Source organism: Mauremys reevesii, linkage group 3, assembly GCF_016161935.1.
Source record: "Mauremys reevesii isolate NIE-2019 linkage group 3, ASM1616193v1, whole genome shotgun sequence".
Classification (NCBI taxonomy): domain Eukaryota; kingdom Metazoa; phylum Chordata; order Testudines; family Geoemydidae; genus Mauremys; species Mauremys reevesii.
Window position 1 is genome coordinate 39,640,508 of NC_052625.1, and position 71,176 is coordinate 39,711,683.

The following is a 71,176-nucleotide window of genomic DNA, read 5'->3' on the forward strand; positions in this document are numbered from 1 at the left end:
ATCTAACATAGTATTTTCTCATTTGGACCTTTTACTACTTACAAGAAAATTGTATGCAGATTTTGAAATTTTATTAGAGTCCATTATTTTTATATAATAGACTAATCATTAGAAGAGTGAGGGTTTTTGTTTTGTTTTTTTTTCGAAATAAAGATGAATGGGTATGGGTTTATTGTGTTAAAATTGACTTTAACTTTACTATTTTTTTTAATATTGTAGTGTATTTCCAGCATAATCTTAAACAGATCTCGAGCTAGAAACTTCTAGAAAATCATCATATTTTCATTCCCAATTTTAGATTATATATGCTTTAATATAATTTAAGATATAAACATTCAAATTGTTCTATTTTAATGTTGTAAAAGAGTATCAAAAATCAAATTAACAATTCAAGTGGCAATTGGCTTATAAATTATAACGTAAGTTTAACTATATTTACTGCATGTAGAAATAGCTCACTAAAGGGGAGAACTTACAATTTTTATTAAAGAAATTGCTGAGGACACAAATGGGGGGAGGAGGGAGAGCACGAGAGAGCAACGACAACCTATCTAACTACACACAGCATACAAACATAGGGTAATATAGATGAAAGAGAGCATCCACCAAAAATGATTGTCCATTTTGGAAATAATGTTGCTTCTTGACATATTTCAGTCTGAAATATAGGTGTGTGTGTCTATGCTATATACATGTTATATATATACACACATATATATTTATACTGATGTGTCTATGTAATATGTGTGTGTGTGTGTGTATTATATATATATGTAGTGTGTTTATATATGTGTGTGTATATAGATACACACACATATGGAATATAAATTCATATTACCTGAAAAATAGAATTTCCTGGATATTATATTAATTACAATTTTCTCCAGTTTGCATAAAGGTTTAACAGTTCCAGTAATAATAAACTACTATACTTTGAGTTAAAGGCCTTTTTTAAGTGCTGTTTCCATTTTTCTGTTTTGTCATCACATTGTCATAAAAAAGGCAGGCTGTAATTTTTAGAAACCTTTTCTAAATCTTTTGTTTTAGATATTACTTGCTTAATTTTCAGTTGAGCTTAAAGTTTGTAAGATTCCGTTTGTTCTATAATTGACCGCTCTTCTTGTGCAACAATTCATCCTTTGGGAAAATATATCAAATAACTCCTCTGTTTTGTTAAAAAAACCTACTGAATATATTACAGTCCAGGTGCATGTTAGTTTCTACTTATGCTATTCTTTTGGAGCTAAAATAATAGAACCATGAAACAGAACTTTTTCAAGTGCATGGTGATAATCACTGGAGTGCTATGTTGCTACGCTGAATATTTTTTTACCTGAAGTTTTACACAAAACTACCTTTTTCTTTTTAAGATGCAGCATGTCTTTTAATAATGCTCATGGATTATAAGAAGTATTTCTGCAAACCTGAAGTGTGTTTTCCTAGTTTACAGGTAAAGCTTTTTTGTAACAGAAAAATGAGTATGTGGTGAATATTAATAAGAAACCTGTGAGCTAAATTTCCCCTTGTCCTCTACAGTATGTCCTATAATTGTAATCTCTCTCAGCTGCGGATTCTGCCTCTTGTTCTCTGTGGATTAGTTATTTAGCTTGGGTATTAAATATATGAAAAAACCCTAATCTAAGAATCATTATATATGTTTTAATAAGAAAATTTAGTATTGACAAATAAAATATTAATATTCTAAAATATGCTCATCTCTCTTAATAGCATGATTAATGAATGTACTTGGAGTGGGAATAGTTGGGCAAATTCAGTACACTGTTTTCATATTATACATTCTCCTATCATGTGGGTAGTAAAATATTCCAAATTTTTCATGTTTTGAAATGTTCTCAGAAGGGATTAAGCCAAACTTTCTGGAAAGTAGCCTTCATTTGACAGAAAAGCTATTGCTAAGTGCCACTGGCCAAATTCCCCAACCTATCCCCTTGTAGAAGTAACACAGCCTCAAAATAGGGTTAAAAGGCCTTGGATGCTATGGTAGGCCCTGATCCTTCAAACACACACATCTTGATCTTTACTTGTGAGTAATTCCTTTGACGCCAATGAGATTACTCATGTGTATAATGTAGTCACGTGCATAAGTGGTGGCAGGGTAGAGGCCTTACTGACTGACCTGTAAGAAGATGTTGACCAACCATTAATCTAACTGTCACCTGCCTGAAACCTCTTGGCAGAACAGCCTATGGGCACATCCATGCCCCTGTCCATTTGAAGATGTAGCATTTTATGCTGTTAGACCTACCTGAGAATTTCAGAGAGCATGACTGAGATATCAAAAGTATGGCGTAACCTTTGGAGGAGTAACCATGTAGCATAATGGTGGCATTGGCCTCCTTTTGTGAGAGAGATGAATTGCTGAAAGGAAAAAGGCATGAATTTTTGTGGTACTTCCTTTGGAAATGATGGCTATTCCCAGAATCTGACCAAATGTATTTGTCTCTTTCTCATGTGAATTGTAGCATAGAAGTTCCTCAGGGTAGGTTCTGATCTACCCTGGCTTGAAGATCATTTTACATGTCCGTTTTGCCTACCCATTTTTAGATGTTGCCAATCCTACCCCTCTTCACTTGGAAACTGAGAGACAGGGACTGGGAACTGAGCCCAGTTCTCATACAAGGCAGCACAGAGCATTGTCTGTGCTATGTCCCCCAGGCCAGCCTCTAAGCTAGTTACTTCAAATTTGTTACGTCACTATAGCTTATCAGGCTCTTATTCCACAAGACATTAAAAAATGCTGAAGATGTTTGTGATTTAATTAACTTTAAGCACAGAGTTAATATCATCCCATTCTCTGAAGAGCCTTCACTCTTCTGATACATTCACATGCAATGTTTCTTCTGTATCTTTCCTTTTTAGGAAAGAGTAGAGTGTACATATTATGAATTATGATAAAAAGGGGATAGGGGCTGCTTACCTGAAGGAAGATATGAAGAAAGGGGTGAAGGATGAGACTTGGCAAGACTGTTTCTAGAGTAAGGGATAGCATATGAGAATGCTTAAAGCCAAGGGTGAGAAAAAGAGATGAAGGGAGCAGTAAAATGTCTGAGAAGAACATAGAGACAGAGAGGGAGCAGGAGGAAATGAGAGGAGAAAGGTAAATGGAGGCATGGATGTTGTATTGACTTGAAGGTGAGGATAATGAGTTTAAATGTCAAGTGGTAGGAGACAGAAAGCCAAGGGAGGGATTCAAAAACAGGGATTTGGTCAGAACAAGAAGAGAGAAAATCAACATAGGCACCAATTCAGCAGGGTATTCATACATGTGTATGATTTTAAGCATGTAAGTAGTTTCACTGAAATCATGAGACTTTTTATGTGTTTAGCAATGCATATGCACCGTGCTAAATTGGAGCTTTCCGCTGCAGCATTTTGGATAGATTAGTATAAGAAGAGGCATTGAAATCAGACAGAAGATACTGCAACAATCAACATGAGAGATGACAAGTACATGGAGAAGGAGTAGGGGACAGGATCAAGAGCAGTTAGGAGACTTGTTCATTTTACTCTGTGGGGGTTCACACAAATATTTTCTGTGGTTTCATTCCACACCCAAATCTCAAAGCAAACAGCACCAGTTCTCTCTAAAGTCTTATGTACACAGCAAGTTAATGCATGGCAAGCCAGGTGTGTGAATACATTGTATCAGCTTGCAGCACTGTAACTGGCTGTGTGGATCCTGCTACCATGCACTAAAAGTTCCAAGGTTTGCTGTGATATAATGATGTTTGAAACATCAATGCACACAACAGGTCTTTTAGTGCACAGTAGCATAGTCCATGTGACAGTTAATGTGTGGCAAGCTAGTGGACTGTAGATTCAAACCCTGGCTTGCTGAGCTCTAACTTGCCATGTAGACAAGCTCCTAGTTCGGTACTGAAGCACGGTGAAGTTGTGCTTATAACTCAACATCATAAACTGGCGGGGCTGGCCTTACCATGAGGCAAACTGAGGCGGCCGCCTCAGGTGCCAGACTGTGGTGGGGGCGCCACTAGGACTTAGAGTGTAGAAAACTGTGTCTGCTGGTGGTGCATATGTATTCTCTCTGCTCTAGATACACGGAGATGGTGAAGTGCTGCGCTGGAGGAAGGAGGGCACAAGAGACATAACAGGCAGGCAGGAGAAAAGGTGAGAGGGAATAACAGAAAGCAGCAGGACCTGAAGAGAGAGTGGAGGAGGAGCCTCTTATATACCTCTCTAGCACCCCCAGGAGCCTGGACTGATTAACACCATCTTCTCAGGGAGCTTCCTGTTTCCTGCTGCTTCCCTGAACCCACTTGAGGAGACCAGGCAGTCAGATGAAGTAGTAGGAGCCAATTAGGCACTTAAGATGCTGATATCTTCTCTCAGTCAGGCCCTGCTACCAGCCTGCTTATTTGTCCCCTTCAACTGAGTGTTGAGAGCCACTATAGCTGGCAAAGAACAGCAGTCATGAGTGAAAGAAGAAAACGCCCCTCTGGGCAGCATTCAGAAAAAGAAAGACAACAAAGGAAGCTTTTCTATCTAAGCAGGAAGGAGCTCTCCTGAGATACATAGACACAAATGTTGATGGTGAGACTTCCGGCCCCAGTGAGGATGTGAGTGGTGAGGAGATGCCTGATATTCCAGGTAATCAGAGTGCAGATGACCTAGCAGCTACTGCAGCATCCATATCTCCATCTTGAATGGATGTAACCATGCACATTCCTGAAGAAAAGTGTAGATCAGAGAAGAGTGTGGTGTAGGTGCAAGAAACAGCTGCTGCTGACTTTAGTTCCTTAAGTCTAGATGAACCAGGACTGTGGAACCACTTGAGCAGTAGCCGAGGGACTTCCTTCTACTGCATGGGCCACAGCAAGTGAAAAACTTCATGTTCCCCAAAGACAATGAAAATAGAAATTTCCATCCAACACATTACTAGTGTGAAATCCCTAATGGTGACAAAGTGGAGAGGCCATGGCTTATGTACTCAAAACCCCAGAAAGCTTCATACTGTTTTTGTTGCAAACTCTTCCAGTCTAATGTTCCAGCCAAATTGGTTTCTACAGGAACAAAGGACTGGAAAAATCTGTCTAGAAATCTGGCATGCCATGAGAAGGCAGCAAATCACCAGAGAGCATTCCATAGGTGGAAAGAGCTTGAGATGAGACTAAGGTTAAAGGCCACCATAGATGATCAGCATCAAGAGAAGATTGCATCAGAGTCTCTTTATCGGCAAAATGTTCTGAAAAGGCTCATTATCATTGTGAGAATGCTTGCTACCCAAAACCTAGCACTGTGTGGCACTTCAGATCAGCTATATGTGCAAAACAATGAGATCATGCAGTTACTGGCAACAAAAGTCAAACAGAAGATTGTGGCAGATCTGAAGTCAGCAAGATATTCCTCTGTTATTCTGGACTGCACACCTGACATCAGCCATACAGAACAAATAACGTTAATGGTGCGTTTTGTAACAACAATAGAACCTAGTGAAAATGTCCCTGCAATGGTGACTGTCAGAGAGCATTTTCCAGAATTTATTGACATTGATGATACTACAGGAGCTGGTATGACAAATGTGCTTCTTAAAAAGCTGAAAGATACGGGAATTGCGATAGCTGACATGAGAGGTCAGGGCTACGATAATGGTGCCAACATGAGAGGAAAGAACAAAGGAGTGCAGACTTTTTTTGTCCCATGCAATTCTCATTCATTGAACTTGGTGGTCAGTGATGCAGCATCAGCTTCTAGTGAGGCTGCTGAATTTTTTTAATGTAATTCAAAGCATCTATGTATTTTTCTCTGCATCAACTCATTGATAGCAAATTTTGAATTAACATCTGGGAACATCCTTTCTGACACTGAAACCACTGAGTGCCACACGATGGGAAAGTCGAGTGGAGGCGATAAAACCTATCGAACACCAAATTGGGAAGATAGATGATGCCATAGTTGCCATTATCGAGGATAATGCTATGACAGAAACTGTTCGTGGGAGAACAGTGGCAGAGGGACATGGAATCACCAGAAGCATACATAACTTCAGATTTCTGTATGGCTTAGTGTTGTGGCATGACATACTGTTTGAAATAAATGTTGTAAGCAAGAGACTTCGGGGTGTTGACCTTGATATATCTGGAGCAATGGAACAACTGGACAAAGCAAAGTCAAACCTACAGTCTTACCGGTCAGATGAGGGATTTCAAAATGTTCTGAAGAGTGCACAGAATTTGGCAGAGGAACTTCACACTGAAGCTATTTTCCCACCCATTCAAGAATACAAGAGTCACTGAAGAAGAAAACATTTTGATTATGAGGCACAGGATAATTCCATAAGAGACCCCAAACAACAATTCAAAGTTGAATTCTTTAACCAGATGCTAGATTGTGCAATACAGTCAGTTGAAGAATGTTTCATGTAGCTCAAGGAACACAGCAGTATATTTGGGATGTTGTATGATATTCCAAAACTCCTCACTATACCTGAAGAAGACCTACACCAGCAACGTAGGGTACTAGGGACAGTGTTGACACATGATGACATGTGCGATATTGATGCGTGTGATTTAGGTGATGAACTGAAAGCCCTTTCAAGATACATTTCAGCAGGATCAACTCCAAAGGCTGTTCTGGGGAATATATGTGCACAAATAAGTTGACCACCCTCTTTCCAAATGCTTTTGTTGCTCTGCACATACTTATAACATTTCCTGTAACAGTTGCCAGTGAAGAACGCAGCTTCTCCAAGCTGAAGTTAATAAAAACACATCTACGCTCCACAATGAAACAGGAGAGGCTGGTCGGCCTTTCAACCATCTAAATAGAGCATGAGCTGGCCCAGATTGTGGATCTTCAGGAAGCAGTTCAAATCTTTGCAGCCAAGAAGGCACGGAAAGCACCACTTCCATTATTCAAACAGATAAAAATGCCAGTGTTTACTATGCAGACAAGAAAAGTTACATTTGCTGTTCAGGAGTTTGAAAGTTAAGTGTTACTTAAAATTTTTGAACAAGGGATTTTAAGTTGTTAGTTCTCCTTTATTGAGGTAGGTAGCAGAGCAGTACCATGAGAGGAGTAGAACAGGAAGAAGGCAGAATTGAGACCTTTCAAAGTTTTGGCCCAAGCAAAGGGGTATGGGGGCATCATTTGAGCTCCCTGCCTCAGGTGCCAAAATGTTGTGGGCCGACCCTGTAAATTGGCCACGGTTTGCTTGAAAGATTCATAGAATCATAGACTTTAAGGTCAGAAGGGACCATTATGATCATCTAGTCTAACCTCCTGCACAATGCAGGCCACAGAATCTCACCCACCCACTCCTGTATCAAACCTGTGTCTGAGCCATTGAAGTCCTCAAATCATGGTTTAAAGACTTCAAGGTGCAGAGAATCCTCCAGCAAGTGACCCGTGCCCAAGGCTAAAAGGCAAAAAAACCCAGGGCCTCTGCCAATCTGCCCTGGAGGAAAATTCCTTCCCAAGCCCAAGTATGGCGATCAGCTAAACTCTGAGCATGTGGGCAAGACTCAACAACCAGACACCCAGGAAAGAATTCGCTGTAGTAACTCAGATCCCACCCCATCTGACATCCCATCACAAGCCATTGGGCGTATTTACCACTAGTAGTCAAAGACCAATTAATTGCCAAAATTGGGCTATCCCATTATGAGCAGTGTATATGCCACTTCTAGATAAAGCACGAGTGCTTAAGCTTTCTGAAATCAAGGACTCTGGGTGATATCCCAGCCACCTTAAAGTCAATGGCAAAATTCCTGTTAACTTCAGTATGGCTGAGATTTCACCCACCGAGTCTAGTTTTTGTTTAAGTCACAGACCCCTGTCAGATGTGCTGCAAAAGCCTTCACAGAACCATGCAGGTCCACAGATCATTTTGAGAACCTCTTATTGCTATTGTCATATCACAGAACTACAATGGGCTGTAATGAGAGAGATGTATTTCACATCTGTAAGATGAAATTAGGCAGTGCTGAGGTGAAAGTATCTGTGCAACCTTTCCCAGAGGTAAATACCGTTTTTTCCTTCCCTGCCCCTTCCTCTCAAACTCCAAGGGGACAGTGTTATATAGTAGTTAGAAATGGTCAAAAATTGAAATTTTTGCTTACTTATTTTACCAAAATGTCAACATTTTTCAAATAGTTCTAACAGTGGCAGTCAGCACACTGTCTACCCGAGTCCCATGTCTTCCTGCTCCCTAACTCTCACCAGGCCTGGGTTTCCTTTTCACAGGAATTGGTTTCCCAGCATGTCTTTCTGGGGCTGTCCCCTTAAAAACGGTACAGAAAAGGCGCTGCAGCCCTAAAGCCTCCATTTTGCAATTGGTAGCTGCTGGCTGTATTTCCCTTTCTTTCAGCTGGTAAGTCCTTTTCATGTTTCCCTCCTGTTTCCCTTTCTTGTAGCTGAGGAGAAATTTTCCATGGGAAAGAAAACAAGAGGAGGAAGAAAAGTTGTAATAAAAAACTTAAGAATTCTCTGCAGAACAGTGAGTGTCTCTTAGTCCATGTGGTTTGGAAAGAGTCATATTCAAAGGACTGGCTGTCAGTAAAGCTTTCCATACTCCAAAGGTGGTTGTTGCACTAGTGGTCAAACTAAAGGTCCATTTTCCAGGATCTTGGTATAGTAGAAGGTTACCACAGGCCAAAAGGCACCTGCAAATTCCAGAAATCCACCCTTTAGCCCCCCCTGAGGAACTGAACATGTGCTCTCAGTGCAATGCTGTAGCAAAAAGGACTAATGATATCTGGATGTGTATTGACAGGAGAATATCATGTTGAGTAGAGAAGTGATATTATCTCTATGTGAAGGAGTACTGGTGGCGCCTACTGGAATACCATATCCAGTTCTGTTGTCCATGCTTTGAAAAGTATGTTAAGAAACTGGGTATGGTTCAGAAAAGAGCTACAAAAATTACTCCAAGTAAGGAGAACATGCTTTACAATGAGGCTTAATGAGCCCAATCTATTTGGCTCGTTGGCAAAAAGACTAGGAGGTGGTTTGATCACATTCTATACTCTATAGGTACCCACCCAGAGAGAAGATTTCTGATACTAGTTGGTTCTTTAAACTAGCAAAGGCTAATAAAACCCAATGGCTGGAAACTGAAGGCAGAAATATTCGAACTAGCAAGAGTAATCAGCACTAGACCAGCTTACCAGGAAGTGTGACACATTTTCCATCATTTGGAATCTTTACATTGAGATTGGATATTTTTCTAAAAGACTTACTCTAGTTCAACCACAAGTTATCAGGTTCAATTCAGGAATGACTGGGTAAAATTATATGGCATGTGTTGTGCAGGTGGTCAGACTAAATTGTAATAAATGCCCCATCTGGCCTTTGTCAGGTGAGATCAAAACTAATCAACTGCAGGTTTTCACTGATCTTGTTTTTGAGCAAGCACTTGCATTTGGAAAATATATATTATAGGGGGAGCCAGTAGTGACTCCTATATTTAGGTTGTCTAATCCCTTTCCAAAGGATTCTTCCAGCTTTTTATTTGAGAAGCTCTCAAGGAGAATGCCCTTGGACTACGGAAGTGCCTTTTCTTTGTCCCAAGAAGTTCTGTTCAGATTTGGCTGAGATATAAAGTATTAGAAATCTCCACTTCCCTGCTCTCACTTTCATTCTTCAGGAAAATGTTAGCGGCCTGCCAAAATTACTGAACCTTCCAAAGGCCAGGCTGATGCTGCCATCAAAGCAGCAACAGCAGCAGTAACAGACACTGCACTGGTTATACCAGGGAGCTGGGGTGGAGAGGACAGAGCCAGGCCCCAGGTGGCCCATTTACTGCCCCCTCTGGGGGCACTGCATGAGGCAGGAGCTCCCTGAACTCTCCGGTAGGGATAGAGAGTGAGAGATGGGCTGGACACTGCCCAACCATCCCTCGGACCTAACCCATACTGCAACTGGCCACTGTCCCTGCTCTGGCGGCAACACAAGGCCAGGAGCTCTCTCAATTATGCGGGAGGACAAGAGAGAGGCAGGCTAGTTTGGGCTTCCCTGGCCACCCCTTGGACTCAGCAACCCATTTCCTCTTTTTGGGAAAACCGCCTTCTCCTGAAGCTAGCTAATGGTGTTAGCTCTGTAGCTTAAATAGCAGTAGTCAATGTTGCAATGCCAAAGGTTCAAGTTCTAACCTTGGGGATAATGTATGCTGGGTGTTACAGGTATGTTATTTGGGTTGCAAAGTCAAGCGCTTGAAATAAGGAAATATCAGATTTATAGCTGCCTGTCCAACCTTAGTTTGCCCCCTTGTGCATATGCTTTACAATGCAGTCTTCAATTACATGCTCACACTTTTCCCACAGTACCTCTGCCTCATTCAGTGACACACAAGGGGACTCAAGCAAGGTTACATTGGCAACCATAAAGCTGATATTTCCTAACTTTGCAATGTATGTCTTTGCAATGTAAATAATGATCTTTTAATGCTGAATTTGTATCTATATCTAAATATTTAGCTCAGGGTGCATCCTTTGACTTTCTGCAAATGGTCAGCATGGTCTTTGTTGTCACTAGTTTTGGGCACCTTTCCTAAAGCATGAATGACTGCATGTACAATGTTGGATGCCTGCATATGGAGTGTCTACTCCTTTTTTTCTGCTACCAGGAAGTGAAGTGTGGAGTCATGAGCCAGGCTGCTTTTATTTTTCAGTTTTGATCTTCGCATATGCACTCTGCCTGTTAATGTCAGCCAGGATTATTACTAACTTTGCAAATATCTGGGCAGCTTTCAAACAGGTGCCATTTTGTTATTTAAAAACAAAAACAAATCTACCACAAGTATGTTTCTTTACCAATTCAAATGTTATATTTTCTCCCAAAATTACAATGGTCCCACAGTGACACATGTGACTACTGACAGTTTTCCACTTATGTGTTATTGTGCATTACCTTCTCCCTAATCAGAAGTGTGAATTTCTTTTCATAGATATTGCTGCCTTCACTGCTTTATCTTTGATACTTCAGATTAGATATGTCACTAGAAGAGATCTATGTTTGGAAGTACATAGGAATGGATTAGTACTGGAAGAAGAATAACTTTGGTGCTAAATATTGCTTGTGTGACATCTACCCTTGAGTTTTGCCTTCTTTTAAGAAGGTTGTCCCCACTTTTGTGGGTGCAATTTGTGACTGAATTTTTTGTGCAGTGAACAATTGTGAATGCAAGTTTTGGTTAGTTACACCTCTTATTAGAATTTTGCAGCCATGTTGCATGTGTCAAAACTTCCATGGTGAAGTGCATCTGAAAACAGAGATGCCAAGATTCTGCCTGGTTGTAAATAAGCTCCATAATCATGAAGTCATAGAACGTACCAGTCTGGTTCAAGAGTTTTAAAAGAGTTGGCTCAGAGACTTTTTGGGACCATTAATGTTGATTTTCAATAAGTCTTGGAACACCAGAAGAAAGCTAAAGTTATGACAACATCCCAGTAAATAGGATGACTAGGGTAATTATAAGCTTGTGAGTCTGAAATTCATCTTGGGCAAGAGAATGTATTGGTTAATATTGAACTTGATTAATAAAGGATTAAAGGAGGGTAATATGATTAATGCCAATCAACATGGGTTTATGGAAAATAGATATGTCAAACTAACTTGATTTGTTTTTTACGAGACTACATGTTTGGTCGATAAAGGTGGTAGTTTTCATGTAATATACATAGACTTCTGTAAGGCATTTGACTTGCCACTGCATGACATTTTGATTCAAAATCTAGAAAGATATAAAAACAACATGGCACACATTAAATGGATTAAAAGCTGCCTATTTGATAGGACTCAAAATGGAGTTGAAAACATCGTCATCATTGAACAGATGTGTTTCTAGTGGGGTTCTGCACAGATGGGTTCTTGGTTCTATGCTATTTAACATTTTTACTAATGACCTGGAAGAAAACAGAAAATCATTACAGATAAAGTTTACATATGAAACAAAAATTGGTGGAGTGGTAAATAATCAAGAGAACAGGTCATTAATACAGTGTGATCTGAATTGCTTGGTAAGCCGGGCACAAGAAAGCAATATGCCATCTAATATGGCTAAATGTAAATGTGTACATCTAGGAACAAAGAATGTAGGACACTCTTACATGATGAGGAACTCTATCCTGGGAAGAAGTGACTCTGAAAAAGATTTTGTGGTTGTGGTGGATAATCAGCTGAGCATTAGCTCCTACTGCAACACTGTGGCCAAAAGGGATAACACAATCCTTGGATGCATAAGCAGGGGAATCTGGAGTAGGAGTAGAGAGTTTATTTTACCTCTGTATTTGACACTGGTGCAACCACTGCTATAATACTGTGTCCAGTTTTGGTGTCCACAGTTTAAGAAGGATGTTAATAAACTGGAGAAGGTTCAGAAAAGAGCCACAAGAATGATTAAAGGATTAGGAAAGATGCCTTATAGTGATAGACTCAAGGAACTCTCTCTACTTAGCTTAACAAAGAGAAGGGTAAGGGGTGACTTTGGCTAGGTCTACACTGCGGGGGTTGACCTAAGATACGTAACTTCAGCTACACAAATAGCGTAGCTGAAGTCGGCGTATCTTAGGTGGAGATTTAGCTGGCCATGAGGCTCCCCAGTCAACTCCGCTTCCGTCTCTTGCTGCGGTGGAGTTCCGGAGTCGATGGCAGAGTGATCGGGGATCGATTTTATCATGTCTACATTAGACGTGATAAATTGATCCCCGATAGATCGATCACTACCCTCCTCATCCACCTCTTCTTACTGGTTAGGTGGTCTGTAGTAGATCCCTACCATGACATCACCCTTGTTTTTACCCCTTTTATCCTTACCCAGAGACTCTCAATACATCTGTCTCCTATTTCCAGCTCAATCTCAGTCCAAGTGTATACATTTTTAATATATAAGGCAACACCTCCTCTCTTTTTTCCCTGCCTGTCCTTCCTGAGCAAGCTGTACCCTTCTATACCAATATTTCAGTCATGTGTATTATCCCATCAAGTCATCTGTGATGCCAACTATGTCATAGTTGTGTTTATTTACTAGCATTTCGAGTTCTTCCTGCTTATTCCCCATACTTCTCGCATTAGTATACAGACATCTAAAATACTGATTTGATTTCCTCCCTCCCAGTTCTGTCTTGTCTCTCCCTTATCCCTGCTATAACAGCCCATGCTCCCCCCAAATTCCAACCTTTCTTCCAGGTTTCCATGTTTTTGACTTACCTATGGGCTTTGGTCACCTGCCCCCTTCAAACATAGTTTAAAGCCCTCCTCTAGGTTAGTCTGTCTGTATCCAAATATGCTTTCCCCCTTCCTGGATAGGTGAACCCCATCTCTGCTTAGCAGTTCTTCTTCCTGGAACAGAATCCCATGGTCAAGGAAGCTGAAGCTCTGCTGGCAACACCATCCTCTCAGCCAGGCATTCACCTCCAGGATGCATCTGTCTCTGCCTGGGCCCCTACCCTTGACCAGAAGGATTGAAGAGACAACCACCTGCACTCCAAACTCCTTCACCCTTACTCCCAGAGCCCTGTAGTCACTTCTGATCTGCTGAGGTTCATACCTCACAGTATCATTAGTGCCCATACGGATCAGTAGCATGGGGTAGTAGTCAGAAGGCTGGATGATCCTCGACCATCCCTCTGTAACATCTCGGATATGGGTCCCTGGCAGGCAGCATACCTCCTGGGATGCCATATCAGGGTGACAGATGGATTCCTCCATCCCCTTCAGAAGAGAGTCACCAACCACCACTACCCTACATTTCCTCCTGGGAGTGGTGGCTGCAATCCTCCCAGTCTTGGGGGTACATGGCTTCTCCTCCTCCACCTTTGGGGGCAATTCCTCATTGCTTATTGCTAGGGCAGCACATCCATTTTCTATCACTGTGGTGGGTGAGTTGGGAGTAGGGGTGGAGCACTGCTTGATGCCACAAGTAACCAGCAGCCAGTGTCCTCCCTGTAACAGAGCCATATCCTCCTCCCTCGGTGGTGTGATAGCAGTCCTCTGTAGCTGGATAGCCTCCTCAGCCTTGGATGTCTCCATGTGAATACTCTCGAGGAATTCCTCGTGGGCACGGATGCTGCTCAGCCTAGCCACCTCCTCCTGTAGCTCTCCCACCTGCTTCCTGAGAGATTCCACCAGCAGGCACCTTTCACACTGGATGGTCCCCCCAGCCTGGCTTTCTGTGAGTGGGAAATGCAGGCCACAGTCTATGCAAATCCACACCAGGATCTGGGTAGAGGCATCCAGAGTTAGGTTGTCTGTCTGGATATGGGCCCAAGTGGAGGAGACAGGAGCAGCGTTGGCACTGGCAATGCAGCCTTCCTAACCATAATGATTATATTACAGCTCCCTCCCACAAACTCCCTCTCGAACTCCCTTGGCTGCTCAGCCTCTGGCTTTTAAGACCTTCTCTCCTAGGTCAGCCCTACCCCCTCGTTAATCACACAGCGGGAGTGTGATCACAAGGTTGATTGAAGCTGATCAACGATGATCAAGGATGATCCATGGAACAAAGGCTCAAACAGTCCCCAGACACACAATCCCAACTGACCCAGTAACTGAAATAACCTGAAAGAGAAGGACAAACACAAAGAGCCAAACAAACTCACTCACCCCAAATTAGTACTCGCACTTTGTTGGTTCAGCAGGGGGATTTCCTTCTCCCCCTCTTAACTCACCTGTTTACAGACCCATGTTCGCTAGCTAGACTTGATTATACTATATAAGTACCTAGATGAGGAGCAGAGGGAGGTAAAACATGATTCAATGGCTCCAAGTTGAAGCTAGACAAATTCAGACTGGGAAAAATCACACATTTTAATAGAGTAATTAGCCAGTGATCATGGGGGTTTCTCCATCACTGACAATTTTTAAATCAAGATTAGATTTTTTTCTAAAATCTAGGAATTATTTTATGGAAGTTCTATGGCCTGTGTTATACAGGAGGTCAGATTCATAATAGTCCCTTCTCTCCTTGTAATCTATGAATCTATGAAAGGGCCTGAACCTCAGAGGTGCTGAGCACCTCCAACTCCAATTGAGTTCTGACATCTATAAATCAAACCCCTGCTGGAACCCGTAGATGGGAGGAAAGTATATGATTATGACGATAATACTACTTAGGGCTCATATATCTCTATTTACAGGAGGGGACTAAAAATTAGGTTAAGGGCTGTGGATTGATCAAGCACTTCTTTGGATGCCTCTTCCTCCTTCTGTATCGATGTTTTTCACTTGATTGACTTAATGGGTGGGGTGGGGTGATAGCTCAGTGGTTTGAGCATTGGCCTGGGTTGTGAGTTCAATCCTTGAGGGGGCCATTTAGGGATTTGGGGCAAAAATCTGTCTGGGGATTGATCCTGCTTTGAGCAGGGGGTTGGACTAGATGCCCTCCTAAGGTCCCTTCCAACTCTGATATTCTATGAATAAAATGAAGCACTGAGATAATCATGGCAATAAAGGGCTAGATGCTAAATGGCACATAGTGCAAAATGAAATCATAGTTCCATCTTTCCCCTGGTTCTCAAAATAAGTTGTGGGAATTCCCCAAGACGTGAGCATGGTGGCCTGCCTGGGAAATGCATGATATGCCAGATAGCATGTGTTTAATAAATAAGCCCCCATACATGTTGGGGCCTGATCCAAGACCAGCTGAAGTGAATGGAACCTTGAGGAATTCCCATACTTTGTTCTATACTGTACTGCATTGCAGCAACAGGACTTCATACCAAAGTCTTGTACGATTTTAAAAAGGGCATTTCCCATGGCCATAATTGAAACTCTGAGTATGAATTTACATATTTTCTGGTGTTTGAATGACAGAATACTTTATATAACACAAGCCTATGGAGCTGCATTGCAGATTTCTGGACCTAGGAGACCAATACACAATGAAAATATCAGAAATGGAGTCCTTTGTGCATGGACTGCAGACATTTGTTTGTCTTTTATTTATTTATGCACATTTGCATAGTTGTATCAAACAATGGCATACATCAAGTGGGAGATAAAAAATTAAAAGGAAAATTTTAAAAATGGAAAGAAAACAAAAGCAAGAATAGAATTCACAGTCGGACTCCTATAAGTCTTTAGTATGGGCATGAAGTTAAGACACAAAAGCACTAGCAATAACAACATTGTTGGAGGGAGAGTATAAAAGAGAGACCATAAAGCCATTAAAGCAATTAAGAAAAGATTAAGGTTGCTTGTTGTGGAAAGACCCATTAATCAATAGGCCAGAAATCACAGCATGTTGTAAAATATAAGTCACAAAAAGAGAGAACAAACAGGCTAAATATATCCCAAACCAAAGGATACAGAGTTCTCATTAGTGAGAAATCATATTAATCACACAAGGAAATTAGATTATGTTATTGGCACAGATAGCTCCTTTAAGAGCTAGATTTTCTCAGACAGTTCTGGCCAGTTTGCACATGTAAGAATAGCTCTTACAGAACACATCCTTACCTGACATAAAAATAGAGACATCTAAAAGCGATTGTCAACAGTTGGCACAAGACATTGATATAACACTAGAAAGCCTACACATAATAAGAATGCAGAAACATCCTTGACTCCGGTGGGAATAGAGGGCACTCGGCACTTTGCATGATGGGGCCAGTTATTATTATTCATAGAATAATTACTCTCAAGCTACCATTCATATAAATCAGGCTGCAATACAAAGATGACATGATGGCTGTGAGAAGGACAGAACACTGAAAATCCCTGGGTTTACAAAATGCCTTTAGGCATCTGATGGGGGGTCTTAATATGCTAATGAGGAAAGGAAGCAGAGTGGGAGGGCTACTTGCACATGTTAAAACCTGCACCTGAAATAATTGAAAATTGGCTTAGAGTGGGGGCATGTAACCTGATTGATACCAGCTCTAGGGCACTTTGCTTCATCTTTAGCAACAGGGTCATCATGCAGTCCCAAATAAACAGCTGCACTTTGAGAAGGAACAGCCACTGTTGGGATGGAAATGACAGCTAAAAGGTTTGCAGAAATGACTAGAGTGGGTCAGGAATTTTTCAGCAAAGTGTTTACTCATTAAAAATGTCATTTCAGCAAAATGGAAACTATTTCAACAAATTTCTAGACCTGAAAATAAGCGGGGGAAAAAAAGTTATGAAATTGTTGAAACGTCCCATTTTGACAATTTCAAAAGAAAAAAATTCCAGTTTCCCATTTCAAAATGACTTTTCTGTTCAAACTTTTAGCTAATAATAGATTTTTAAAAAATAAAAATAAATATGGTCAAAATCCAACTGAAATGTTTCAGAATTGTTGAAACAAAAAATGTTGATTGCCCTAAATAAAAAAAAATTAGGGCTGTTGATTAATTGCAATTAGCTCACATGATTAACTCAAAAAAATTAATCGCGATTAATCACAGCTTTAGTTGCACTGTTAAATAGTAGAATATCAATTTAAATTTATTAAATATTTTGGATGTTTTTCTACATTTTCAAATACAGGTATATTGATTTCTACTACAACACAGAATACAAAGTGTACAGTGCTCACTTTATATTATTTTTATTACAACTATTTGCACTGTAAAAATTATAAACCAAAGAAATAGTATTTTTCAATTCACCTCTTACAAGTGCTGTAGTGCAAGCTCTCTATTGTGAAAGTGCAATTTACAAAAGTAGCTTTTTTTACATAACTACACTCAAAAACAAAACAATGTAAAATTTTAGAGCCACTCAGCCCTACTTCTTGTTCAGCCAATCGCTTAGAAAAACAAGTTTGTTTACAATTATGGGAGATAATGCTGGCACTTATTTACAATATCACTTGAAAGTGGGAACAGGCATTCTCATGGCACTTTTGTAGCTGGCACTGCAAGGTATTTACATGCCAGATATGCTAAACATTCGTATGCCCCTTCGTGCTTTGGCCATAATTCCAGAGGACATACTTCCATGCTGATGCTCGTTAAAAAAATGTGTTAATCAAATTTGTGACTCAACTCCTTAGGGGACAATTGTATGTCTCCTGCTCTGTTTTACCCTATATTTCATGTTATAGCAGTCTCGGATGATGACCCAGCACATGTTGTTCGTCCTAAGAACACGTTCACTGCAGATTTGACAAAACACAAAGAAGGTACAAATGTGAGATTTCAGAAGATAGCTACAGCACTCGATCCAAGGTTTAAGAATCTGAAGTGCCTTTCAAAAGCTGAGAGGGATGAGGTGTGGAGCATGCTTTCGTAGAATCATAGAAGATATGGGTTGGAAGAGACCTCAGGAGGTCATCTAGTCCAACCCCCTGCTCAAAGCAGGACCAACCCCAACTAAATCATCCCAGCCAGGGCTTTGTTAAGGTGGTCCTTAAAAACCTCTAAGGATGGAGATTCCACCACTCCCTTGGCAACCCATTCCAGTGCTTCACGACCCTCCTAGTGAAATAGTGTTTTCTATTATCCAACCTAGACCTTCCCCACTGCAACTTGAGACCATTACTCCTTGTTCGGTCATCTGCCACCACTGAGAACAGCTGAGCTCCATCCTCTTTGGAACCGCCCTTCAGGCAGTTGAAGGCTGCTATCAAATTCCCCCCCTTACTCTTCTCTTCTACTGACTAAATAAACCCAGTTCCCTCAGCGTCTCCTCATAAGTCATGTGCTCCAGCCCCCTAATCATTTTTGTTGCTCTCCGCTGGACTCTCTCCAATTTGTCCACATCCCTTCTGTAGTGGGGGGCCCCCAAACTGGACACAATACTCCAGGTGTAGCCTCACCGATGCCAAATAGAGGGGAATAATCACTTCCCTCGACCTGCTGTCAGTGCTCCTGTAATGCAGCCCAATGTGCCATCAGCCTTCTTGGACACAAGGGCACACTATTGACTCATATCCAGCTTCTCGTCCACTGTAATCCCCTTTTCTGCTGAACTGCTGCTTAGCCAGTCGGCCCCCAGCCTATAGTAGTGCATGGGATTCTTCCATCCTAAGTGCAGGACTCTGCACTTGTTCTTGTTGAACCTCATCAGATTCCTTTTGGCCCAATCCTCCAATTTGTCTATGTCACTCTGGACCCTATCCCTACCCTCCAGCATATCTACCTCTCCCCCCAGCTTAGTGTCATCTGCAAACTTGCTGAGGGTGCCAATCATCCAGATCATTAATGAAGATATTAAACAAAGCCAGCCCCAGGACCGACCCCTGGGGCACTCCATTTGATACCAGCTGCCAACTAGACATTGAGCCATTGATCACTACCCATTGAGCCCAATGATCTAGCCAGCTTTCTATCCACCTTACAGTCCATTCATCCAATCCATACTTCTTTAACTTACTGGCATGAATACTGTGGGAGACTGTATCAAAAGCTTTGCTAAAGTCAAGGTATATCATGTCCACCTCTTTCCCAATATTCACAGATCCAGTTATCTCATCATAGAAGGCAATCAGGTTGGTCAGGCATGAATTGCCCTTGGTGAATCCATGTTGACTCTTCCTGATCACCTTCCTCTCCTCCAAGTGCTTCAAAATGGATTCCTTGAGGACCTGCTCCATGATTTTTCCGGGGACTGAGGTGAGGCTGGCTGGTCTGTAGTTCCCCAGATTCTCCTTCTTCCCTTTTTAAAAGATGGGCATATATGTGCCTTTTTCCAATCATCAGGGACCTCCCCTGATCACCATGAGTTTTCAAAGATAATGGCCAATGACTCTGCAATCATATCAGCCAACTCCCTCAGTACCCTCAGATGCATTGCATCTGGCCCCATGGACTTGTGCATGTCCAGCTTTTCTAAATGGCCCTTAACCTTTTCTTTTACCACTGAGAGCTCCTCACTTCCTCCCCATACTTTGCTGCCTAGTGCAGCAGTCTGGAGCTTACCTTGTCTGTGAAGACAGAGGCAAAAAAAGCATTGAGTACTTCAGCTTTTTCCACATCATTTGTCACTAGGGTGCCTCCCCCATTCAGTACGGGTCCCACATTTTCCTTGACCTTCTTCTTGTTGCTAACATACCTGTAGAAACCCTTGTTGTTACCCTTCACATCCCTTGATAGCTGCAACTCCGATTGTGCTTTGGCCTTCCTGATTACACCCCTGCATGCTTGAGCAAATTTTTATACTCCTCCCTAGTCATCTGTCCAAGTTTCCACTTCTTGTAAGCTTCCTTTTTGTGTTTAAGCTCACCAAAGATTTCTCTGTGAAGCCAAGCTGGTTGCCTGCCATATTTATTATTCTTTCTACACATTGGGATGGTTTGTTTCTGTGCCCTCAATAAGGCTTCTTTAAAATACAGAAGTCCAATGCAGAAACTACAGATCCCAAACCACCAAAAAGGAAAATCATCCCTCTGCTGGTGGCATCTGACTCAGATGATGAAATGAACATGTATCAGTCCGCACTGCACATTATCAAGCGGAATCCATCATCAGCCTGGACACATGTCCTATGGAATGATGGTTGAAGCATGAAGGGACATATGAATCTTTAGCGCATCTGGCACGTAAATATCTTGTGATGCCAGCTACAACAGTGCCATGCAAATGCTTGTTCTCATTTTCAGGTGGCATTGTAAACAAGACGCGGGGGCAGCAAATGTACCTCCTGCAAATGTAAACAAACTTGTTTGTCTTAGCGATTGGCTGAACAAGAAGTAGGACTGAATGGACTTGTAGGCTCTAAAATTTTACATTGTTTTATTTTTGAATGCAGTTATTTTTTTGTTCCCAATTTTACATTTGTATGTTCAACTTTCACAGTAAAAAGATTACACTACAGTAGTTATATTAGGTGAATTGGAAAAATACTTATTTCTTTTGTTTTTTACAGTGCAAATATTTGTAATAAAAAAATATAAACTGAGCACTGCACACTTTGTATTCTGTGTTGTAATTGAAATCAATATATTTGAAAATGTAGAAAACATCAAAAATATTTAAATAAATAGTATTCTATTATTGTTTAACAATATGATTAATTGCGATTAAGTTTTTTAATCGCTCGACAGCCCTAAAAATATATATATATTTTGGAGATTTTGACTTTTTGTCAGGATGGAGACGTTTTTTGAAATCTCAGAAAGATGGCCAGCATCACCTCAATAGACTGTTAGGTAAAAAGGCAGAAGGATTAGGAAATGAAAAGTGTTCTTGTGCTTAAATTGTAGGAGCTCTGGGTTAGGTGCTCAGGTAACATAGATAGAACATGTGTTAACAGTGCTCCCATGGGCATTTTGTGTAAGCTTGGGCAAGTCACAGAGGATCTGATTTCCAGACATGCTGAGTACCCAGAACTCCCCATTCACTTCAGCTAGACCTATGAATGTTCAGCACTTCTGAAAATCAAGCCCTTAACCTCCGTGCTTCATATGTTACAAAATTACCTGCAGAACTAATAGAGGTGCTTAAATAGAGGTGCTTAAATCATGAAAGTTTGCAAAAGGCTATAAGTTGGAATGTGCTGCAAAGTGTCATTATCTGATGCATTTTGATCTGCTCCCACTTCTAAAGCTCATTTGGAAATGTGCAATTTTATTTCTGTATTACAAGTCAGAGCTGATAATCAACAGGTATTCGGTCACCATGCAGTTTATGTCTCTACCATTAGGTTACAATGTGGGCAGCTAAGCTCACATAACAGAGCTCTCATGGCAAATATTAATGAATTATCAACACTGACAATAAGAGCTATACAAGTTATGCTAGTGGCCTCCAGACATTGGCTGATTGCTTAAAAGGGTCTGAACCCTTTTCTTCACCCAGGTATTACAGTACATAGTTAACCAAGTACATTACAGTAGCTTTCAGCTGTATAACAAAGCATACGCAAGTGGCAGTGTCATTGACTGTGTAGAACAATGACCTTATCCTATATGGCCACTGTTTTGTGCCTAAGAAGACCTAGGATTCTATTTTGATACTAACCATATACTGTTAATTGCTTTTTGGAGGCAAGGGATCAGTGAAAGCCAATTGTATGCACCGATAGATGGTAGCGTTCCATGTCATCTGGTATGGATCTTATCTATATTCAAGTCTTAGTTGCTCATAGTCAAAGTGTAAACGCGGACTTTATTGTTGATGTCTGGGTGTTCAGCTGCTACAGCCATGTCTGGGAATATCCAGGGCCGGCTCCAGGCACTAGCTAAGGAAGTAGGTGCTTGGGATGGCCAATCCAAAGGGGCAGCACTCCGTCCGATATTGGGGTGGCCCATCCAGGTCTTTGGTGGGAATTCGACCGCGGGTCCTCTTTGAGCTGCTGCCAAAGTGCCACCGAAGTGGAACAGAGGGATTGAAGGACCCGCTGCTGAACTGCCATCAAAGAATGGAGCGGCACGATTGAGCTGCCGCTGCAGTGCCGCGGTCCGGCTTTTTTTTTTTTTCACTTGGGCTGGCAGAAAACCTGGAGCTGGCCCTGGGAATATCAGTCAATTCGGGCCTGGTCTACACTAGGCGTTTAAATCGTTTTTTTAGGCTAAAACCGATTTAAGCAAAAAACATCCACACTAGAGGCACCTTATTATATTTTTAATTTTATTCTGGTTTCTTCTGTACTCCTCTAGAGAGAGGAGCGAGTAGTCTAAAACATATTATTATAGGATTAGATAGGGTTTAGTGTCGACGATGCGCGCGGTGGCCTCCTCTATCTATCCACAGGTGCCACAGTGGCTCTGGACCTGAATCTGATCTGAAATGCAGTGGGTAGGAAAAGGTAGGAAAAGCCAAAAATTTCCTTTCTTTTTTCCTGTTTGCCCAGCGTGGAGCTCCGATCTCCGATCGGGCATCGAAAATCAAAAAGAAAAATAAAAAAACCATGACCATGCCATGGTGATGTGATCGCTCATGGGCGTTATCCGTCCGTTCCCGTACAGAGAAGAAAGAGAAGATGAAAATTTTGAATTTTTTTTTAATTTTTAGAAAGGACTCAGCTCAGCGCAGCGCGCTGCAGCGCGCGAAAAAAGCGCCAAAATCAAGAAAAAGGCGGGGATGGAGGACTGGGAGACTGGAGGATCCCTCCAGTTCCTGCAGCCTCCGAAGTATTTGCAAAGCTGGCATTCTTCCAAATGCTTCCAAATCCTTCTAGGGTCAACACAGTGGCAGGGCCAGCTTGCCCCCACCCACCCCCCCCCCCCCCCACCCCACCCCAATCCTGACTTTTTTTTTTTTTACTGTTTTTTTACTATTTTGCTGTGCCAGATGAATGCTGCAGATGCACCAGATGCTGCATCCCTCAACCCCCCATCCCCCATGGCCGCCTGGTGGGTACAATCTGATGGCAATCCATCCTCGTCATCTCATCCAGCTCATCACACAAAAAATGAAATCTCATCATCAGCATCAGCAGAGCTGATCAGCCACAATTGTGGACAGTATAATGGCCTAACATGGGCCTTTGGGGCCTAATTTTTTTTCTGGGGGATGGGGTGTGCAATATCATCATCATCCTCATCATAGCAGCAGGGGCTGGGCTCCATCAGCCCCACCCTAGAAAGTATGTGAAAAGAGGACTAGTGCCCTGGACTTGCAGTGGGATGATGCTGGGCTCTGCTTGTCACTGCTGGACTATCTGTCTGGACTATCAGCTGCTCTGCTGCCTTCCTCTCATCCTTCCTCAGTTTCTTATTCATTTCATTCTTATCTTATTCTTGCATTTTAACATCATTCACACAAGCTGGGGGAAACAAGAAGGGGCAAAAGAAAGAACAAAAGGGGGAAGGGGTTGGGGTGGGGGGGGCACAGATATATGTGTTGTGCATAGCATGCAGAATTTCTGCAGGCTCTGCTCTCTGCAGCTGTGCTCTCACTCTCTGTTCTTGCTCTGCACATCTCTATTAGGCAGCACTTTGGATTTTTTTTTTTTGGATTATTTTTTAGATTGCACTGAGGGATTTTTTTTTTTTTTGGCTCCCCTGGCTGATAGCGCCCCTGGCTGATGGGCTGAAAGCAAAACATGGTGCAATGTGGCTGGCTGGCAAGTGGCCAATCTTGGTGGTGGGCTTTGGCTATGGGGATTGGCCTGGCAACCAATGGTAAGGGTGGGCAAATGACTGTGGGCAAATGGTAAATAATGGAATGGTCATGATGGGTTTGTGGCCATGGACATGGCTGGTTCTTTGGATGCTGCAATGCAAAGCTGCTGTGCTGCTGCTGGAATCTGAACTGCCTGCTGCTGTGCATGCAAAACACATCGGTGAGTGTGATGCATCTAGTACACATAACCATGATTGCCATGCTAACAATGCTGCCAGAGTCTGCAGGGAAAAACAAAGAAAACATGTGCCTGCTGCGCTGCCAGAGCCAGGCGTAAGGAGACTGAAAACATTTAAATGCTTAGACACCGAGCTTTTGCATTTCCCCAGATCGGATGAATGATTTTGAACGGATCCACCACTGGGATGGCTGCGGGGAAGTTGGGGGGAGGGAAAGGGGAGGAACCAAGACGGGGGCTACTGGGACGCACACGGGACAGTGCACGTTACCACCACACAGTGTGACGCACAGTGGTTGCCATGGCATGTTTTTAAAAATTTTTTTACAAAACGAGTTTATGTTTGCGTTTAATAGTTTGTGCAAATTTACACTCAGTTGTGGTTCTTCTGTTTCCTGCTGTCCCTGTTCCATTTACTGTCACCTTGCTCTTCTTCCATTGTAGTTTTACTGCATAAACACATCTTCTATCATTGTTTATCCATGCATGGAACAAGAGAATAATATGACTGTGCTATTCTGAACCCACTGACATTTAGAGAGAGTTGGGATTTAGAAAGACCACAGAAGAAGGAATTGCCGTATAGTGATTAAGACATGAACAAGGATTTAAGCAGAAACAAGGTCAAAGTAAGTATGAACTCTGGCAACATTTCAGAGTTGGGCATAGGTAGGAGAGAGGGAAAACATAGTTTGATCCTCTGAAAAAACTGTTCATTGTTTCATATTCTGCACTGTCAGAGTGTGGAGATGTTGTACAGTTACTGATGCACATTTCCCTGCACTCATTGCATTTCCCTGCACTCTGCTATGGGGTGTCTGAGGAATTATTTCTCAGAAACAAATCTCTCTAATCTGATTGGCTTCTATGAGCCTTGCTGGCTCCAGTAGTTAGGATTTTCACACTGTTTGCCAGTAACAAAGATGCCACCACAGCTTCTCACTCCCATCAGCAGAAAGAGGGAAACCCCAATATTTCGATGGGGAAATATCTAAAATCCCTTGACTTACTCCCCCCTACATCTCAATGAAGCCCTGGTGCTCTCAGTAACTGCCAGGTATTTGGTGTGCATGGTTTGTTGACATTGGAAAAATCCTCAATCTTGCTTTCTTGTAGACAAAAATATATTACATCTCTTCTGGGGACTGAAGGGGTGAGGTAGGGAGGGAGGGAAAGGAAGCGGATTTACCTTCCAGTAGCTTGACAGTCCCATTTTTGTTGGGTAGGATTTCCTTCTTTTATTTAAAATGTGACTATTTACTTAAACATATCAGTAATTACCACTTTAAGATGCTTAATAAAAATCAAATCCTGGTATAATAAATACCTCAGCCTCAGGGTTTATTTGCTATAAATACCCTAGCTTTTGGTCTCAGCATTTCTTCAGCCTAGGATATAATTGTTAGTTACCTTATAAATGAGAAGCACTCTCAAGTTATAATGCAGTTATTATATCATGCTGCATTGTCTGAGAGAGTTAACGTTCATGTAGCACATAGGGCATCTCAGAGTTTATATGGGGCTGTTGCTGTTTTTGTTGCACATTCTGTTTGGGTGGTGGGGTTCAGTTTATTAGAAAGCTCATAGGCAGCTGAAGGTTAGGTTGAAGGAACATCATAATGCTGCTGATGCATGACAGGGTGATAGATCTGCCGTGCTCAAAAACTTTTGAGGCTCAGGACTAGACATTTATAAAGTGATGGCCAGGCTGTGGAGACTGCACGCATGGATGATGATTCTTTTGGTTTACTGAAGCCTCAGTGAGGGTCCTAGAAAAATTCTGTAAAACAAAACAAGGTGATTGAAGTATTGCTGTTCTGTTGAAAATTTTGAATTAGTATTGAATAACTATGGGTGCAATTTCATCCTGTCTCAATTGCTTCAGCACTCTTCTGTTTTTCTTTTTGATAGCATTATGATATCTCCAGAATAAATGTCAAAATAATTCTACATCTATAAGTAGGGGCCAAACTATTTCATTTAAGAAATAATAATAGCCAGCTCCAAATAGAGAACATAAAACTCCACAAAACAAACAGGCCACTTGTCACGTAATTTCAATTTGGCAATATCATCTGGAAGTAGGGTTGCCAATTTAGGTTGGATGTATTCCTGGAGGTTTCATCACATGACATAATCTTTAAATCCTGGAGACTCCAGGGAAATCCTGGAAGGTTGGCGACCCTATCAGGAAGTCCTTTCTTCTCCTCCACCCCCCACCATTTCCTGGTTTCTTCCACTGAGGGCATGTCTACACATACGAGGGATTGACACTGTAGTGATCGATGCACCGGGGGTCAATTTAGCGCGTCTAAGACTTGCTAAATAGACCGCAAATTGCTCTCGCATTGACCCCGGTACTCCACCGGAATGAGAAGCGTAAGGTAAGTCGATGGAAGAGTGTCTCCTGTTGATTTAGCATGGTGTAGACACCTCAGAAAGTCGACCTAAGCTACGTTGATTCCAGTTGGAGTTGCGTAACTTAGGTCGACTTACCCCCATAGTGTAGACAAGGCCTTATATATGCTATAAACCCCTTTTTCCTATTGAACTGAGTTGAGCTAATGATGATTGAATGTGGTTATGTGAAATGAACCAGCAACTGAAACATTTCACTGTCTGAGTGTGAGGCTGGTGCTCTTTTCACTAGTGTCCCTTCTGTTCTAGTTGCAGTGACATAGTAGTTCCTTCTTGTCGGGTTACGACATTAAAACTGTATATTATTACACACTTATGATACAAGGTGTATGTTACAAGGTACATATTATATTTTTAAACTTGGTGGATTTGACAGCTATGTGGTCTGAAATTTTCTGTTCACAAAAGCAGATTGCACATGAGGAGATCGTTCAAGCTTACTCCACAGTTCATTACCAGTGAGATGTGAGGAGAGTTCTGCTCAGTAGTAGTAGAACTCTTAGATATTATGGCAATAGATGTTCTACAAAAACCTAAGAGATAAATATCTGTCTTCTTGGTTTGGTCAATCCTCGGCTTTTGTGCTGAGACTACCAGCAAGGTTGTCAATTTTACCCCTGAAGCTAGTGGGATCTGGATACTAATAGTCAGAGTGCTCTTATTTCCTTGAGTTGATTCTTATTCCAGACGCAAAAGCATTTAGAATTAAGGCTCTTTCAGATTTGTTGAGCTATCGTATTGTTTTATTTGAAATTTGACTCTGGAACTGCATGGGTCTGATTCTAGCTACAGAGGAAGTTGGACACCCCTTCCTTTCATCTGCAAATATTGTGTGCCTGAAAGGAAAGAGAAGAGATGGGAGCTTCAGGATAAAAGGAGATAACTAAGGGAGACTTATAATGGGTGGTAGAGTCCCAATCCTGCAATCAGATCTGTGGAGGTAGATCTCTGAGGCTAGATGGAGCCCCATGTACTTCAAGGTTTCACAATAGGTGTAAGGTTCCTCCCATGAAGATCAGATTGCAGGATTGGAGCCATTTCAGGACAATCCCAATGTCCTGGGCCACGGGTTTAGAGATTTAGGAATAGAACCAGTTGGACACTTTTCAATTAACATGGCAGTTTTGACAACATTTTTGTTGGGAAGGTTTCTCAGGTCAAGGATGGAATTTCTGGTTAAAACCAGAGAGAGAGATCCAGTCTAGAATAGCCAGGTGACTAGGGTGCTTACCTGGGATAAGAAAGAATGGCAGACCAGAGACTTGACCTTAGGTCTCCCACAGCTTAGGTGAGTGCCCTAAACACCAGGCTATTGGCTGTTATGGGGTGGCAGACTTTTTGGTGAAAAGGTTTGAAACATCTTGGTTTATCCTGATGAAAATATCTGAAATTTCAAAAATTTTCACTGGATTTTTTTCTGCCCAGATCTGTTTAGGGGGTCTTTTGGCATGTGTTCTTGGTTGGGAAGGTGGGTGAAGAGATACTTCAGACCATTGGTATAGTAAAAATTAGCATAATGAGATATTCACATGAGTAAAAATTAGTACTCAGTGACTGAGGAACTGAATGTTAGTGTTTGTTTCCCCTATTTTTGGGTACATTCTGTGTGCATTCATTGATAAGAATATAAGAATGGCCATACTGCGTCAGACCAAAGGTCCATCTAGCCCAGTATCCTGTCTTCCAGTAGTGGCCAATTGTCAGGTGCCCCAGAGGGAATGAACAGAACAGTAATCACCAAGTGACCCATCCCCGGTTGTGTATTCCCAGTTTCTGGAAAATAGAGGCTAGGGACACCATTGATGGACCTATCCATTAACTTATCTAGTTATTTTTTTAACTCTGTTATAGTCTTGGCCTTCACAACATCCTCTGGCAAGGAGTTCCACAGGTTGGCTGTGCGTTGTGTGAAAAAAAATACTTCTTCAATTGCTATCCCTGTGGGTGCTCCACTTCAGGTGTTGGTGCAACCCAGTGCCACTGACTGGAGAATTTTGGTAGCAGTGCTTAGTTGGGACGCGTGTGCACAGTAGCCGCCTTGTGGTACCATTGGCGCTTGCGCGTTATGACCCCCTCAGTTCCTTCTCAACCATCCTTGGCTGCAGACAGAGCTCCAACAGCAGTGTCTTAAAATGACCTAAAATAGAGAAATAGAACAATTTAGATACCAATTAGTTAGTTATAGTTAGTAGACAGTGTAGAAATAGTCTTAAGTTTCAGTTTAAAACTATTTAGACTTCAAAAAAGAAAAAAAAAACCTTGGAGAGATCCCTTTCCTTCTTTATATCTGTTTAATTAGAAAATTAGATAAAGACAATGCCAGGCACCCCTGGATTCAAAAGATGCACTTCATGCAAGGATATGATGCCTGTCTCAGACGGCCACTGGCAGTGCATCCGTTGCTTAAAGGGGGGCGCACATTTTCCAGAAATACACTCTCTGCAACAACCTCAAAGCCAGAGCAAGGAGAGATAGGGATCTTAGACTAAAAATGATCTGAACAGAAAAATCCCTTACTCCTCCATCGGATGCTAGTGAGCCCCCAGGAGGGGAGTCTCCAGGCATCTCCTCCCTGGATAGAGCAAGTACCCTTTCCTCCAAAAAATCGAGGAAAAGGGAAACATCACTGACTCAGAGAGAACCGTTAAAGAGAAAACTGTCTCCAGCAAGATCACTACTCTAGGTGCCAATGGACAACAGGGTGAACACGTTCAATGCTCCTGGCACCTCCAGCACTGCCCGCATCAGAAGTAGGAATGGTAAAGACAAGGAATTGAGTGGCAGGCATAAGACAGCCTCCTCCTCCATGGCACTGACCACTCCCAGGAAGGACACAGTGCCGACAGCACCGAAAATGACAATGCCACCCCAGGTAGAAACTCCTACAGAGCATGTACTCACAAGACCTAAACCGCCAACACTGGCACTGACCAAAGCCACTCGGAAGAGGGCAGCACTGATGCAGGTGCCTGAACATATCTACTTGGCAGCAACGACCTTGGTGCCGATAACCTCTACGCCAGAGTCTCCCATTCTCAGCACCAGTGGCTCCCTGGTGCCGCCAGGACCGAAACGCCAGGACTCGACATCCGTGATGCACTTCTTAAGTGATGAGGAGGATGACATGGAGGAGGGAGTATTCTATTCCGGACATTCCTCCCCTTCTGGTACCGAACCCCAATCATCCTACACAGGTACCAAGAACTGTCTTCACAGAGACATACCCCAATGGCTGGCTAACCCATTGATGTGCCCACCCTTTCGATTCCCGATGCAATGGGCACACTGGGACCCATTGTCAGCATACAGATCACAACTGCAAAGGATTCTCACCCCTCAAAGAAAGCAGATATGACTCTCTATGGAGATGGCCACAGAACCCTCCAAGGCATCCAAGGACACAATGGAGGAGTTGAAGGACACCACATAAGACCTCTCACCAGAACATAACTCCTCTTCATCCCCATATGAGGCAATCATGCCCCCTCCACCCACAATAGCGGACGACTCAAAACAATTCCAAGAATTGTTTATAAGCGTGGCACAAAGCCAAAACATCACACTCAAAGATGTGACTGAAAGTCAGCACCAACTATTAAAGATTCTACACCCAGCATCCACAATGAAAATAACACTACCAGTGAACAACGCACTGATGGAATCGGTGGAAAAGGTATGGCAAACACCAGCCACCATACCACCTATAAGCAAAAAAGCTGACAGAAAATATTATGTATGTCCCCAGCAAAGGCATGGACTTTTTATTCTCCCACTCACAACCAAATTCATTGGTGGTGGATGCCATAAATCAGAGGGGTAAACAGCCCCAATTTAAGAACACACATCAAGACAAAGATGGCAAGAGATTAGATCTTTTTGGCCAAAAAGTATACTCGTCAGCAACACTCCAGTTCCTCACAGCGAACTATACCGCCCTATTGACAAAGTATGACCAATGCAACTACCAAAAACTCAATGAGTTCCTACCAAATATTCCAGAGGAAAAGAAGGAGCAGTTCCAAGCCATCATGACGGAGGGACAACTAGTAGCCCCAACAGTGCTACAAGCTTCCCTTGATACAGAAGAAACAGCAGCCCGTACAACAGCCACTGCCATAGTAATGAGGAGAGTCTCCTGGCTACAAGCCTCAGGAATCCCATGGTAACTACAAACCAAAGTAGACGATCTCTCGTTTGACAGGGAGAAATTATTTTAATAAAAAATGTATGACGTCCTGCACTCAGTGAAGGACTCCCATGCCGCACTCCGTACTTTGGGTATGTATACACCCCCAAACAGATGCAGATGATTCCAACCTTATAACAGCAACCGTGACAACCTAAACAAACTACTGCAACATCCATTTGACAACTCCAGGCCTTGCCACCAGGCACAGAGACCACCACAAAACCAGGCCTCAATGTCCCAAATGCTATCTAATAAGCCACAATTTTGAGGATTTGGTCAAGGGTCTGACCAACCTCCCACAACTTCCAGAGCAAATTACATCGAATACCCAAATTTTTGGCCACCAAGTTTGACCATTTTACCTAGCATGGGCATCCATCACCACAGACTGGTGGGTATTGGAAATAATAAGATCAGGATATACCATTCCTTTTACCTCCATCCCCCCTACACATACCCCTTCCCCATCCTTCTTCAGGGACCCTTCTCATGAGCATCTTCTGAGACAAGAAGTAAACCATCTTGTACAGCTAGGTGCCATAGAGCACAGAGGGAAAGGGTTCTACTTTCACTACTTTCTAACACAAAAGAAAAACGGAGGATGGAGACCTATCTTAGATCTCAGGAAACTCAAGAAATTCATTCATACCCACACATTCAGAATGGTCACACTGACATCAATAATCCCAGCACTGGAAGAAGGGGACTGGTTTTCAGCCCTTGACCTACATGACGCGTACTTTCACATCACTATACAACCCAGACACAGACGATTCCTACAATTCACAGTAGGCAGAGACCACTTCTGATACAGTGTGCTACCGTTCAGACTATCCACAGCTCTGAGAGACTTCACCAAGTCCTTGGCAGTAGTAGCAGCATACTTACGCAGACAAGGAATCATGATATTCCCATACTTGGATGACTGCCTGTTAAAGGGTCGCACTTGAACAGAAGTAACAAACTTCACACAGAGAACTATAACCCTCTGCCATACTCTTGGCTTACAGATAAACGAGAAGAAATCAACAGTTCTGGTGCAACAACTAAATTCATCGGAGTTTACTTAGACTCGGTAGAAGCAAAAGCTTCCCTGCCAAGGTCCAGATTTTACACAATGACCTCTCTCATATCTATGATCACAAACAGTCCGACGATCTCTGCACACACATGCCTGCAACTATTAGGACAAATGGCTGCCTCTACTTTCATAGTCAAACATGCACGACTACACATGCGCTGTCTCCAGGGATGGCTAAGCATGGTATACATACCACACAGACACAACCTAAACAAAATCCTATCCCTACCACCAAAAGTCAAATAGTCCCTATAATGGCAGACAATCCCGAGCAATGCGTGCAGAGGGGTTCAATTCCAACAAGTCCCTGCATCCATCCTAATCACCACAGAAGCCTCACTGATAGGATGGGGTGCTCACTTGAACCACCATCCAATTACAAAACGCTTTCTTGCAAGAATTCAGAACATATACCCTGAAGTCCGCAACCCTACAACAGCATGGGATCTAAATTTAGTCCTCAGAGGACTTACCAGAGCCCCCTTCGAACCACTTGCTACCCGTTCACTACTAGTGTTCCTAGTTGTGATCATCTCAGCATGTAGAGTGGGTCAGATAGGGGCCATCCTGGTCCATCTGCCTTACACTATATTCTTTAAAGAAAAAGTGACTATGCGACCACACCCTGAATTCATACCAAAGGTACCCACATCATTCCATATCAATCAACCTATACATCTCCCTGCATTGTACCCAAAACCACATGGGTCTACCCAGGAATCTGTTCTCCACACACTAGATGTCAGAAGAGCACTAGCATTCTACCTAGAGAGAACAAAATCTTTCCGTAAGTCACCAAGACTCTTCATCTCCACCACTGAATGATCGAAAGGCACAGTCATTTTGAAACAGAGACTATCAAAATGGATTTCAACTTGCATCCGCCTATGTTTTCAGCAACAAAAGATAGACTCCCCGACAGGGATCAGAGTCCATTCAACAAGAGCTATTTCTACCTTGATTGCTTTTCTACATAACGTCCCAATCAAAGAAATATGCCAAGCTGCCACTTGGGCTTCAATACACACGTTCACAAACCACTATGCAATTAAAAAAGCTCTGAGAATGATGCAATACCTGGCCTTACGGTATTATCATCAACTTTGCAACCTACTCCAGAACCCAGCCTTCCATAATGGGATGTTGCTTTGCAGTCACCTAAAGTGGAACACCCATAGGGACAGCACTCGAAGAAGAAGAGAAGGTTACTCACTTTGTGCAGTTACTGAAGTTCTTCGAGATGCGTGTCCCTGTGGGTGCTCCATTACCTACTCTCCTCCCCTCTACTCCGGAGTTTGCTATATGAGCTTTACAGTAGAGAAGAAACCGAGGGGGTCAGGACACGTGAGCGCCAACGGTAGTGCAAGGCGGCTACTGCGAACGTGCCTCCCAACCAGGCACTGCTACCAAAAGTCTCCAATTGGTGACACTTGGACACACCAACACCTAAAGTGGACAGGGACACACATCTCGAAGAACCTCAGTAACTGCACAAGGTGAGTAACCTTCTCTTCCTTTTGTTTGTTTTAAACTTGCTGCCTATCGATTTAATTTGGTGAGCCCTAGTTCTCATGTTATGACAAGGAGTAAATAACACATCCTTATTTACTTTTTCCACACCAGTTATGATTTTATAAACCTCTATCATATCCCTCCTTAGTTATCTCTTTTCCAAGCTGAAAAGCCCCAGTCTTATTAATTCTACCCATATGGCAGCTGTTCCATACCCCTAATCATTTTTGTTGCCCTTTTCTGAACCTTTTCCAATTCCAATATATTTTTTTTGAGATTAGGCGACCACATCTGCACGTAGTATTCAAGATGTGGGCGTACCATGGATTCATTCGTGTCTGCATTTCTGATGAAATACTGGTCTCAAAGCAGTTAATGGCAAAGCTCCAGATTTAATAGAACTGAAAGTAATATCTGCGTAATGAGAGTTTTTTTTATATATATAAAACTTGGTAGTGGACCAAAATTCTGGTAATGTTAACACAATTTATGATGCTTCTCACAAAGGTTTCACTGATGCAATGGTTTAAGTTCAGTTTGGTGGTCTCAACCTAGTCCCCAGTGGACAGGAGACCATAATAGGCATCCCTATAGTGGTGCAGCTGTAAGCTCTCTAGTGTAGCCGCACTAAGCCAGCACGAGAGAGCTCTCCCGTTGACTTAGTTACGCAACCCCCAACCAGGGCCGGTGCAACCATTTAGGCAACCTAGGTGGTCGCCTAGGGCACTAGGATTTGGGGGGCGGCATTTTCTTTGGCAGCGACCGTGGCAGCCAGATCTTCGGCCGTCCCAGTCACGGCCGGCATTTAGGCGGAGGGAGCTGGGGCAGGGGAGCGCGGGGAGGGCCGCCTGCAGCAAGTAAGGGGGGGGGCAGCATGCAGGGGAACTCCCCATCCCAGCTCACCCCTGCCCGCCTCCTCCCCGAGCATGCCGTGGCTGCTTCACTTCTCCCGCCTCCCAGGCTTGCGTGGAGGCAGAGCAGGGGTGAGCTGGGGTGTGGGGGGGTGCCTCAGGACGGAGGGTGCAGGATGGGGAGCTGTTGCAGAGGGGGAGCCTCAGGGTGGAGGGGGGAGCTGCCATGGGGGGGCACCTCAGGGTGGAGGGGGAGAGCTGCTGCGGGGGTGGGGGTGCCTCAGGGCAGGGGCTTGGGGACGGGGGAGGGCGCAAGGTGGAAGTTTCGCCTAGGGCGTGAAACATCCTTGCACCGTCCCTGCCCCAACAAGAGGCAGTAGCTATGCTGGTGAGAGAAGCGCTGTCCACATCAGTGCTTAGGTCAGTGTAATTTATGTCACTTGCGGGGGGGCAGCTTATTCACACCCCTGAGCAACATAAGTTATACTGACATAGCATAGATAGAGCTTCAGACTACAAAGGAAGAATGTTTTTTAACAGAGCAGGGTTCTAATAAAGTCTTGGTAAAACAATAGCCTGATGGACTAGGAAAGGGAATTTACAAACTAGTCAGAAAATGAGTTGGAGGCCAGGGGAAGAGTCAGATATCACCTGTGAATTATTCAGGTCTGACAGAAAGTCAAAGGAGAGTAATCTACAAAATGTTATGGAAATTTCTGAACCTTTCTTCATACGTAGTTTATTCTATAAAAATGTTAGAAGGATAAAAATGTTCCGCGTCAAGTTCCAGTCTGCTTCTGGGTTGACAGTAATCAATACACTCTTGCCTACTTTCTCCTTGGCTTTGCAGATTTTTCTGTTCACCTTCTCTAGTGTTCTGCTCCCATTTATAACTACAAGGACTGACTTTTAGAGACCAGGCCTGTCATCCTTGATCCTCTGCATTGATTGTGCAACAGCAAAACAACTTAATAACTTTTGACAAGAGCGTTGGCCTACTATATACAATAGCATGTATGTACCACAAAAGTGCACATACTTCCAAACACAGTGCTACTTTCCTAAAAATAGGAGCTTGAATATTAAAGACGCTTTCAGATATTATGGGGAGGTGGGGGTCATGAAAGTACCTAAGTGGGTGGATAGATAGAGTGAATATGTTTGCTATGCCATTACTTACCTGCTAGATAGACCCATATCTCCTGCTGCTCTGAATCACTGGGCCGAAACTACAGGCTTCCCAGAAGAATCCTACAATTGTAGAAGTTAGAGATGGAAAAAGGCCAAGTGGGTCATTTGGGACTGTCACAGTTCAGGGCAGCTGCACCTCACTGATTCGACAGGAGCACGCACTCTTGGCGTCCAGTTCCAGTTACCTTGCTGGGTGGAGGCCTGCGTCTTTCTCCCTTCTGACAGGGGTATTCCCAGGCTGCACAGTTCCCTGCCTTCGTGGTGTAGTTCCCAGCATAGACAGGTTGCCCAAGGACGTGCTTGCTTTCTCTTCAGAGACTGATAACAGAGTGATTGTCAGCAGATATAAGTTACCATGTGGCACTTCCTATTCAAGCCTAATTTATTCTTACAGTAAAAAGTATTACAGAGAAAACATATTAACAACAATAAAATAACTTACATGCCTGCTGGTAAGCTCAGCGGAATTAACCCCAGCCCTGACATAGGTTCTGGTAGGCCAGTCCTTCCAACCCCATCCTAAGGATTGGGGCCTTCTGTGGACCAGGTGTCCTGCCCATTTGCTGGATCAGGAAGAAGGCTTTGAACCAGTTTAGAACCAGGCTATTTATCCAAAACCCCTTTCTTTGTCTGACTTTCCCTGGAGAATCCAGTCTGAACCAGTATATGTGTACCTCTCCAGGGAGGTGGCTTCTTTGAGGATGTTACAACCTGAGTGAATTTGCCTAATCACCTCCTGCTGTTCTCCTATTTACCCTTCCCATGAAAAGACATACAATTCCACAATAACACATACACAACTGCATTTTGTGCAATGAACTCCAGAGATGTCAAAACTATTTCCATAAGGTTTAACTTTATTGAATTAAGTTCATTCTGGATATTTCAGGAAATTGTCAGTGTTACAGGGACACCTCCCTGCCAATGCAAGATAATTCCCTACAGTTCTTTGTCACTATCTGGTGATCAGCATTCCTGGTGCTGAAGGATCATATTCAGAAGTGAGCAATATTGCCTGCAGTTTTAGGTGTGCAGGAGATATTCACAGGTGGATGGGGTAAGCAGGTACTTTAATGTCTACATATCTCCTTCGACATCATTCCTGACACTAGAATAATGGAAGCAGGCAGATTGCTTGAGAGGCGTCAGAAGCAAACCAACTGCTGAATATTGGAGAATTTGTATTGCTTTCATTTTGTTTGGGTATTTAGCAGTGATCTAATGTGATAATGTTCATATGGCTCACAGGTGTCTCTGTCCCTTATAATGTGCAGAAATTATCAAAAAATTATTTCTGCAACATGTCCTGTTTATGTGGATTTTGTATTTTGTGATGTTCTTTCAGCCAACTGCTCACTTATCTACTAGTTTCCCACAAACATATATTCAGTTATTTATCTTAAATATATCATATAAGCACACCAATTTTTAAATGAATGTTTACCTTCCTCCCCCACTCCCTCATCCCTCACAAAGAAAGTGATCATACAAAAATATCAAAGTAGAAAATATTAAAAAGTTTCTGGACCACAATACATCAAAAGCACAGTTGACTCTTTCTTGCTGTGAAGAGTTTTTGTGGAACTTTATGGGTAAAATTATTTGAACCTGGGCTGAACTCCCAGCTTCTGTGGAAATGGAATAATTTCTGGATGGGACAACAAACACGAGGTCTTCTCCATTTGAGTTTCAGCTAGTTTTAGACACTGAGGCACTGAAGATGCTGGGAGAACTTTGATACCTGAAAACTGAAGGTCTAGCTAGTAAAACCTTGTAGGTCCATACATGGAAGGCACTGTCAGTGCTACTCTTTAGCTTCCTTTAAAGAAGTCTTCCCAACCTTTATTATCCATGTCCATAGTCTGAAGATCCTTTGGAATCCTTATGTGTGTTTGGATGATCAGGTCATGACAGTAGCTAAAAGGATTTTGTATCTACTTTGCTTGATGAGATTGTATCATTTTCTTTCAGTTGCAGACCTTGGCACAGAGATCTGTGTCTCTTGCACCTCATGAGTGTCTCATGGTAATACATCCTACACAGAGCTGCATCTCAAGACCTGTCATAAACTTCAGCTGGTATTGAATGTGATGGCTCACTTGTTATGGGGTGTTTCTCATGAAAAGCCCACAAGACCTATGCTTTGATATCTGAATTGGGGACTGGCTTCCAGTGTGCTTCTGGGTGCAAATAAAGATGTTGATTTTAATTAGCCTTAAATAGGTTGGATCCTTGTAATCACAGAAGTCACATCTCTTCTCATGTGATTCTGTGGCAGTTAAATTAGCTGAGGTGCCCAGACTAACCATGGAGAGTGAACAGATTCCTGACTTTTTGGGAGAGGGTTCCTTGACTGGAATTTGCTTTCCCCATTGGCTTCTCAGAGTACAGATTTATTTACTATCAGGTGATGCTATCAGGCTCAACAGTTCTCTCAATTTTTTTGCGGGGAGAAAGATTCCAGCTGGGTGGGGAATTCCAGGACACCTTTATGTTCTGAGCCAGGTGGATTTGAGAGGATCCTTGCTCTGAGGACAGTTACTGATAACTGTACAGGAGCCAAGACTATTGGACAGATGCATTTTTATATGTTGAAATAATTCATAAATCAGGAACATACTCTGCCAGACCAAGAGTCCTATTTAATGTATCCCTCTAATGTATCCATCTATGTGCTACCTACAACATTTTGGTATATCATTTTGGTATATGCCAGCACGTTGTGCTGAAAGAAAATCAAAATATGAGTGAGTGAATGACAGAGCGAGAATTATTGTCTGTTGTTATAGATATGGTAGACTCTCGTTCTTGAATTTCAATTTTCAAATATAAGGATTTATTTTACTAGAGGATAAATATGAGAATGGACTGTCCTGTATTCTAAGCATAACAAACCAGACTGGCTGCCTTTTTGTGTAACTTTTGTTGTTTCTTAGCCAGAGGATGACAGGGATATGGACTGAGTATCTTCAAGAGGGCCCAAAGCTAAGGAAAATTGCTGTTGAATATGAGATCCCTTCCTCAACTGCACTTAGTTTCCCTGAGTCTCAGAAAGAATCGGCTTCTCTGTAGTTGGTGAAAGAACTGCATGTCCACCGCTGAAGTCAATGGGATTTAAGCATGTGCTTAAGAACTGTCATGATTTGGAGTGCTTTCCTGAACTGGGGTCCAAATGAAGTCAAATGGAGAGAGGGGATAATAGTTTAGTATGATCATGCGCTGGGAATTCAGGTGATGTGAAGAGGAGACAGCAGTGTCCACTCAGCATGACTTCCAGATCCGTTATAGCTTGCAAGCATTGCTAATTATATCAGGCATCTGCAAGGAATTATGGAGCTGATCCTACTCCCATCAAGCTCAGTGGCAAAATTCCCAATGACTTCAATGGGAACAGGATCAGGCCCAAGTTTTGTAACATTTAGGAGCATTCCTCTCACGTATGCTATACAAAGAGAGGGATCCCTTAACATTTTATATGATTTCTCTGAACTGGTTATTCCTCCAATTTCTTGTGCAGAGTTCCCTGCTCTTTCCAATGATTCATTTAGACAAAGTATCTTTTCTTTTCTTTTTTTAAGGGGTCTTCTGTCAGCATGTTTTATTTGGGAAATAGCATGTGACACTGATGGATCTCCCCCCCTCCTTTCTTGTTCTAATGAAAAACACCTGCAGCAAAGAACAGATTTGGAGAAATCAATTTGGAGCCTATCTGCTAGTGTACTAAAAATGCTTTAGCATATTGAGGAGCATAAATATTGAAATATTATATAGAATGTATATTTATATATCTTACCAAATTTTCCTTGCAAAGAGTACATTTAAAAATAAATAAATTGGGTTATATGTGTTAAATTTGGTCGTTGCAAAAACTGCTCTGTTAATAATATTGAATATGTAAATTCCTTTTTTTTTTAACAACCAGTGCTTTAGGTTGCATTTACTGTAAACAAAGATGTATTTTTGGGGCAGTTGGTTTGAGTTTATTGTTTATGTAAATCTCTCAGAATGTGACATAGCCAGATAGCTTCCTATGTTGTGCTGATCCACATTTTAGGCCAGCAGCCAAAGTATTTTATCTTTTACTTCATTATAGTGATCTTCCAATTAGCTGTGGTCTGTAATACCCTGATTTTGGTGGCAGTGGTTTGGGGAGGATTGTTTGATAGTTCTGCTTGAGAGGCAAAATGAGGGGCCTTATTATAGAAAGTGCAGAGGTTGTGCAGTAGCTGAGTTCTGTTGCAAAGTTTGCCGATAAGGGAAAACTGGCCCTTGAGCATCCATTCTATTCTGTATATTAACACTTCTAATCTGCACTGCTGATAAAACTGCAAGCCATTTGCCTTTGGAGGAATTAGTTCTGCCTCACTTGTGTAACCAGGCGATGGTGATTAACCTTTAAACTGTCCAATATTCTCAGCAGACTCCTGCTCCAGATTAGAAACTATTTAGTTATGACCAACTAAATTAACAATATTGCCTCCTCTGAAGAATAAGATTTGGAAGGTATGCATTTTAAGGTGGAACTGTGTTTGGAATTTATGTAACATGCTTATTTGCTTGTCACCAGATGCAGTATTACCACATAAAAATATATATATTTGGCATTTACGAAGGGGGAAGAAAGGAAGAAGGTAGAAGAAGAGAGGAATGTATTGATTTCAGATGAAAGCAGTTTACAATTAGTTATGTACATGAGTATATTTAGTTGATGACTACACATTCGGTTTTAGAGAATCCAGCATTTATTTAGATGGCCTACACCTATTCTCAATCCAGGTTAATAATTAAATTTTAAGTTCTTCAGTAAAATTTAAGAAGGATTGGGCAGGATTCTATAATAGTGAATTTGTAATGGGGAGATTAGTAAGTAATTTGGAAAAAGAACAACTTCCTTTAAAAGGAAACATAATTTTCCCAATTTTTCATGAGGATGATTATCAGAATTTTCAAACCTTGTGTTAGAACCAGACAAAACAAAAGATTTTGTACATGGTGGTTACAAACCAATGTATCCAATGGACTTTAGCTGTTGTGATAACCTACTACTGTACTATTGTATCTACACATTTTAAATGTGTAATTTATCAATTGAAATATACCCTCCAATACCTATGCCATAAAGGAAAAGAGCAAGGGCAATTATGTAATAGTATAGTGTTTGTCTGACATGTCTTAAATCCCCATATTGTTATTCCTCACTGGATAACAAATACAAAATCCCTGTTAGCAATGTTTTCTGTTTTACCAGTTTTATATTAGCTGCCCCCTTAAAAATTGCTAATCTAGATACTACATTAGTAGGATGTCAGTCAAACTGCAATCCACAGTGAAGCCTTCTTCATATACCAATTTAAATCATTCATGGTCCTTTCTTTGGCATTATTCAAAAGATCATAATAATTTTCTTGTGCCCACAGCACAAAAAAATCAATTATTTCCCCACAAAGACTTGAAAGTACTTAGCGAGTGCTGCAAGAAAAGCTGAGGGTTATATCAAATTGAAATTGCACTCATTACACACAACACAATTAGTTGCCACTAGTCTGGCCGGTGCTTTAATTCTGAATGGCATATCTTTATTATTACAGAAACAAGCATGCAAATGGCATTGTTCAGGATTTGCAGAAATCAATAGGATATAGTGCTGTGTGTTTGGTGGCCACTGTCACTCAGTCTGCTGTGGATTTGAGATAATGTGTGTATTTGAATTAATGAAGGGAACGTGAGACATCATAAGTGACACCCAAATAAAAGAAATGGGTACATGATATTTGTAATTATTCTACTTGTGTTTTTGTTGTAAATACTTGTGCTTTTTGTTTTTTAATCAAAGGATTAATTGCATTTTAATAAGGCATTATGATTTTCAGAGCTTTAGTTAATTAAAACTCGTAGTATATAATTATGAAGTGATGCCGAGATTTTCTAAAGATCACCCATATATTTAGAATATTGTATTTTTTTCTTGTTAAGCCATTGCTACATGAATTATATTAAACATTTGAGAGTTGATGGCAATTCCAGATGGATTTCTATAAGAGGAGGCGAGAAACTTAGATTATGTTATTGGGAAAATTAAAGTGGATGATATCTGTGGTTAAAATATTTTTGGACTATATTATTGAAATGATCATTTACACAGATATTGGTTGTCAGACACAATAGTGATAACAAATGAGTTAATTCAACATATATTATAACTCCATTCATTAAGTCCCACCTTTGTTGCTGCAGTTTGAAATTCTAAATACAGGCCACAAATACTCAGCAGTGTCATATAGTAAAGATCACCTCTCATGTGGTAGCAGAGGAACTCAAAAGAGGGAGAAAAAGTGTGCGTGTATATGTGGGGAAGCAATAAATGATTTTCTGTAGCCACTCCCTTGATATAAATGAATGTTCCAGGTATAAAGCTTTAGTCACTTACAGCACAACTCACTATCAAGAAATATAGTAGTTTTTCCTGTGGGAGTATATTATGTTTGGATTGATAGATTAATTACCAGACAGATAAAACAGAATTAGAGTGAAACATTATTAAAAAGTTAAAAATCTTAATGTTACATTTGAAATTTCCCTCTGGGAATATTGAAAAGTTCTGTCTCTAGTTTTATTTATTCACTGTTGGTATCAGTAATAAAACTCCATTTTGCTTTTAAAAAAATACAAAAAGGGCAAAATGTCATTTAGCTTTTGGACATACTCGGTAAAAGCCTTATTTCATGTAGACTGTAAAATTAAATTCATGTGTATGCAAAGCACTCCAAGGCGATCATGTATTCCCACTGCATAATACCATGAAGTAGGAGGGTTTCTGATGTCCTCACTCTAAGGATGAATCTCAAATTAGAACACAGCATTTACCACTTTGAAACCCTGCTGTGGAGATTCACAAATGTTGGTTGTTTGAGGCTTTTTTCCTACCTTGAATTTTCTGATACTTTTTGAGGCAAATCTACTCAAATGCTTAAAATGTCCATGGCAAGGTGGAGAAATGAGGTTTGAAGAGGAGGGGGAAAGGAAGCACAAGAATTCTAAAAAAAAAATCACCTCAGCTTCAGCAGTCCCAACAGGATTTTATTAGGTGTCTATAAATGGATTTTAAGTAGGATTTTCCCATGTTTTCTTCCAAAACAGATTTAAAATCTAATATTATTAGATTGGTCACAGCCTTCATATTTTAACTGTCAAACCCAAAGCCTGAAAGGTGATTCATTCAAAGCTTGCTAAAATATTTGCTCAGTAGCACAATAGTGTGTGATGGAAAATAAACTCCTCTAGAGCATTTCACCCTATCAGCCATGGCCTGAAGCAGGAAAAGAATGAGGGAAGGTCAGTCAATTATGTGTGGTAATCACCGTAAGCATATTATCTGAGACACAGATGTCTTCCCTGACCCCACACGACATAGCTATTAACCCCACAGCAGTATAAAAATGGGGAGGAGGAGGAGCTGGTCCCCTAGGTAAACCAGACCTTTTCAGTCAAGACTTGTCCACCAGATCAGAAAAGTTCCAGACATGAAGACTGTTTTTCAGGGAGCTGTCCAACAACCTGACCTTTTGTCACTGCAGTCAGTGCGATGGCCTATCCTCTTTGGGGACCTTTCTATAGACTTAGTCATGTGAGATAAATAGTTGCGTCATCTGAAAATGAGACTGACAAATTGACTTGTGAGATATCTCAGGAACATAATAGTCTTGGAATGCTACTATCCATTTGTTTAAAAAAAGCAATTTTTGTGGTCCTGTGTACATTTAAATAGTTGGTGTATTAATGTTGATAAAGTATAATAATACCAATATCATGCAATTGCCTGTGTTTAGAAAAGAGATGCCTTTCTCATTACACTGAATAATTGTACTGATTACCACATACAATTTATTTTTAAATTTAGGATTTGTTCTATATTTACTTCATCAAACTTATCATCTGGGGCACATACTTCATATTCATGCAAATGAATTTTCCCTAGGTGATTGTTCAAATAAACTAAATATACAAAGAGGAATTTTGAGTTGCTTACTAGCCTGAGCTACAAACTTTTTTTTAAAAAGGTCACATTTTAAATGAGGTTAAGAAATAAACACATTTGGCATGAGATTCAGTGCCCCTTACAGGATTGCAAAGTACCTAATATGGGGCTTTGCATGTCTGTTTCTTTGACTAACCTTTTTAAAAATTAATTTTTCTTTGTTTTGATTTCTTAAATCTTGGAATGCCATCTTGTATTTTATTAACAACAAGATGCATGAATCGTAAGTGATATCATATATTTTCATATTACATGACATTCAGTGCACTACAATCTATGATGAGCCAGATTTGGCTCTCAGGTATAAATCAGTACGTTCAGTGGCATTACATTAGTGTAAAACCCATGTAAGTAGGACCAGATTCAGGCCCAATAAATTTCAGTGTAGTTGCATAGCTGTCGTCACACATTCATATATCCAACTCAGCAAATGGTACAACAAAAGAATCCTCTGTGATCTTTTTTCAAAGAATGGAGTTATTAAAAGATATTGGCCCTGATACCACTGTCCTCACTAAAGCAAAATTCCCTTGGGCTCATTGCAGAGGACTTTGAATAATCACTTTGTGAGCTAGCAATTTAATACTTTGGTATCATATGAGCTCAAAGAAGTACTATTTAGAGAGAAAGAATGGGCCAGATTCCATGCTCGTGCAGACCCTACTGTACAGTCCCCAGGAAAATCTGTTGGGGGGTTGCAATAGCACAAGATGCATGCAATCTCCACCCTTCCTGGAACACCACAGACTTGATAGCACAACCTGAAAAATGAGCAGAATAGGGAGGGGAGGTGTGTGGTTAGGACAGCTTGGGATGTGTTCATTTAGCATAGCTCCACTGCAGCCTCCGATGGCTGGACTCCTATAGAGCCATTGCAGAGATGAAAGCTGCTCTTCCCTGTAAATTTCCCTTTGGGTGTAGAGTCTCTCGCTGGTGCAGGAATGTACAATTTATATCCCCCTGAACCATGGTGGTGAATCTAGTCTGTTGTATTAACTTATTACACTTTCCCCACATTTTCATCTTAGCCTTATGTCTATGGGCTTGTCTACACTTTGAGCTGGAGATGTAATTTCCACCTTGGAGAGACGTACATGTGCTAGCTCCGATAAAGCTAGTATACTAAAAATAGAAGTGTAACAACCATGGTGCTAGAGGTGGGAGGGGCTAGTTGCCCTGAATATATACTGATCCAAGATGCTAGGTACATACTTGGGGCAGCCTTGCTCCACCCTTGGCTCATGCCATCATGGGTACACTATTTTTAGCACACTAGTTCGATCAGAACTAGTGCAGGTATGTGCCCTCTAACTGGAAATTACATCTCTAGCTTGAGTGTAGATGTACTCTAAAAGTTGCTAAGTACATTCCTGCATCAGATGTTTTGCTATTGGATGCAGATCTTGAAACAGCCATCCATACCTCTGTCACCTCCAGATTAGATACTTCATTCTGCTGTTCATGGGGTTGTATCTTACATCTATATGGGAACCGCATCAGGTGCAGAATTTAGTGGCCTGCTTATTAAGTGATGTGTCTACCATGAGAATATTAAACTTATGTTCTATAACCTGCACTGGCTGCCTTTTGGTCCATGGATTGAGTTTAAGGTGTTGGTTTTGATCTCTAAAGTCCTGAGTCCTACCTATTTAAGAGCCCACGTCTCTCCTGTGGCATATTGCCTCATCTGCATCTGGTAGCTTCTGAACTGAAAACCCATTGGTATAAATGAGAAGGGGCAACTGGCAATGCATTCTCCATTAGGGCCCCAGCCCTTTGGAATGCACTACTCCCCAGGTCCACAACAGCCTGAGTTTGTTAGCCTTTATGGCATGCTGAAAGGCCATCTTTTCTCCCTGGCTCTTGAGGAAACGGGAGTTGGAGAGAGGTAGTGCAGTACTCTGGAGACTGTGTTAGAAAGGTCATTTAACTTCAGTTATATGGATGTTGCTGTTTGTTTGAGTTGATCTGAGGGCACTGATGAGCCTGTTTATTTTAGTGTATTATTTAAAAATTGTCAAGGAAGCCCTGAGCATGGGGGCGTGTATGTTAGGGGTGCTCTTTTATCATACGTTGTATGACTCTAAATAAAAAGTAAACTATACCTATGTAGAATCTGGTCCTGATCTTACTCGCGTGATTATAAATCAGGAGTAACTCCACTGAAATGAATCAATTACTGAAATCGATAAGGCTCAGACCAGTGTAAATGAGATCAAAATCTGGCCCCCAATTGATTGCGTATTTCAGATGTATTAAACAAATGTCTATGGGATAATCTTTTGTTTCTTAGCTCAATGCAGTGGTTCTCAAACTGATGGTCTGAAAAGCTGGTCATGTTGAGCTGGCTCCCCAGCTTATTTCCAGTTGCTAAATCATCTCATAGTGTTACTTTTCCAGGTAAGCAATGACTATAGTTGTATGTGATAGCAAATGACAGAAGGGGGGCCCATGAAACAATTTCTTGGTTCAGATATGAAAATGTTTGAGAAATCCCATGTTTTAAAGTATCTCAAACATTATAAACATATGTTAAAAATAAATTACCCATGAGACAAATTCAGCATCCCTTACTCAATGTAGATGCAGGCAAAACTTCAGTGATCTTTTGCATGCATGAGCACTGAGTAGAATTGGCCCCATATTTGTAAAATATTATCAAATTCTACATGCAGGAACCACATGACCACCCCAGTAGCAACCGAGAAATAGCATTTGTCAGTCAACCTTTCCTTATGCCATGGTTTATTTTTCCAGAGGAACCATTTGATTAAACCCATAGTAATTTTAAATACATGATTTACCATGTTAATACTTGTCACTTATCACATGCTCTTCAGTTCTGCCTTGCTGACATTCTGTTAACCTTCTATGTCACAGCAACAGCAAAGCATTTTCGGTTTGCCTGGGAACAATCTGAATTTAAATAGGGTTTTCTCCTCTAAAATTCATCCTAATTAAAAAAAAGTTTAATGACAGATTAAAAAATATAAACAAACCTTAACACTACCATTTTATCATCTATCTAACCCCCCCGCCTGAATCACATTCTGAGAATTGGACAATTTTATCCATAGAGATAAAAAATATGGCAGTCTTCTGTGCCAAGGAAGCCAAAAAGAACTGATTTCTTGATGGTACAGAAGTTACAATAAATCTATCGATATATGGTTCATAAATGTATTTGTTACAGGGAAATTATGCTCTATATACGCATGTAAGAAATGGCACATCATTGGGATAAATTGCATTTATCATGCACATTTGCCCACTTCTCTTGCACTCTGCCAATTAATCCCTCAGTACCAGGACAACAGACATTTTAGACTCTTAAATATCTTTAAACAGCTGCCTTTGAAAATAAAATGTGAAATTTTCCAAAAATTGCATTGACCTAAAGTGCAGGCTGGACAATGTTCAGTCCTGAACTAGTAACAGATTTAAGACTGGACAACCCCAATTCTCTGGTGCTGTGTGGGGAAGGATGAGGAACAAAAATGGGGTTATACCACCTTTGAAGCCTCCTGATTCTGCAGCTGTCCAGGGACCCTGGCAGTCCCCCGTTTAAGTTAGAGAAGCCTGAGAGCTGCTCTAACTTATGTTAAGCAGCCTGTGGCCCCTCAGGAAGCTGTTCCAGCAGGTGGAGCTTGCCAAGGCCTAGAGATGTCCCGGCCATGCCCTTCCTTTGGCCATACCCTGTATTGCAAGCATCAGGAGGAAGGCTGTGGGGAGGAACTCCTACAGCAGTTCTGTGTTACTCATGCTGGAGGAGTCCTCTAGAAGTCAGTTCAACCAACATTATGGCTGCCTTGCTCCTCCGAAGTAGAACAGTGCAACCATAGTGAGGCCAGTTATCTGGCCTAATATCTCTTGAACCATGAGGGCTCGAAGGGTTGGAGTCACTTCTGTGGTTTGGAAAATTTTACCCAGTGTGGCTTTACAGGTTTAGGGATCCTAAAAATAGTATAGGTAGTATTTCCTAAACTGTTCCCTAAATATTTCTAAAATATTTTTTTCTGTAAACTATATGGCTTTGTGGTAAGAGGTTTAATTGGGCACTCATGGAAATTTCAAACGCAAAACAGCAAATTTAAAAATTAATAAATATAGTGCCAATAAAAACTTTATATTACACCCGTGCGTGCACACACACACATTTTTAAATGTTTAGTCCAACATCTGAACCAAAGCATTTTTATATCGAATATGCCCCAACCCAAATGCAAAATCATATCAGATTTACCTAGAATAAACAAGAAGCACGGTTATGCTGCATATGACACATTTTCATCTTAAGAAATTATTGAAGAACATATAAAAAATGCATGCAGAGTTACTATATATTCAGACATCTCTATCATGTACACAATATGTGCAACTTCAGAAAAATATCCATGTACTATAACAAACTTTATATGCATATATAGTTGAGATCTAGTTGTTTATAATGACTTAAATGGAAATGTGTGCTGCCCTTTCTATCTCTGGAGAGCAGTGTTGTGAACACATCCACACAGGAACAAAAGTATGATTTTGATATAGCAGCAAGGGATGTTTTGGTTATCCCCTGCTGATCTGTAATCAAATGCAGTAAATATATGTGTGTGCTTCGTCTTAAACCTCCTGTGATGTCAAGACTGTAGTTCTGATTGAGAATCAGACTTGAAGCATCCCAGCTTTCTCTGCATAAGTGTAATTCCATTTTGAGTATATAATCCACTTTAAATGAAGTGGGCCCAAAGTATGCCTCATTTTTTAAAAAGATAAGGTCAATTTTGTGGCATGATTCATTTGGACTTTAAGACGGGTGTTGACAGAATAAACGATAATGTTTTGTTAGGTGACCAGTGAGGGACTGGTTGGAGCTGAGGATGATAATGGAGTTCAGAGGCTTCAGTTATTTTTTTTTAACTGCTAAAAGTTAGAAACAATGTACTTGGGGAACTTCTGGGTCTGATGGAGCATAAATTAGTGTGACATCTTTTTTCTATTCTCTCTTTAATGTGAATACGGTGTTTGTTATGTTGACAGTCAAAGACTGCTTAGTGTCTCATGATGGTCTTTTATTAAAATTTAACTTTAATAAGGGAAATTGTAACAGTAGCTATGCCAGCAGTCATTTTACTATGAGACGTAAGATTGTATTGGGGAAAGATGGTCTGGAGGTGACGGCACAGTATGGGAATCAAGAGATCAGGCTTCTGTTCTTGTGTGATGCTGGCTAAGAGAGAGACACCTGGGTCTCAGTCCTGTCAGCTTCTGGGTGCTGTTGAAAAGAATTCAGAGCATCTCAGCTTTAGCCTTGAACAAAGACTTCCATTTAGGGTCTAGAACAGCAAGATACTGACTACTTTTGGAAAGATCCTGTGAACACCCTCTGCTCCTATTGACTTCCATGGAGATTGGGACTTTGCAGGATCAGGCCCACAAAGCAGAGGAAGGTGCATGATGCTCAGGCAATGTGATCAAAGCTATGGACCTTCACAGAGTCTGACTGAGCAGGATTGGACACTCAATTTTCCCATGCCTCAGTTTCTTCCTCTGTAAAATGGGGATAAGAATACCCATCTCACGGGGTTGTTCTTAGACTAGATTAATTAAAGTTTGCAAAGTGCTTTGCCTAGAGGGTGTTGTAGAAATGGCAAGTGTTATTAAATCTCAGCACAGTGTTCAGAGAATCAAAAGCCTTGTGGGTGAACCTCAAAAGGGTCAGTGTTTCAGTTCAGTTTTGTATAAGCCCCCCAAAATGCTGAGTATTATCTATAGTGTATTCAAACTCTGCAAAACTCTTGTGTCCGCAGGACTGAGCTGGTGGAAGTCATAAGTGGCACTTAGCAATATGTGTTCTTGTAATCTCCTACTTATGCCTGACACTTTACATGTGTTTATCTGCAAAGAGTGGTGACATAGCTTGCTAATTTTGCCAGTATACGGTACCAGTGATGGTGGAAGAGAGAATCAGAAGGCTATTTAAACTGGCAAAAAGTGAATAATTGACATTTAGTCATGAGTACTTTATAAGACACTGTTTTGGAACGTCATTTGTTAGAAAATCTCTTTTGCTGAAAGTCATCCATCATTACCAGATGGAACATCAAGCCTTATCAAAAATATCTATAACCAAATGCCACTTGTTGCTGCTGGCCAAAACCAGACCCTTTTGATATTTGTTAATTTGATATTATAGACATTTTATTTTTTTGGGTAGAAACTGAAAGTGCAATTGGTCTGATACAAAATGTTTTTCCTGGCTGCTGTATGGACTTCAGGTGTGAAGAAATATTCATTTGCCAGAACTCCATCCACATGCCCCTGTTATCCATGTAACTGAGTTTTTCTTTATTAACGATACTCTATGGACAATATTCATAGGGTGAAGATCCTCAGCAAGAGCTTGTACTACCCATGTAAGTGTTTTTAAAGAATCAAGCTCTTACCTCTCAAAATTACATTCATCTGGCATTGTTCAAATACGTAAGACTGACTACTACAGAAAGCAGCGACGACTTTGAAAATATAATCGGTACTTATAAAAATTGTAAATATTACAGAATCATGCTAGTAGGATTATTTTAAAATGGAAGTGCTAATACAGCAAGCAAAATAGCTTTTGCTAGTCTTAACTGGCTCCCATTATCAGAGAAGATATACATCTGGCAACAATATTGTGCAGGAGCACAAATGAATATATATGCAAGAGAGCCAAAATTTAAGGTGATGTTTCTATGTAACAGAAAATGAACTTTGTTCTTTTGAGCATAAAAGCTAAGAAAACAAGTACAAGCTCTTATGTCCAGTGGCCAAGTCATCTAGCTAATGAAATGGTAATACAACAAAATAAAAATAATTACCCATTATGGCACTACATCATTTCTTTTTGCATTCTCTAGCAAAGTACAGTCATTCTTGATGCATTATGTATTTATAATATTACCTATAAGTGCCAGTTGTAAACAAGCTGTTAGATTAACTGGCATAGCTTATGAAGTATCATTATAAAGTAATCATTCAATCAATCAGTCAATCACAACCATCACAGGGTTTTTTCCATATGAAAGACAATCTCTGATTTGTATTGTTTCTTCAAATTATGCAAGAAAACCCACTTTTGTGCCCGCAGTTCTGAATAATAAGCAAATTGCTTATCTCAAGAGATTTGATTCAGAAAGGGGTGGTGAAATGGGCACTGTTTTGAGGAGAAAGGGACTACACAAAAATATTTGATTTAGCGTCAGGCCAAAGTGGTATAAATACAATCACCCATATGCCAATGAGAATCTTGAAAATTCATACCATGACCCTCTTCAAATGACACACAGTAGCTATGCTTCAGATTATTGCAACCAGTGCTATGCTGGGCTGAAAGTTGTGCGTCCGAGGCATATTAAGGTGTAGTGTCAGCATTGTGTCAAAGCATCTGAAGTCTCAACATCACCTCGAAAATCCTATCAGATTTAATTGCATACAGTCATTGCTCCCTGGGCTCTCTGGGGATATATCTAATCTTCATCAAGATGACACAGTGTCAACTTTTGGACTGTCATAGCATCACTTGTAATAGCATGGCAGCCACCCAAGCAAAAAGAAAAGGAAAACTAAAAATCCTTCCTGTATTAATCATAATGATTAATAAAATAAATCAAATGACATAAGCACAACGTTATTTCTCTATTTAGATAAAAGCCTGGCAAGAGAGCCCACATAAATTACTATGGTCCTCTTAATCTGCTAAAATATCACTTTTACTTAGATCCTGACAGTGCAATAGTGCAATGAAAAACCTTAATATCTCTCCTCATGCAAACAAAAAGATTACATTTAAATTCACTCTCTGTCAGTACATTCTGAAAGGAAATGTAGTTAGTCAATAAGCTGTCTGGGCAGAGACCATCTTTTGTTTATGGGAGGTCAGTGCCTACAAAATAGGACCTCAACTCTGACTGGGACTGTGAAGCATTAGCACACTGAAAATAATAATTATGTGAGGATTTCAACTCCTCTTTCCCTGTGGTGGTGGGCAGTGAGAGATCTTTGTCTTTCTGCCCATCAGTTCCCTGAGGGAGTAAAAGTCTGCTTTTCTGAAGTCCAGGGTCCGTATTCTGCTGCTCTCCTTTCTTCCTTGTGTCAGGATCCTGAACTCGACCATCTCATGGTCACTGCCTCCCAGGTTCCCATCCACTTTTGCTTCCCTTACTAATTCTTCCTAGTTTGTGAGCAGCAGGTCTAGAAGAGCTCTGCCCCTAGTTGGTTTCTCCAGCACTTGCACCAGGAAATTCTCCCCTACACTTTCCAAAAACTTCCTAGATTGTCTGTGCACTGCTGTATTGCTCTCCCAGCAGATATCAGGGTGATTGAAGTCTTCCATGAGAACCAGGGCTTGTGATCTAGTAACTTCTGCTAGTTGCCGGAAGAAAGCCTCATCCACCTCATCCCCCTGGTCTGGTGGTCTATAGCAGACTCCCACCACGACATCACCCTTGTTGCTCACACTTCTAAACTTAATCCACAGACTCTCAGGTTTTTCTGCAGTTTCATACCGGAGCTCTGAGCAGTCATACTCCTCTCTTACATACAATGTAACTCCTCAACCTTTTCTGCCCTGCCTGTCCTTCCTGAACAGTACTCCAGTCATGTGTTATCCCACCAAGTCTCTGTTATTCCAGCCACATCATAGTTCCTTGACTGTGCCAGGACTTCCACTTCTCCCTGCTTGTTTCCCAGGCTTCTTGCATTTGTGTATAGGCACTTAAGATAACTTGCTGATTGTCCCGCTTTCTCAGTCTGAGACAGGAGTCCTCCCCTCTTGCACTCTCTTGCTCGTGCTTCCTCCCAGTATCCCATTTCCCCATTTACCTCAGGGCTTTGGTCTCCTTCCCCCGGTGGACCCTTCTCAATAGGTTGGCCAGCCTGCTTGCGAAGATGCTCTTCCCTCTCTTCGTTGGGTGGAGCCTGTCTCTGCCTAGCAATCCTCCTTCTTGGGACACCATCTCATGGTCGAAGAATCCAAAGCCTTCTCTCCAACACCACCTGCGTAGCCATTCGTTGACTTCCACAATTTGACAGTCTCTACCCAGGCCTTTTCCCTGCACAGGGAGGATGGATGAGAACAGCACTTTTCAGGATGGTTTCAGGATTGGGTTTCCATGCCAGGTTCGCGATACTCGTCCTTTCAGGATAACGTGTCTGCCTTCCCATTCCTCATTCTGAGGAAGTAGGTGACCATGAAATTGAAGTGTGTAAAGAAGAGGGACTAGCAGGCTTGTTGCTGGTTTAGGTGCTAGGCTATTTTTAGGAATCCCAGGTTCTTATGATCAGTAAGAACTTGGACTGGGAACTTAGTGCTCTCCAGGAAATGCCACCTCTACTTAAAGGCCATTTTAATGACCAATAACTCTTTATCTAGAATGTCATAATTCTGCTCTGGTGGAATAAGGCAGAATGGAAGGCACAAAGGTTAAGCTGACCATTGGAGTCAGCTGACTGGGAGAGAATTACTCCCAGTGCAAAGTTTGAAACATCTGCCTCCACTGTAAATGGTTTGGCCGAGTCTGGGTGAATCAAGATTGGAGTAGTGATGAATCTCTGCTCTAGATGATCAAACAGTCTGTGCTTCTGAGGACCAAACAAACCGGGTTCCCTTACATAGGGTGAGGGTGATAGGGGTGAACAAACCAGAGCACCCTTTGATAAATCACCTGGAGAAATTGGCAAAGCCCATGAAGCATTGTATTCTGTGGAGGTCTTTTGGTACTGCCCAGTCTGTGATGACTGCCACTTTGTGAGTCCATACCCAGACCCTTAGAAGAGATGAAATAAGCAAGAAACTCCACTGTGTCCTGCCTACCTGGCATTTCTCTAGGTTGGCAGACAGGTGGTTCAGGTGAAGTGTTTCCAAGATACTTCATATGTGCTGATCATGACATACTTGGTCCTCCAAAGAGAGGGGGGAAAAGATATCATCAAGGTAAATAATGATGAACTAATCCAGCATGTCCCATAAGATGTCATTAATAAAATTCTGGAAGGTCACTAGGGGCATTGCACAGGTGGAACGGCATGATGAATTACCCAACAAGGCCATACCAGGTGTGGAAGGCAGTCTTCCATTTGTTTCCCTCTCATACATGTACCCAGTTATAGACCCCACGCTGATCTAACTTTGTAAAAATTTGAGTGGACTGCAGATGGTCTAAGAGCTCATGAATGAGAGGGAGCAGACAGCAGTTCCCAGCAGTCACCTTGCTGAGTGTCCAATAGTCAATGCAAAACCTCAAAGACCATCCTTCTTAACAATGAAGACCGGAGACTGGGCATGGATGGATGAAACCCTTGTAGGTTTTCCTGCAGATAGGTGCAAAGAGCCTGCAGTTCCAATTCAGAGAGAGCATATAAATGACCAAAAGGAATTTCAGCTCTGGACTGGAAGTTGATAGGACAGCTGTACCTCTGGTGTGGGGGCAGGGTGTCCACATTTCCTTTGTTGAATACATTGGTGAGGTCATGGTATTTGAGCAGTAACTTGACAGTGTCAGATGGGAAACTGCTCTGGGCTCCTTAGTGTAGAGATTCCCTGGGTCACGGAATGAGCTGCAGAGGGTAACACTTTTCTTACTGGCTTCTGGAAGACAGAATTACTGACAGTACTGGGAGCAAAAATGTATCATTTCCTTCTGCCAGTGATACAGGAGTCATGTGCAGTGAACCATGGCATGCCAAGGATGACCACAGAGTGAGGTCCCCTAATTAACTTGGCCTGGAGGATTTACTGATGTCCTTAGAAAGAAATGACTTCTTAAGGAATGGTCAAGTTGTCTACCAGGGCTGAGGACAGGAGCAAAGTTATCGATGGTATCCATTAGATCCAGAGAGTTCTTGCACAGGATAGGAATCCCTGAGGCCTTAGCAAAGTTCTAGTCCATAAAATTGTCCAAGGGCCCCAAGTCAGCTCAGAGCTCATAGAAAACTGGATCTGAAGGGGCAGCTGATGGGGCAACAAACGCTGGATCACAGTTGATGCAGAGAATTTCAAAAGAGGCAGGTGACCAGTCCAGCACAGATTCCTTGATCGAGGTTGGGGCCTAGCCTCTTCCTGACCCAAAGGCCAACCCAATCTTTGTCAAACATAATGCTCCAAAGAGTCTGGGTTCCTTAAAATATAAGCACAGCCCAGATGCTTGGCCTCTGTGCTTCTCTGCATCAAGTAGATGTGAATGGACCTGGTCAAGTTGCCTGGGTTCTATGTCCTAGAGCAAACTGCACAGTTGACGAATCGCAGTCTGGGGTGTTGGCAGGTTTTGGGGGAGCTGAGCCATGTTCATGGTGCTGCTCAGTGAGGTGGTTGTTAATTTCAACGCATAAATCAATTAGTTGATCCAGATTGGACAGAGGTTTGACCCACCCCAGCTAATCTTTAATGTCTTCATTCAATTCTAGTCAGAAATGGTGATTCTGGGCTGCCTTGTTCCATCTGGTGTCTGTGGACAGGCAGCAGAATTTGGCCATGCATTTGGCCACGGATCCATGCCCCTTCCATAGCACTTAAGTGTGGCCTCGGCGCTTTGGGAGCAATGAGGGTCATCAAAGACCTCAGACATTGCTCAAATAAACTTCTCCGACTGGCCTAGGAAGAGCTGGACTGTTCCAAGAAGGGAGATGCCAAAGCCAAGGCTTCCCCAGCCAATGTACAAGTGGGGACATAACAAAACAGGAGCCAGAATTGGTTCAGGAATCCTTGGAACTGGCCAAGATCACCACCAAATTTTTCTGGCAGCAGGATCTTCAGTTCCAGGAGGACTGGAGCCATGGCAGTTGGCAACATCACCTGCACATGCAGGGCAGACACCTGCATGTGCAAGTTCTGTATGGCCCTTACCAACTCTGTCAGAGAGAGATTGGCCTGGGTGGGTTCCATGCTGGAGAGCTGGACCCTCAACCTTATTGTTTTGGTGGGCTACTCAAACTGTTACAGACCAGGCTGTGAGTGGTCATGCCGAATGGGTGGAGCAAGAGTCAGGCCTAGTGGGTGGAGCAGGAGCCAGGATGCAGATGCAAACCAAAGGTCAGGGCTGGAGCGGTAGCCATGCTGGGAGTCAGAGCGAGACTCAGGAGCTAATAGCTAAGCCAAGGGTCAGTGAGAGGATCAAGAACCAGGATCAGGTAAGGAAGCCAGAACCAGGAGCAAAGTGAATTAACAGGGACTGAGCAGGAGCAAGGTCGGGGAACAAGGTAGGAACAGGACTAGGGGCAAGGCAGGAGCAAGACAGGAACAAGGCGCGGAGTAGCAGTCACGGGAGGATCGCAGAGCAGGCGTGAACACATTCAGATGTTTCTATCTCATTTAGCCCAGATAATGTGGTTAAAACTTTTTACTAGCTTAGCAAGTTTTGGGACATGAATGACTCCTTCTGGATAAGACTGAGGTGGTGACAGTGGGTTTGGGAAAGCACATGGAGGATATGAATGAGCTTATATCATCCCCCCGGCCCCCCTTTTAGGGTATTTGTTCATTTGCTATCAAGGTTTACGTTGAGTCATTAAGTACTACCTATTCAAAGAGAAAAACTGGTGGAAAATGCAAAATTATCACAAACATTTGTCAGACCAGACATAAAATCTTGATGCTAATGAAGACCTAGCTATCTTTTATTCATCCCCTGTCCAAAAAAACCAAAAATACTTCTCACCAGTAAGGTAGAGCCTTTTTAAGGCTACATTTCAGTGGTATTTGAGCACCAAGAAGCCTCATCCACAAATTTGGATCCAGATCCTTAAGTTCAAGAGTGTTCAGAGGTGAATTTTTGTTCAGGTCTAGCTCTAGTGATTACCTTTTAATAATAGGTGTCCATGCCACTAGTAACAGCCAGTACTCCACAAGTGGACTGAATATTTAGGATACTGTTTTAGGACCTAAATTGCAACGGAAAGCACTCAGCACCTTCCAGGAGGTGTTCAGCAGTTTTCTGAATCAGCGCAGGAAAAGATGAATGCCATTTTGTGTTGCAGTATCTAGGTGACATTGTTCCTCCCCAAAGATTTTATTTTAATAGTACTGGAAATTGAAAAGAAAGTAATACAAAGATTATCCTAAATTAAGAATTACTTGAGCCAGTCTCTGTCCTTTCAAGACCTTTACAAATCATGCTCAGAAAAATATCAGTTTAAGGACCATGACAAACAGGTACTTTATGTCTGGGTAAATCTTCAAGGTGCTTCTGAGCACCTCATAGGTGTTGGAACTGGGGGTGCTACCACAGCCCTTGGCCTGAAGTAGTGATAACAACCCAAATACATGGTTTCTGTCATCAGCACCCCATTGTAAAAATGCTTCCAGCACCACTTGAGCACCCTCAGCTACCATTGTCTCTGCTGGGGTGTGCAAGGTGCTTAGCACCTGGCAGGATCAAGCCATGTATCTGGAAAAAAAGATCGTACATGAAAAGCTAGATGAATTTAAACAAAATATAACAGGATTTGCTTCATTTAAATGTAATGTATCTACATGTAAATAAACAAAAACTACACGTAAAACCATCAATCTATATAATTTTTGTACAGTAAAATAATACAATTGTATGCATAACAGAATCTATGATAGTGCTGGAGATTATAGTAGCTCATTTCCAGAGCTTTGAGACACTAATGTATTAAAAGAAAAATCTCTGGTACATGTCCACTATATTATCTTGGAATTATTGAACAGGCAGAAGGTTACAGTAGAACGCAAAACCATCTTCTTGTCTGAATTACTGTCACCATGGAATAAATTGAAAAAAAATATTATTTTGTGTCAGCCAGTTGCACCCCACTGCACACATGGATGTCTCCTAAAGCCATCAAGATAGTATCTGGATATGTAATCATAGCTGGAACAGTAAGGAATCCTCTTTTCTGCAACAACCAAATAGCACATATAGCCCACAAAGACATGGCCAACAATGCCAGCTGTAACCAAAGTTAGAAACAAGATTTCTGCCTTATGGCCTTTGAGATATATCATATTTTTAAATGTGCAGGCAGGAAACTTTTGATGTGACCCCAGCGTACTAAATAACTTGGGTAGCTGAGAATTAAACTGCAAGCTTTGAAAGCCACTAGAGCTTCTAAAAATACAAAACAAAAACAAAGTGAGCTAAATTTGGTTTAGGTGTTTCCAAGTTTACACAACTCTGCACCATATGTTTTTTTAAATCTTGGCTGTTTCAAACAACCTGCCATCCTGAGGATTCAAGATTTAAATGATCAACCTTGAAAAGATTTGATTGCTTCAGACAGGGTTATCTGGCTATATATATTTTATCCATAATCTACTGTGTTACCCCCATATGGAGCTAACAACAACATACCATGTGTTTCTAAGGTTAGGCCCCTGCTTCCATGAATGCAAAGATTTGATTGCTTCAAACATGGTTATCTGGCTATATATCTTTTATCCATAATCCACTGTGTTACTTCCATATGGAGCTAACAAAAACATACCATGTGTTTCTAATGTTAAGCCCCTGCTTCCATGAATGCAAAGCGTTTCCTTGTTCTTCTGTAAGGGCCTGATCCTGCAAGGGTCCTCAACACTCATAAACATCCACAGGAAGTTAAGGATGTTCAACACCTCACAAAAGGCTCTCTGTTGCTCAAAGGATACTTGATCCAAAGCCCACTAAAGTCAATGGGAGTCTTTCCTCTGATTTCATGGGGCTTTGGGTCAGGTCCAGGTTTATAAGGCCTGATCCTTTGAGGCAATGAGAACATCGTACCAGGTATTAATCGTCCTCAACTTATAATGCCTAAAGTTAAGCACATGTTTAAGTTCTCTTCTGTACAGGTATGGCCTTAATATCTGCACTGCCCAAAGACAGCCTACATTGACCTCTGAACCATGTTGCCCTATAAACCAGAGACACAGTAGGAAACATATTTCCCCCAGTGAATGCTGGTTATAGTGTTCATTTTCCAAAGTTCAATACCAAAATTCAAATGGATTCTTTTCATTGCTGCCTTGGGAAGGGTTGGTATCATGGGCTTGAAATCCTGGCAGCTTACTTGTTTGCATACAGGATGTTGACATTAATAATAGAAAGCTCTGTAAAGAAATGATATGGCATAAGATGACAGAACATTCTATCCAAAGAAAATTCATTTATTTATGCTTCCATCAACAAACTTTCAGTCAGCACAAAAAAAAAATGAGTTGAATGTTTCTGGGTTTTTTTAAATTTTAAAAATAGCCATTTTCAGGCACTGTGTTTTGTAGGAGAAGAAGCCAATATCCAGCTAGGAACCATAGAGATGCCACAATTTTGACTGTATTTGCTAATCTGCAGGTCTATTGTCAAATAAAATTTGCATGACTTAGTTTTTCATATTTTTCAAGGTAAGTTCAACCAATCATCCCACAACCAAAGCTGCACTTATACCCTCAATACCTATTCCTGACCAAAGAACAACCCAGTAAATTCATTTTTATGGTTATTTTCCTGAAAGCACACTAATATGTGATTTACACTGGTTTTCAAAAAAGTATCATTTTTGTGCATAGCATCACGTTCATGAATGATGACTTGTCTACAGCAGAATATAGTGTTTACCGTACAGGCAATTGCTTTTTTCCACACCCTGATGGCCAGAACTAAAAATTAAGATGAACTCTGAGCAATTCCAATGGATCTTAATCTATTAGTATGCTGTAGCTTCATTTCAAGATGCACTGTCCGGGAGTGCAGGGAGAGATGATCATCTTGTTGCTCTTGAGTGACCCCTTCCTGCCTAGAACACAGGCCTTATCTACTCTGTTGAATTTTGTGAAGTTAAATGAACTATTTACAAACTCGATTTAAACACAATTCCAGCTAAACTGGTTCAGAGTCTGACATAAAATGAATGGTAACACTACTATCAATCCATCTGTCCCAGGAACCAGATTGTGTGTCTGAGTCACGTGAAATACTGCATGTGTTACACTAGGAAAATTACCCATTGTTGACAGGAGTTATCTACAATGGTCCTCCCCTCTAGGTTACCCCTTGACCAGTGTCAAGAATGATTTGGCACTAGTCTAGACAGAATCAAATGGAGTTTAACACTCATAAAAAGAAATTTGCTAGACTCTTAATTCTCCATTGGTGTGTCTACATTAGCAGAATTCAGACTGGAATTCTCAAGTGGTGCAGTTCTTAGCAGGGCTATACTACAGAGTGTTAAAACATTTGTCCCTTATCTACAAACTAGCACTCCCACTGTTGCTGTGATCAGCAGAGCCACATCAGTGGAGAATTATGGCTCCTTATGTTACTAGTGCAGCTGAAACTCCAGAATCTTGCATACTTTATGTAATGGCTTTACAAAAAGCTTTTTACTCTATTGACACTTTTGGCCCAATTATTTTCATCTCCCAGTTGTGTGTGTCCTGTGTATCCACCTGTTGCCAATAATGGATCATTTTCCTAGTGTAGACAGGGCCTTGATGGCTTCACAGATTTTTGACAAAAAAGTAGGAAGAACTCGGTAGGTTGGGCTGATTTTCACAGTCCCTTTTGCAATTTCTTCAAGCGAAATTCAGAGGGTGTGAAATCACATAGATTAAAGCAAAGAAGTGAAATGCTTTGCAAAATCCCCTGTGAACTTAAATTGGTGAATCCTCCCCAGTGCTACTAGCCACCTATTTTCAGACATCTTCCTTGCATGCATTATTGGAAACACCCACATTTAGAAGATAAGCGGCTATATCCCACAAGCCCTTCTTGTGCTGATCTTCTCTTGGCTTCAGTAGTAGGGTTGTGTGTAGAACAAGATCAGGTGTATTTCCCAGAAGTGTTAGCTGTGAATGCACCTTATCACATTTCTGCCCTAATAATAATCCTTAGTATTTATACAGTATTTCATACTTGATTTTGCTATACAAACATTAATTAATGCTGCATTGCAGTAGCCTTGTATTACATAGCATAACAGAAGGTAGCATAATGTGGAATGACCATAAATGTAATTGTTCTACTCAAGTTGAGTAAGGTCAGTAGGAATTGAATTAGCTGCTTCACAGGCAGATGTTGCATATAACATCAGATGTGTGCCTGCAACTCTGAAATTTCTTCCATCCACAGCAAAAGATCAGCATCAGAACAGATACCAAACAAATTGACTGGGGAAGTCCAAGTCTGAGAGCCCTTATTTGGCTCCAGTTACACAAATAGTAAACTTCACCAAGGATAGGCCACAAAAGAGGTGTGTTTGTGGTGATGGGGAATTAATTTTGTTGAACTAATAAAACAAAAAGAGATCTCTTGACTGTTGTTACTATTTGTGAAAATAGAATCTTTACAAAATAACTTTTAAAAATTAATTTGGTCATAGCAATATTTCTTATTTTATGAATTTTCATTTTCATTTACTAGATGCAAAAGCAAGCAGATTGAAGGTTCTGATCATCATAGTATGTGAAGCATGGCAATGGTATCCCCATTTTACAGGTGAGGAAACTGAGGCCTGGAGTGGTGAAGTGATGTGGCCACAGTCTCACAGAAAGTTTGTGACAGGTCTGGGAATAAACCTGCGACCTCCCAGTTTTGCTTCTTAATGATAAGACCATCCTTCTTCCTGAAAAGAACTGGCATTGGAATATGGTAATATTAGGGGACTTATAACTGAAATGGGATATAACAATGGTATGGAAACAAAAGATGATGCAGGAGGAGGGGAATGGTGGTTTCAAGCCTGACCTTACACAGTTTCCTATCCCAGTTCCTGATCAAATAGGTCCGGATAACTTTGGATAAACATCCAAATTTCTTCTCCATTACATACTTCTTAGTATTCAAGAACAATCCCTCCCTCCACCATAGTACATAGGGGAGCAGGCACTGTTACCACTGTCCAGGAGTGATTCATGAGTGTGCAGTTCACTTTTGGAACTAATTAATTGTGTCATGGAAAGGAGATTTACTCCCCCACACCACCTTCCCCAATCCTTGCTAATCTTGCTTTCTGGATAGCAGGGAGAAAATAAGGAAGGTGTTTAGCAGCCTCAGTTGTCTATGTGATTCAGCTCACAAAATGAAGCAAAACAAGTATAGATCAGGAAAAGAATGCCTGAAACGTTTGAGCTTTCTCTGCAAGAATCAGTTTCAAATATTAGGTTGACTTTTTTTTCTGTTGCAATTAACTAAGAAAAATATTTCAAAGCCATATAATTAAAGGCCAGCATTTTATTAGTGTTTAAAATAGTCTTTATGAAATCTACTCCTGCCACTGGTAATTACAATGTACATCTTAATATACCTCTGCTAGGCCTGAGCTGGAGATAACAGTCCTGTGTGTATTGCATTTGGCTTGCGCATAGAAGGTAAAATCCTTTATCTTATCTCAATCTCCACACAACAACCAGCCTCTCTTCCAATTCAGCCCTAATCTTCTTAGTAAATAATACTGATATTTTTCACCATAACAAAAATGGAGCTGCCAGATTCAGAGTGATAACACCTCTCATTTACACACCATTCTCTGTCAAAATCTGCCTGATTTTTCTTAATCTCTGTAACTCATCAAAAAATACTTTTTTACATTCAGCCATGGTAAGTTCCTTGATACCAAATAATATTATTATAAATAAATCCTGTTGACTACAGCTGTCTCGTTGAATAGATATTGGAACCCCTCTCTTTCCTGGCCTGTTTCCTCAACTGATGAGAAATTATTGTTATGCCACTGAATTTTGCTGTAAAATTGTGTTCTAACAAAAGTGCCTTAAAATGAGTGTTTAATTGACAGCGTGCCCAAAAGGCATCTTTTTTTTCCCCATGAGGTGGCATCTTAGTTCAGTACTCTCGAGGATGCTGTCTTTGCACGCTCATCCTTTCCCTAGCAAATGCTTATCTGTAAAACAAAAAGGGATACCATAACCCAAGTCCTTGGGTTTTTACAGCCTATTAATTATCTCTGTATGATTTCTTAAATTGCAAGAAAACACTGCCATGAGAATGGCAGAAAAAAAAGATAGATAGCAAGGTGACTGAATGAAAACAAAACTGTGCAGTGGGTATAGTTTATTTCAGCGGTAGCCTTCCCCACAGACATTTGGGGCAGCTGTCATGAAACGGTGTACAGCCCATATAAGTGAACTTTATGCTAAGTAATTTTTACCAAACCTGCTTTTCTCAGTTTGTATGAGCTGCCATACAACAAACAGAGGGATATTTCACATCATTGGTTTTTAAGAAGAACTCCTTGACCAAGGAAAATGGCCTAAAAACTGATAGCACAACATAGCCCATGTGTAGGGCCTGTGATAGCTGCGGAAAGTGGGTGTCCTTCAAAACGAGGTGGCCAACGAGGACGTAAGTAGGAGGGTTCTCCAGGGATAAGGAGCTCTTATGGAAGTGACCTATGGAATTGAATAGAGAAATCTATCCCTACCATAAGATGATTTTTTTTAAAACTACAGAAAAGATGACAGGTTTCAGAGTGGTGGCCATGTTAGTCTATCAGTAAAAACAACAAGGAGTCCTTGTGGCCCCTTAGAGACTAGCAAATGTATTTGGTCATAAGCTTTCAGATGAGGTGGGATATAGCCCATGAAAGCTTATGCCCAAATAAATTTGCTAGTCTCTAAGGGGCCACAAGGATTCCTCGTTGTTTTTACAGAAAAGATATCATTCTCTATTAACTGTAGTGTAGGTTTTTAGAGAAATTTCGAGAGCACTCTGTTGGTTTCTTCCCTATTAAATTCTATAGGAATTTTTCTAGAAGGAAGTTACATACATTCATTTAAAAATAATAAGATCATATCTGAATTTTGTGTACACTCATTAAATATGCTGTCATTAACCCTTTGGTAGCAAACGGCTCATAGCAATGCTGTCCATGGCAGGAGTACAAAAGGTGATGAGCCATACTGTCTTCTGTAAACTGGCCCCTTTGCGCCACTCTGGCAGTGCCAAGGTCCCAGAAAGTAGTCTAGTCTCACCAGCGGACATTAACCTGGCATAACCATCTCCTACATCACCCTTCTCTTGCAGCCCTGGCAGGGGTAGGAGGATGGGGTCCATTATTTTCAGCTGGTGGATTGCCCCTTTGAGGCTATAGCAATCTGGTATAATGTGTGACAGCCCCAAGTCTGCTCTATGCTATTCCAGAGCTGGTATAGAATTGGCCCCACAGTTAGGAAGCGCCATCTGTGGCCCTCCTCCTCCACCCTGCTCAGAATATTTAGGGCCAGGGCAGATAAGTACACAATACAGACTCTCAATCTGTTTACTTGGCACAAACAGGTTTACTCCAACTTTCGACATGCATGTTCTTACCTACCAATATCTGTTTATTACCCTAACATACTTAGGGCAATATAAAGGAAATTCTGCACCCCTTATTTTAAGGTCTCTAGTGTTCCTAAAATATCCCAGGTGACTTCAATGGAATTACCTTAACCCCAGCATAGTGGAAATCCTTGTTGCCTAACGTTAAGCACCAACAGGAAAATAAGATGATAGCACAGTGACTTATATTATTGTTCTAGCAATTTAACAGGTATTAAAATTATATTTACCGGTCTGTAATTCCATGATCTCTCCCCTTTGCCTCCATTTAAAACTAGATAGTATGTTTACCCATTCCTCTGGGTTCTCACTTGACTTCTGTGAGTTCTCAAAAGGAATTACTGATAGTTCCAACAGGTCGTCTCTTGATGACAGATTCACTTACAGTGAGTTTCACTGGGCTTTACAGAGCTGAGTATGTTCAAGCTACTTTCTTTTCTTGGGGCCATATATTGCCAATGTTCTGATCACAGAACCCCCTTAGAAGTCAACGGGAGTTTTACACAAAATAAATCAAAGGCAGAAGATTACCTTTAGTGTTATTTATTTATTTACTTATTTTCGATTGTAGTGGAGCCTAAGAGCCCCAGTCATGGCCCAGGAGCCCACTGTGCTCAGCGCTGTACAAATACAGAACAAAAAGACAGGCCCTACTCCAAGCAGCTTACAATCTAAGTAAAATACTAAATGCACCATTGGAGGCCTGATCTTCCTTTTATGCATATACATTACCCCCATTATCCTTAACATGAGCTACAGTGGTTGCCGTCAAAGTTACCATTTGCTAACATTTACCACATGGAGTAAATGAGATACCACAATTTTCCTGTAGGCTTAGAGAAGGAAATAGATGTTCTAAGTGTGTCTTTTGACAAATGCACCCTTTCTAATGGCAACCCCTGTATCCTGGGCAGAATAGAACTCTTGGTTTTGGTTTACCTATAATCCTTCTGAGGATAAGACCAGCAGTTTAATGCATGTTTAATGATGCTCCATGTCACATCTTGCAGTGGTCTTTTCTTCTGTGTTTATTTGTGTACACGATATAAGACTTCCTGTTTGTCTGTCTAGTTCAGGTTTTCCTATTGAAAGAAAGGTAATTGTCCAATAACATTGATCCTTGAAACAGAATGGTAAATCAAAAGTACTTAATTCACACCCATCAGTAATAGGAAAATGTGTATATTGTCAAAGAAAAGCTAAATGAAACCACAAAACATCTTCAGAAACATGCTAGAAAAGTGAGAATATCTACAATGAATGAACACGTTGAGAATTTGCAAAAATGTATTAAATACCATGCAAGAGAGAGGGATACAAAAATAAATAAATATTCACAAATTACAGAGCATGGGTTGTGGTAGAGAGTGCTCCATGGACTTCCAGGGCACTTCATTCCCTTTACATGGAAAACACAAAAGAAGCAAGGGGAAAAGAAACCTTTTTGCAGATTTTTTTTTTAAACTCTCCATTTACAGAGTGTAACACACACTGGTAAATATATTGCACAACCCCATCTCTTTTCTTGTGCGTGGAAAGTGGTACAGCTACCAAGGAGCAAACAGAAGAAGAAACATTGGAAGAATTAACACACAGATAACAAAAATACATAGCACACAGAAGAATAGTACATGGAATTATAATAAATACAGTGTCACCAAAAAATACTGTATACATTTAAAAGCCAGTTACATTGCTAAAATCTTGAACATGATCACAAATTCTCTTTGAATGCTTCCTATATCAATATTCCAAGATAAAACTGCTTATCGAGCAGAATTTTCTTGAAATTAAAATTCACAGGTCAAATCCATCCCAGGCATAACTCTGCTGATTTCAATGACCCAATGTTTCTGAAAATTAAACAACTGTACAGGAAAGATTTTAGCCATTAAGTTGCTGATACTTCAGGTAGATCCATGTTTCTGCGCAGGTCTGATTGAGGAATTAGTGGCTAAAATGGCCAAATGAAACAAGATACAGTTTGAGCCAAATGGTTTCCTTTCCAAATTCCGACCTGCCAGATGTTGATTCAGAGGAGGAGCCAAGATAGGTCTATTGTGTTTTGGTTAACTTTGTTTCACGTGATATCATCATCTGGAAATCAGCCAAGTTCCCCAAAATAAGTTAAAAGTTGCTTCTTGTACTGTAGTTGCCATTAAGCTCCTGTGCTGATTTTTGCTTTACAATCACATTTTCCTATTTTAAAAATGATTTTCTGTCCTGGGTTGCCATGTGGAAAAGCCCATGAGCAGGAGAAACTGATCAACTAACTAGACTATGCAAAGAAAACAGTGACACTGACTATAGGCAGAATGCTGTCAAAAGCATAAAGTAAACAAACTGAAAAACAAGTTTTTTTTCCCTTATCAATCTCTTTTGGTTATAGTAATCTTAAACGTTACTTGTAACTATATTAGATTTTAAAAAGTCAGATCTAAGTGGAATTTTTGAGTTGTTCAAAATACTAACACATTTCAACATGGATACTCTTCTTGATATTAAATCATGTGGTTGAATTAACTTCTTTTTTCTAATTTGCCTTGTTTTAAATTTATGAAATATATTGGATTAGCTAAAAATACACAGCCAGAATATCTTCTTTTTCCCGATGCTATATATTTTCAGCTGAATGGAAAATGCATAAATATTCAGAATGTTCCACTGGCAATGCATAATTTTACATCAAAAGATCATCTTGCTTTTATTACAGGGCCTTTTGAAACCTTTTCAAATAGCAGGCAGCTAATATGTACTAATTATGAACAGTGCTAACCTATTTACAGTATAAAAACTCTTATCACACTAAATATTAAAAACAGATAACTATATAAACTATATAGGGGCCTGTGAGAAAGAACCCTGAGAGAACAGGGCAGAGTCTATTACAGACTTTCTAGACAAGGGGGCCTGGGAGAGACCCTGCTTAAACAGGGAACAGGCTGAGGACCCAAGAATCTCATAGACTCTAAGGTCAGAAGGGACCACCATGATCATCTAGTCTGACCTGCACAATGCAGGCCACAGAATCTCACCCACCCACTCGTGCAACAAACCCCCAACTCTTGTCTGAGATATTGAAGTCCTCAAATCATGGTTTAAAGACCTCAAAGTGCAGAGAATCCTCCAGCAAGTGACCTGTGCCCCACGCTGCAGAGGAAGGTGAAAAACATCCAGGGCCTCTGCCAATCTGCCCTGGAGGAAAATTCTTTCCCGGCCCCAAATATGGTGATCAGCTAAACCCTGAGCATGTGGGCAAGATTCACCAGTCAGCACCCAGGAAAGAATTCTCTGTAGTAACTCAGATCCCACCCCATCTAACATCCCATCACAGACCATTGGGCATATTTCAAAGATCAATTAATTGCCAAAATTAGGCTATCCCACATACCATATGACACCCAGGGAAGGCACCAATAGGCATCAGTAAAGGAAGCAGCAGATGACTGCTAGTCATAGGGCTCCTGGGTCGGGACCCAGAGTAGTGGGCGGGCCCAGGTCCCCCCACTGGCTACAGGCAGAGTGGCTGAGGAGGCTACAAGTTTCGTTTGGAGCCTGGGAAGGGGGCAAGTGCTTAAGCAGGCCCAGAGACAGGACTCAGGACCTCGGGGAGGGCCAATTGTTCATTGGACTGTGTTAGCCCGGAAGGGGTTTGTTTTCCATTTGTTTCACAGGGGGCTGAGTCACTGAAAACTCATCTGAAAAATGAAGCTGCTGGCAGAGAGCACCACAAAAGCAGAGAATGCAGGCACACACCCAGACAGCAGGAGGTGCTTGTGAGAGGCACGTGGCCACACCATTACAGGCACCAAGTATCCAGAGATCTCAGATATCTTACTGATATTAATTTAACCTTGCCATATCCCATGAGATACCACAGGTAAATATTATTACCCTCATTTTTACAGATTTGGAAACTTAGATTCGGAGAGGTTAAATGACTTGTCCAAGTTCACACTGTAGCAGTCTGTAGCAGTGTTGGGAACAAAATCCAGAACAACTCTTCCTTCCGAGTCTTGAGCCTTAGCTACAAGACTTAATGTGCTGTACATGTGGCTTAGCCTATGCAAATACACACACACTTAGAACATTGAAACTGCTATGAACAGTTGTTAAAAATTGTTGCATTTCCACATGCAAAACGGACACAATCTCTGTGTGACTATAAATTGCAAATGGCCATAATTGGAGGTGATGCAAATAGTGATGTAAGTTGCACTTTGGTAAGCCTCTGTGTGTGTGTGTGTGTGTGTGTAAACCAGCTGTTGAAACGTATAGACCAGAAGTGGGCAAACTACAACCTGCTGGCCACATGCGGCCCGCGGGACCGTTCTGCCCAGCCCTTGAGCTCCTGGCCAGGGAGGCTATCCCCTGGCCCCTCCCCTGCAGTCCCCCTCCCCCGCAGTCACGCCACCGTGCCACCAGCACTCTGAGCAACAGGGCTGTGAGCTCATGCAGGGCAGTGCAGCAGCGTGTCTGGCTCCGGCCGAGCAGCACGGCTGCCAGACATGCTGCTCTGAGTGGCATGGCCGGGGGGGGTTGGATAAGGGGCAGGGAGTCCCAGGGGGCAGTCAGGGGACAGGGCATGGGGGGGTTGGATGGGGCAGAAGTTCTAGGGGTGGTGGTCAGGGGATGGGGAACAGCGGGGGTTAGATAGGTGTGGGAGTCCCAGGGGGCCTGTCAGGGGACAGGGATGTGGATAGGGGTCTGGGCAGTCAGGGGACAGGGAACAGGGAGGGTTGAATGGGTCGGGGTTCTGAGGGGGCAGTCAGGAGATGGGAAGGGGAGGGGGAGGGGCCAGGCTGTTTGGGGAGGCACAGCCTTCCCTACCCAGCCCTCCATACAGTTTTGCAACCCCGATGTGGCCCTCAGGCCAAAAAGTTTGCCCACCGCTGGTATAGACCAAGGGGGCCCAAGAGGTAGGAAGTAACAAGAAAAGCAAACAAAAAGATACTTCATCTTACCTTTAGTCATAACCTCCCCACTGATTATTTTTCTTGCTACAATCCTTCTTTTCAACTCCCTTGTCATGTGAGTTACACCACTTTATCCTGACTTCATATTTTCAGACAAAATGATGCAGGAAATGGATCACCAAGCCCTGAGAACTTGCTGATAGAGCTCATTGCACTCACCTGTGGGCTGAGCTTTTGATTTATGCACATGTGAGTATCATTGCATGAGACATTATTTGCTTATCTACACTATTGTTCCTTACCTAAGTCTGCACCATGGCTGCCTCTTGCCAGCTGCTGAGCACCCTCATCACCTTCTGCCTTCAGTGGTAATTGAGGACTAGAGCACTCAGCAGTAGGTGCTCAGCAGCTTGCAGGACTCAGATCCTAGAGCTCAATTTAGCAAATAATCAGTGGAATGGATACTGAGCCACCAAGACCCAACATGGTTTTCTAGCTGAGCGCCCACAGAGCCTGTTCACATTCAGCTGTCATAAAACTATTAGAGGCATTCTACTTCCCCTGGGTCCCCAAGATGATCCATTGGATACACCTACTGTAGTAGGAAGAAAGCCTAAAACATAAGCCCTTGTATCAGAGGCCTGGTATGAGGCAGGACCTGCTCACAGAATCTGGCAAGAACAGGGCTGCTATTGCAAAACTACACATTTCTAAGAAGCGCTAAGTACAGAGTACTCACACAAACACATCCCGATATCAAGTGGTACCAGAACATCCCGATATCAAGGATGGTACAAAACATTCCCCAAGAATAACAGGAACACACTGACTGCTCCTAAAAGATAAGGTCCGGATGACAGTACGTAACTTGTTTATATTAGGGTTTAAAAATGTATCTCGGAGGGAGTATCTTTGACCAGCCTAAGGGGCTGTGTGAAGTCCCGCCACTGATTGAGCTGCGTTCTTTGTCACGGGCTTACATGTCTTAGTATCCTCATAGAGTCTGCCAGGTGCTATTACCGTGCTTCGTCAACAATAAACCTGGCCTGATGCCTTTGTACCTTAACTGCTCTTGTGGTCATTGGGCGGTTCGCTTTGAGGTCTGTTGTGCCAACTGTCTGCGCAGAGCTGGGACAGCACACAGGAAGAACACACACACGCAGCCAAACATCTAACAACACCTACTCCTCTTGGCCATACTTTATATTTAATAATGATGCTGAAGGACTACACTGCACTTGCTCAAAACGAACCCTATATTCTTTTTTGGTTCAGTACATTTCCACACACAAAATCATTCCCTTGACTGTAAAATTTAGTACCTGAAGAAACATGGCAGTCCCAATGGCTAAAGTTATTTGTTTAAAAAGTGAATCTTAAAAGCTGCAAGTAGAACCATGTAACAAGGTGGTAGAGTCTAGGATCCTTCATGGGGATACAAGATTCTTCTATTGATTTATCTCTGTGAGGATATTTGTACTGTCCTGTAGCATGAAGCCAGTGAGGAAGGATGGGGGATCTTCAAGGCGTATATGCTACAGTAAAGCAGAGGGAGTCTTGGGGCTAGGGTTGCCAACTTTCTAATCACACAAAACCAAACACCCCAGACCCACCCCTTCCCTGATGCCCCGCCCCACCCCTTCCCTGAGGCCCCGCCCCCTGCTCACTACATTCCCACTCCCTTGGTGGCTCACTCTCCAACACCCTCACTCACTTTCACTGGGCTGGGGAAAGGAGTTGGGGTGTGGGAGTGGGTGAGGGCTCTAAAAAGGGTTGTGGGCTCTGGGGTGGGGACCAGAAATGTGGGGTTCAGGGTGTGGGAGGGGGCACCAGGCTGAGGCAGGGAGTTGAGGTATGGGAGGGGTGAGGATTTTGGCTGGGGGGTGCAGGCTCTGGGGTGGGGCTGGGGATGGAGGGATTTGGGGTGCAGGAGGGGGCTCCAGGCTGGGGGACTGAGGGATTCGGAATGTGGGAGGGGGCTGCGGGTTGAGGCAGGACATTGAGGTGTGGGAGGAGGTATGGCCTCTGGGCTGGGGATGCAGGCTCTGGGTGGGGCCAGGCATGAGGGGTTCAGGGTGTGGGAGAGGGCTCTAGACTGGGGCAGGGGGGTTGGGGTGTGTGGGAGGGTGAGAGCTCCGGCTGGGGGTGCAGGCACTGGGGTGGGGACAGGGATGAGGGGTTTGAGGTGCAGGAGGGTGCTCCAGGTTTGGGGGGCAGCTGAGGGCTGGGACAGGGACTCGGGGTTGGGGTGCGGGTTTACCTTGGGCAGTTCCCGGTAAGCGGTACAGCAGGGCTAAGGCAGGCTCCCTGCCTGTCCTGGCTCCGCGCTGCACCCCGGAAGTGGCCAGCAGGTCTGTTGCCTAAGTGGGCAGTGGTGGCAGCCAGGAGGCTCTGCGCACTGCTCTCACCCACTGGCACCGCCCCACAGCTCCCATTGGCCACAGTTTCCAGCCAATGGGAGTGTGGAACCCGTGCTCGGACAGGTAGGAGCCAGCATGCCTTAGACCTGCAGCATCGCCAACCAGACTTTGAACAT

General features: G+C 41.9%; 1 long non-coding RNA gene across 1 annotated transcript; it reads right to left on the minus strand.

The window, feature by feature from the left end:
* Positions 1 to 28,649: 28,649 nt before the first annotated feature.
* On the minus strand, positions 28,650 to 35,638 carry LOC120400739. The gene is made up of 3 exons (XR_005596031.1): positions 35,575 to 35,638; positions 35,379 to 35,449; positions 28,650 to 28,702 (listed from the first exon to the last, which is right to left on the minus strand). It is a non-coding gene; the product is annotated as an uncharacterized LOC120400739 (long non-coding RNA).
* Between the last annotated feature and the right edge of the window lie 35,538 nt (positions 35,639 to 71,176).